The sequence below is a fragment of the Lacerta agilis genome, chromosome 18 (genome assembly GCF_009819535.1).
Source record: "Lacerta agilis isolate rLacAgi1 chromosome 18, rLacAgi1.pri, whole genome shotgun sequence".
NCBI lineage: Eukaryota > Metazoa > Chordata > Lepidosauria > Squamata > Lacertidae > Lacerta > Lacerta agilis.
The window spans coordinates 4790071-4860483 of record NC_046329.1 but is presented as its reverse complement, the minus strand read 5'-3'; the positions used below and the strand labels follow the sequence as shown (position 1 = coordinate 4860483).

The 70413-nt window shown below is 47.8% G+C and overlaps 2 protein-coding genes and 2 non-coding genes across 6 annotated transcripts; 2 read left to right on the top strand and 2 right to left on the bottom strand.

The window, feature by feature from the left end:
* Nucleotides 1-14342: 14342 nt before the first annotated feature.
* Nucleotides 14343-59632, bottom strand: DPP9 (dipeptidyl peptidase 9). Of its 3 annotated transcripts, none has more exons than XM_033136522.1 (22): nucleotides 59535-59632; nucleotides 54828-54917; nucleotides 52378-52452; nucleotides 50613-50869; nucleotides 47928-48040; nucleotides 45723-45896; nucleotides 43961-44129; nucleotides 41641-41754; nucleotides 40860-40988; nucleotides 38289-38350; nucleotides 37685-37785; nucleotides 36197-36374; nucleotides 32256-32391; nucleotides 28688-28767; nucleotides 27312-27464; nucleotides 26142-26277; nucleotides 25056-25201; nucleotides 22645-22791; nucleotides 20727-20879; nucleotides 18846-18988; nucleotides 14975-15086; nucleotides 14343-14468 (listed from the first exon to the last, which is right to left on the bottom strand). In XM_033136522.1, the coding sequence occupies exons 2-22, from the start codon at nucleotides 54881-54883 to the stop codon at nucleotides 14376-14378; spliced, it is 2727 nt and encodes a 908-aa protein (XP_032992413.1). In that variant the 5' UTR covers nucleotides 54884-54917; nucleotides 59535-59632; the 3' UTR covers nucleotides 14343-14375. The 3 variants fall into 3 exon arrangements, with proteins under 3 accessions (XP_032992413.1, XP_032992412.1, XP_032992414.1); XM_033136521.1 differs by having other exon boundaries at nucleotides 32256-32421; nucleotides 59535-59631; XM_033136523.1 differs by lacking the exon at nucleotides 52378-52452 and having other exon boundaries at nucleotides 32256-32421; nucleotides 59535-59631.
* LOC117039421 (short transmembrane mitochondrial protein 1-like) lies at nucleotides 39227-39626 on the top strand. Its single transcript, XM_033136524.1, has one exon. It carries the CDS (start codon nucleotides 39227-39229, stop codon nucleotides 39371-39373), a length of 147 nt encoding a protein of 48 aa, XP_032992415.1. The 3' UTR covers nucleotides 39374-39626.
* Nucleotides 59633-60681: 1049 nt separating the features above from the next.
* Nucleotides 60682-60753, top strand: TRNAG-UCC. The gene has a single exon. It is a non-coding gene; the product is annotated as a tRNA-Gly (tRNA).
* Nucleotides 60754-61515: 762 nt separating this feature from the next.
* Nucleotides 61516-61588, bottom strand: TRNAV-CAC. The gene has a single exon. It is a non-coding gene; the product is annotated as a tRNA-Val (tRNA).
* Between the last annotated feature and the right edge of the window lie 8825 nt (nucleotides 61589-70413).

The window sequence follows — 70413 nt, the reverse complement described above, 5'->3', positions numbered from 1 at the left end:
AGAGAGATGCCGGCTTGGACAGCCCTCTGAGCGTCAACTACGAAGCCTACAAGAGCAACTCCAACTGTAGCTTCCTCGGGGCAGAGACTCCCTGCAGGGCTGATGCCACACATTCTCGCCCCTCCTCCCAACGCAAATGACAGAGCTTCTCCCTCTTCCTCTGTAGTTTCCCAAAATTGGATCGGAGAGCTCGCTGACTTTCCATGAAGCTGGAGAAAGTGATGGTTTTTGGGACTCCCCAAAGGAGCCAGGTGGTGGACAGAGAGAGAGGGGTCTCTACAAGAGCAGCCTGGCATCATCCTGGAAGATAATGGCAGCCAAGGGCCACCCCACAATTATTTGGCCAGGGGTGCTCTGCCGGGTTATGGGCGCCTTGAGTTTTAATGTTCGGTTGTGTTTTTAAAACACTCGTCTTTTGCATCTTTTCCGCGCAGGTGCCGAAACTATCACCATCCAGTTCCCTGTCCTCCCTCAGCTCGGTCAGTTCCCTATCCTCCCTGGACTCGTTTTTGGGATTCAATCAATGAGGTACGAAGCAGACCTTGCAGGTGCCAAAAAATCTCCCTGTATGGCCCGCTCAGCTGCCTGTTGTCACTGGACAGTTTTTGGGACTCCCTAAATGAGGTACGTAGCAGACAGAGCAGGAGGGAAGTTCCTGCTGAGCTGCACAAGGGCAACCCTGAGGCTGGGGAGGAAGAGGAGGAGGAGGAAGCCAGCCAGGCCACCTTCTGGACGGGTCATGAGCAAGGGGAGAGACAGCCAGGGGGCTGCTGGGGGCAGGCTGTGCTTGCTGGCCCACTGGTCCTCATGGATCAGCCCCACCCCCCATGGTGTCAGGGCTTCCCTCCCAAACGACTACAAGAGCAGCCTGACATCATCCTGGAAGATAATGGCAGCCAAGGGCCGCCCCACAATTATTCAGCCAGGGGTGCTCTGCCGGGTTATGGGCGCCTTGAGTTTTAATGTTTGGCTGTGTTTTTTAATTGCTCGTCTTTTGCATCTATTCCTCACAGGTGCCGAAAATTTCACCATCCAGCTCCCTGTCCTCCCTCAGTTCCTTGTCCTCGCTGGACTCTTTCTTTGAACCAGGCAGCCCCCCGCAGGAGGAAAATCCTCGCCCACATATGGATCTGCTGAGTCTTGATTGGGTAGGTGGCAGCGGCCTAAGTGGACAATTGGCGGAAGGGGTGGGGGGCATATCAACTGCAGAATGGAAGGCAGCTGGAGGCCTTATGAGGGCGACCTCCCCCCCCCGGCTTTATATTAATTTATTAATTAGTACTACCACGATAATAATTTCTACCCCCCCCCTTCAGTGAAAAGGCTCCCAGAGCAGCTTGCAGCTCAGTAAAATGCAAGGCACTTCCCCTGCCCTCAGCCTGTCAAACGGAAAGATGCAACACAAAAGGAAAGAGGGATGAGGAGGGAAGAGGTTATATAATGTGATGCTGGTCTGTTGTCTCAGTTATGGGCGCCTTGAGTTTTAATGTTTGGTTGTGTTTTTTAATTGCTCGTCTTTTGCATCTATTCCTCGCAGGTGCCAAAAATTTCACCATCCAGCTCCCTGTCCTCCCTCAGTTCCTTGTCCTCGCTGGACTCTTTCTTTGAACCAGGCAGCCCCCCGCAGGAGGAAAATCCTCGACCACATATGGATCTGCTGAGTACTGACCAATCAGCGTGGGGCAAGGGCATGGGCCGGAGCGGGAGAGGCAAGCGGCAAGAGAGGGGAGGGGCGGCAAGAGAGGGGAGGGGGAGCTCCTGTGCTGGTGAGAGTGGCAGGCTGCCTAAGCCAATCCGGGCGAGCCATTGTGAAAGGAGGCGGGAGGAATGGAGCCGGGGAAGGCAATAGGTCGCGAAAGATGGCGTTGGAAAACGGGGAGAGGCGGGGCGGGGCGGGGTTTAGTGATGAGTGGTCACGCCCACTGGGTGGGGGAAGGCAAAGCTGGGAGGAGCCTCGGACTGGACTTATTCTATTATTAATACTAATATTAATGAGCAATGAAGTTTTAATTTGGGGGGAGGGGAATACGTTATATTTACATTAGAGTCCAATCACTGCATTTCAATCAATCAATTTTTTTATTACAGTAGTAGACCAGTATCTGTAAAGGGGTACAGTAATTTACAATGTGTAAAACGTTTTGGAAAGCTAAAAAGCATTAAACACAAAGTATATATAAAACTCGAAAAGAAGCGAAAAGAATCTAAAAAAAGGTTTAGGAACATTAAACGGATGTGGAAGAGCATAAAAAGTTAGTATGTAAAGACTATGGCTATCAATTTACAGAGCACTCTGATATGAGTGTTCACCAAATCTATTTTAATAATAATAATAATAATAATAATAATGAAAAAGTGTTACAACGGAGGAGTGCAGGGAAAAGAAAACTGCCTCTCTTTCTTTCTTGCTACAGAATTAAAAGATTTCTCCGCTTTTATTCTTCTTTTTCTCTTGGGGGGTGTACTAAGCGGTCACCCTAAGGGGAAACAGGCCCCCCCTCCACGTAGAGAAAATGGACTGATCGGAACCTTTGACATCGGCTCAGAACCCCCACCTCACTTTGCAGTTGAAGCCAACCTCAGACTAGGCCAAACCGCGTTTGGGTGGCTTCCCTGCTACGTCATATTTGACAGCGAGAAAGATTTTCCGCGAACTCAGAAATGGTGAGAGGACCCACAGGAAATTGCTAAGGGGGTTTTGGGTCCTTTTATTCTGTTGCAGTTGCAGAGAAAGGAGGGTGGGGGGTTTGCGGGCTGCCCCAGGTGTCATCACGGAGGGGGGTGGCAAAATGACAAAAAGCCCAGCTTAAATAATAAATAAATTGGGTTCACCAAACTTTTCAGTTGAGTCAAAAAACACGGCTGGCACTGAGCGCCACACCAGGGGGGTCGGTACTTTCCGGGGGGCCTGCAGCATCCCCGAGCCACGTGTCTCTGCTGGGAGTGACATGGTGGCTTGGGAGCCTGCAGGCTTGGCCCTGCCTGAAAGGGCAGCGTGTGGTTTGAGTCTGCCCACTGCCTCTCCCTCAGCCGCCCTACAGCTGAGGGGGCGGTGGCAGAGGGAGGCTCCAGGCCGCCTCCCCCGCCCGCAGGACCCCCGTGTTGAAGCGGGCACCCCTATGCCGCTGTTCTGCTGTTTCAATTATGGGTGCCTTGAGAGTTAATGTGCTGTGCTTGCTGCCCCACTTGTCCTGATGGACCAGCCCCCCATGGCGCCAGGGCTTTAGGGCTTCCCTGGCTAGTGATTCAAGGCGGGCAGGAGAGTTTGGCTTCTGGGTTCCTCCCTGTCTCATTTTGGGCTGCTCTCTTTCTCCTCTCTCCCCATCACCACTGCCACCACCTTTGGGGTCCTGTCACTGCCAGCAGTCTGAGGGTGAAGAATTGTGTGACACAGTGGCAAGGAAGGAGGACGAGCCAGGGAGCCCCCCACAGGAAGACTGTGATAACAAGGAGGAGACCAAGAGGCCCCATATGGACCTGCTCAGTCCTGATTGGGTAGGTGGCAGCGGCCTAAGTGGACGATTGGCGGAAGGGGTGGGGGGCATATCAACTGCAGAATGGAAGGCAGCTGGAGGCCTTATGAGGGCGACCTCCCCCCCCCCCGGCTTTATATTAATTTATTAATTAGTACTACCACGATAATAATTTCTACCCCCCCCTTCAGTGAAAAGGCTCCCAGAGCAGCTTGCAGCTCAGTAAAATGCAAGGCACTTCCCCTGCCCTCAGCCTGTCAAACGGAAAGATGCAACACAAAAGGAAAGAGGGATGAGGAGGGAAGAGGTTACATAATGTGATGCTGGTCTGTTGTCTCAGTTATGGGTGCTTGAGTTTTAATGTTTGGTTGTGTTTTTTAATTGCTCGTCTTTTGCATCTTTTCCTCGCAGGTGCCGAAAATTACACCATCCAGCTCCCTGTCCTCGCTCAGTTCCTTGTCCTCTCTGGAATCGTTCTTCGAACCAGGCAGCCCCCCGCAGGAGGAGGATGGTGGCAAGGAGGAAAAACCTCAACCACATATGGACCTGCTGAGTCTTGATTGGGTAGGTGGCAGCAGCCAAAGTGACAATTGGCAGAAGGGGTGGGGGGCATATCAACCGCAGAATGGAAGGCAGCTGGAGGCCTTTCGAGGACGACCACCCCCCGCCCTGGGTTATATTAATGGGTGGCTTGAGTTTAATTTAATTGCTCGTCTTTTACATTTTAATGTTCATGATACTGTTTATGCCACACAAATTACTTCTCCCTCTTCCTTGCAGGTGCCAACACTAACCCCCGAGAGCACCCTCAGCTCCCTGGAAAGTTTATGGGACTCCCTAAATGAGGTACGTAGCAGACAGAGCAGGAGGGAAGCCCTGCTGAGCTCCACAAGGGCAACCCTGAGGCTGGAGAGGAAGAGGTGGAGGAGGAAGCCGGCCGGCCAAGCCAACTTCTGGACCGGTTGTGAGCATGGGGGCAGACAGGCAGGGGGCTGCTAAGGGCAGGCTGTGCTTGGTGCCCCACTCGTCCTGATGCAGCAGCCCCCCATGGGCTGTTGTCTTTCTCCCCTCTCCCCACCACCACTGCCACCACCTCTGGGCTGGTTCCACCATCCTGTCTGGGCCAACAGTCAGGGGCTGAGGAAGAAGACCCCCTGAAGGAGGTTGCTTCCAAGGAGGACAAGGCAATTGAAGAACTAGGCACCCCCACGAAGGAGGAAAGTGACCAGGAGTCAGAGGATGATGAAGACCAGCGCTCTCTCCCCCCTGGTCCAGAGGAGGAAGCAGGAGAGGGGAAGGAGGTAGGGTGTGGTGTGAGTGCAGATTCTGGGAGGTGCCTAGCCGTTGTCCCCCGTGACAAAGTGAGAGTAGGAGGGAAGCCTAGGCAGGGAAGCCAGAGTGGACGAAGAGATCCTTGTAGCGTCAGGCCAGGTTGCAGAGGATTCTGGGAAGTCTGTCCCCTCTTCCCAACGCTGCTGACAGGGCTTCTCCCTCTTCCTCCGCAGTTCCCCGAATAGGATATCGGCTCAGACAGCTCCCTGAGCTTAGACCATGAAGCCGAAGAGAGCAACACCTTCTGGGACTCCGTTGACCTCAAGGAGGTGCGTGGCAGACAGAGGAGACAACCTGTAAAGAGCTGTTAACAGAAGCAGAAGATCAGTTAAAGTTGAAGAAGTTTGAAGATATCAGAGATTTACTAACAGATTGGTTTTAGTATTATCAATTAAATGATGTTTTGAAACGATTAAAAATATGGCTTTTGTATGGAGGTATCGAAATTCAAAAAAGATCTGTTGGAAAATAATGTGAAATTACTATCTAAAATGTATAAATTGATTTTAGAATGGTATACTAAAGATGAAGAAGTTAAATCTGTGATGATGCACTGGGCAAGAGATTTTGGTTATAATAAATGGGGAAAGTTAGGGAAGGAAATTTTAAAATTTACAGCTTGCTGTACCTTGAAGGAAAATTACATGAAAATGATGCATTGTTGGTACCCGACAGCCAGTAAACTAGCAAAAATGTACAGAACAGGGTTCAAACACGTGTTGGAAACGTAAGAAGAAGGAAGGTACATTTTATTACATGTGGTGGACATGTGGGGTGGTAAAAGAATTTTGGGAAATGATATACAATGAAATGGGGGGAAATGTTTAAAATAACATTTGTTAAAAGAACAGAAGCTTTTTGATTAGGAATGACAAGTGCTGAACTAACTACCAAGGGATAACAAGAGACTGTTTGTGGATATGGTGACAGCAGCACGGATGCTCCTAGCCCAGAGGTGGAAAGAAGACAAACGACCAACCAGAGAAGAAGGGCAGAACAAATGGATGGAGTATGAGGAAATGGCAAAGCAATCAGGAAGATCATATTTTTACAAGAGACTGGAATGATTTTTTAACGTATTTGGGAGACGAAGGTAAGCAGTTGAAAACAGTAGCAGGAGTATAACCAACACTTGCCAAGTAATGTGAACTTTGGAAATTATGAATATACGCTAGATAGATTAGTGAAAGATGCAGGAATGAAATATAGAAATGGAGGGAGGGAGGGAGGGAGGTCCGAAGGTTCGGGTAACCTTTTATCTTGTTTTTAATTGAATGGAATAATTGTTATGTATAAATATTGTATAAAAGAAAATTTTAAAAAACGTATAAAAAAACAAATGGGAAGAAACCCCTCACCCCCCAGAGAGATGCCGGCTCAGACAGCCCCCTGAGTTTAGAAGCCTCTGAGGGCATGCAGAGTGCAGGATCCACCTCCCGGGGCCCCCTCTCTCTCCCAGGCTCACCTGGGGGCCCGGCCCCTGCCAGCCTCTCTGGCCCTTGGGGGACTAGCCAGCTGGACGGGCTGCAGGCTGCTGGTGTCCCTGGCGGAGGGAGAGAGTCACGTAGTTGGGCCTTTCTAGGCCCTCAGGGGGAAGGGGCCACCTTCAAAAGGCCCTGCCGCTCCCGCCAGCCTCCGCCAGCACAGTCATGGCTGGTGAGCGGTGGCAGTTGGAGTCTAGTTCCCAGCATGCACTGCCAGCTCCATCAGGCCTACGGACTATTCCCAGCATGCCCCACGCAGGGGTTTTGGATTAATTTGAAATTTAACCGTTTTTACCCCCCAGTGTATAACCAAATAAATAAACCCCAAGGTGTCTTTTGTTAGTTGTCACTTATTAGCTTTCTTGATAAATTATCCTTTATTAAGTTTCATTTCATTTCCCTCACCTTCTTCCCAGCATGCTTTGCAGCCCATTCTTCTCACAAACAAGGATCCTATTTCCTATAATTGAAATTTACTCGTTTTTCCAGTGTATCACTAAATAAACAAACAAACCCACAGTGTCTTCTGTTAGGTTTCACTTATTAGCTTTCTTGATAAATTATCCTTCATTATGTTTCATTTCCCTCACATCCTTCTTCCCAGCATGCTTTGCTGTCCCTTCTTCTCACAAACAAGGATCCAGTTTCCTGTAATTGAAATTTACTCGTTTTCCAATGTATAAGTGAGTACTGTAAATAAATCTGAAGGTGTCTTTTGTTAGGTTTCACTTATTAGCTTTATTGATAAATTATCCTTTATTAGGTTTGATTACATTCCCCTCACGTCCTTCTTCCCAGCATGCATTGCAGCCCTTTCTTCTCACAAACAAGGATCCTGTTTCCTATCATTTTATTTTTCTATAGACATATTTGGATTCTTCCATTTAAACTTGATGGAGGGGCAGAATGATGGAGAAAGACAGAAGGCTTTTCCTCACAGCCTTTCCCTCACCTTTCCCAGGCTGCACTGCACAACCTTTCTGCCGGCATAAACTAATAATAATCAATTAATATACTAATAAACCCACATAATCAAGGGAGCCGCGAAGAGACCTCGTCCTTTTCCTCATTCCCTTGCATGCACCTAGAACGGATTCCCCCTTTTCCCAACGTCCGGCGGCTCCTGCTCCCTGGACAACAGAGGCCAAAATGGCGCTGTCCACCCACCAGTTGTTTTACCTGCAATTTAATGCTCCAAAAATGCTTGAAATGCATGTTGTGGCTGTGATTTTTATAGTGCTTTTAATATTCTGTTGGGAGCTGCCCAGAGAAACCATTATTATTATTATTATTATTATTATTATTATTATTATTATTATTATCTCATTGCCTTGATTGCAATGAAACCTAAAGCAGACCCATTGAATTCCAATTATTAACTTGGTTTCAGGTTTACACCAACCGGCAGAGATTCTTCTTTTCGCAGTTGAGCTTTCAAGCAAAACACAAGCTTCCTGCCCTCCAGCTTCCTGCTCCCTTGACCTGAGTCTTGCCCCTCTTTTGTCTTAAAACTCTCTGGTCAGCCTGGGATGTATCAAATTTAATGAAGTATTTTGGTGGAAATCTCTGTGAACTTCAGCTCCTGCGTATCATGTGCCTGGTTTTTGACCACATTTTAAATTTACTACATTTAATAACAGGGTAAAGGTAAAGGGACCCCTGACCATTAGGAAACGCCGTTTACCTTCCCGCTGGAGTGTTACCTTTTTATCTACTTGCAGTTTGACGTGCTTTCAAACTGCTAGGTGGGCAGGAGCTGGGACCGAGCAATGGGAGCTCACCCCGTCATTGCGGGGATTCGAACCGCCGACCTTCTGATCAGCAAGCCCTAGGCTCTGTGGTTTAACCCACAGTGCCACCCGCGTCCCTAATAACAGAGTAGAATCATTTAAATTAATGGGCATTGCTAATTTGGGGTCCCTTAATTTCAGCCAGTCTTTTTAGTTACACATTTATGGGGAACTTCCTGATAGTAAGAGCGGTTTGACAGGGGAATGGACTCCCTCTGAAGGTTATGGGACTCTCCTTCCTTGGAGGTTTTTATGCAGAGCTTGGCTGGCCATCAGTCATGGGTTGTTGAGGTGCGGTTCCTGCATCGCAGGGGGTTGGATTGGATGACCTTTGAGTGTTCATTAAATCTAGTTTAATAATAATAATAGTAATAATAATAATAATAATGAAAAGGTGTTGCAACGCAGGGGTGCAGGGAAAAGAAAACTCCTGGCACTCATTCTTTCTTGCTACAGAATTAAAATATTTCTCTGCTTTTCTCCTTTTTCTCTTGGGTGGTGTGTTAAGCGGTCACCCAAAGGGCAAACAGGTCCCCCTCCCTCCACATAGAGGAAATGGACTTGATCGGAACCTGTCTGTGACATCGGCTCAGAATCCCCACCTCAATTTGCAGTTGAAGCCAACCCCAGCCTTGGCCCAACCGCCTTTGGGTGGCTTGACTGCTAATACGTGGTATTAGACAGCGAGAAAGACTCTCGGCAAACTCCGAAATGGTGAGGGGACCAACAGGAAATTGCTAAGGGAGCTTTGAGTCCTTTTATTCTGCTGCAGTTGCAGAGAAAGGACGGTGGGGGGTTGGGGGCCACCCCAGGTGTCATTACTGAAGGGGGGTGGCAAAATGACAAAAAGCCAAGCTTAAAAAAATAAATTGGGCTCACCAAACTTTTTAGTTGAGTCAAAAAACGCGGCTGGCACTGGGCACAACACCGGGGGGCAGTACTTACCAGGGAGCCTGCATGTCCCAACCATTCGTCTCTCCTGGGAGTGACATGGTGGCTTGGGAGCCTGAGGGGGCGGTGGCAGAGGGAGGCTCCAGGCAGTGCCCCCCAGCCGCAGGACCCCCGTGTTGAACCGGGCACCTGATCAGCTAGCTATGCCGCTGTTCTGTTGTTTCAGTTGTGGGTGCCTTGAGAGTTAATGTGCTGGACTTGCTGCCCCACTCGTCCTGATGGACCAGCCCCCCATGGCGCCATGGCTGTAGGGCTTTCCTGGCTAGCGACTCAAGGCGGGCAAGAGAGTTTGGCTTCTGGGTTCCTCCCTGTCTCATTTTGGGATGCTCTCTTTCTCTTCTCTCCCCTCCACCACTGCCACCACCTTTCGGGTCCTGTCACTGCCAGCAGTCAGCCTCTGAGGGTCCAGAATCCTGTGGCCAAGTGGCTAGCAAGGACGAGCCACAGGAAGAGCCGTGCAGCCCCCTGCAGCTGGAAGACGGTGGCAGGGAGGAGACCCCTGGACAACTGGATCTCCTGAATCCTGATTGGGTAAGTGGCAGCGGCCTAAGTGACGATTGGCAGAAAGGGAGGAGGGCCTTTTGAGGGCGACCTCCCCCCCCCCCCGGGTTATATTAATGGGTGCCTTGAGATTTAATGTTTGGTTGTGTTAATTGCTTGTCTTCTGCATCTTTTCATTGCAGGTGCCAAAACTGTCGCCGTTTAGCTCAGTAACGTCCCTGAGCTCAACTGAATCCTTGTCCTCCTTGGATTCCTTTTTTGATTTGATCAATGAGGTACGTAGCAGACAGAACTGGAGGGAAGCCCTGCCGAGTTGCACAAGGGCAACCCTGAGGCTGGGGAGGAAGAGGAGGAGGAGGAAGCTGGCCGGCCGGCCGGTTGTGAGCATGGGGGCAGACAGGCAGGGGGCTGCTAAGGGCAGGCTGTGCTTGCTGCCCCACTTGTCCTGATGGACCAGCCCCCCATGGCGCCAGGGCTTTAGCCTTTAGGACTTCCCTGGCCAGCGACTCAAGGCGGGGAGGAGAGTTTGGCTTCTGGGTTCCTCCCTGTCTCATTTTGGGCTTCTGTCTTTCTCCTCTCTCCCCACTACCACGGCCACCACCTCTGGGCTGGTTCCTCCATCCTGTCTGTGCCAACAGTCAGGGTCTGAGGACGAAGACCCCCTGACTAGCAAGGACGAAGCAACCAGGCAGCCCCGTGGAGGAGGAAGGCAAAGGGAAGGAGTCAGACGATGACAACCAGCGCTCTCTGCCCCCTGGTCCAGAGGAGGAAGCGGGAGGGGAAGGAGGTAGGGTGTGGTGTGAGTGCGGATTCTGGGAAGTGCCTAGCGGGGCTCATAGCACAATGGCAGTGGCCCTGAAATGCAGGAGAATGCTCTCTCCAGGGAGGCTCATCTGGCGCCTTCAATACTTATCTTTAGATGCCAAGCAAAGACGTTTCTCTAGAACAGAGCTTTCCAAACTGTGTGTCGTGGCACCTTAGCGCTCCTCCCAGGGCTGGAAAAGGGTTCGTTTAATTGAATCGCTGTGTTGCAAAATGAGGACTGTCTCCATAGTGTGTCCCCAACATGAAAAGCTTGGAAAGTTCTGCTCTAGAACCAGGCCTTTGGCTCATTGAACAATCCACGGCCTTTTAAGCATGCTTGTGGATTGGGAGGTTGGCTTAAGAGTTCGTTTTTAATACATATGCTGTGTTTTTATTTTGCATTTTTATGCTGTAAGCCGAACTGAGAGCTTCAGGTGGAGGACAGCATACAGATTTAATCCATCTGATTGATTGATTGAATCATGATCATGACAGTTTCCAAGAATTTGGAGGTGAATTGTTTACTTTTCTCACAGGTCTGCGACAGAGAGTCCTCCGAAGACCCCCAGCTGCCTCTCCCTCCAGTCCCTCTTCTCATGGGTCCGAAGAGTTTTCAGAATACCATCACTGCCAGCAACACCAGGGCAGAGCAGGCTCTGCACACGCCTCAGACGCTGGATGCGCCAGCACCAAAGCTCTGTGCACCCTGGAGGGGGAGGGTATTTATAAAGGGAACTTTTTTTGTTTGAAATAAAGAAGTTGATCATTTAATCTGCATGGACCTTAAAATCATTTTGTGGAAGGTTAATGGGCTAAATTGTAAGACTAAAAGAAATATTATTGATATTATTGATTTCAATGTTGTGCATTTCCGTTTGCCTTTGGATGAATGATGGGCTAGAAATGCATGTGGCAAAACTCTCCTCCGTTCCCTTCCAAGGAAAATACTTGACAGTACCGGTGGCTAAAGATGGTGACAAGGACAGAAATCCAAGTTTTGAAGGCCAGCGACGATGCAGGGACCATTTTGGGGCTTGTCGGTTTCCTTCTTTCATTGCTGTCTATTTTTCCTGTATTTCTTGCTATTTGTAAAATGTGTTTTGCAGATCTGTGTTTTGGTTGCTTTAAAAAAAAAAAACCCTCATTGTATTGCGTCTGCTACTAGTTTATATGAATATATTTTTATTGCAATTATTATTATTATTATATTATTATTATTATTATTATTAACCCACCCATCTGGGCGGCTTCCAACACATATAAAAACAATTTTGTACTTGAAATGGGAATGAACAAAGTTAAGAAGAAGAGTTTGGATTTGATATCCCGCTTTTCACTACCCGAAGGAGTCTCAAATCGGCTAACATTCTCCTTTCCCTTCCTCCCCCACAACAAACACTCTGTGGGGTGAGTGGGGCTGAGACTTCAAAGAAGTGTGACTAGCCCAAGGTCACCCAGCAGCTGCATGTGGAAGAGCGGAGACGCGAACCCGGTTCCCCAGATTACGAGTCTGCCACTCTTAACCACTACACCACACTGGCTCTCAAAGGCTTGCCAATTACTTAAATTAGGGCAAGAACGGTGAAGCTTTTAGAAATCCCAAAATCCTAAACTGCATCCATCGTTTGGTGATGAAGGAATTGCTTTGTATAGTGGGATTCTTCTTTAATTAAAAAAAAAGAAAGGAAAAGGTGAGGGAGCAAAGGATGTTTGGGGAAGGGACAGAGCTCAGGGACAGAGCATCTGCCTTGCAAGCAGAAGGTCCCAGGTTCAAATCCTGACAGCATTTCCAGGTAGGGTTGGGAATGTCTCCTGCCTGAACTGCTGGAGAGCTGCTGCCAGTCAGTGCACACACCACTGAGCCAGATGGATCAATGGCCTGGCTTTGCATAGGGCGGCTTGCAGTGTTTCTATGCCCCACAGAAAGAAGTGCAGTTCAAGAAGGATACTGACAAGCTGGAACGTGTCCAGAAGAGGGCAACCAAAATGGTCCAAGGCCTGGAAAAGATGCCTTATGAGGAACGGCTTAGGGAGCTGGGTATGTTTAGCCTGGAGAAGAGAAGGTTAAGGGGTGATATGATAGCCGTGTTCAAATATATCAAAGGATGTCATATAGAGGAGGGAGAAAGGTTGTTTTCTGCCGCTCCAGAGAAGCGGACACGGGGCAATGGATTCAAACTACAAGAAAGAAGATTCCACCTAAACGTTAGGAAGAACTTCCTGACAGTAAGAGCTGTTCCACAGTGGGATTTGCTGCCAAGGAGTGTGGTGGAGTCTCCTTCTTTGGAGGTCTTTAAGCGGAGGCTTGACAGCCATCTGTCAGGAATGCTTTGATGGTGTTTCCTGCTTGGCAGGGGGTTGGACTGGATGGCCCTTGTGGTCTCTTCCAACTCTAGGATTCTATGATTCTAGAAATGGTCCTTACAAGCTGCCATGCCCTTCCAAACATGCACCCCATATTCCACTTTGCCTGTAGCCGACAGGGAAAAACAAAACAAAACAAAAAACCACGCCGGGCCGGGAGAGAAGCGCTGTGCCAATTTCCAATATTTTAATGAGTCACTACATGTTACACCTCATAATTATAAAAGAATAAGAATCCATAAAAATATTTTCTTTTCATAATACGCACTTGAAGATACTTGGGGGGCAAGTCGTTTGTGGTTCGTGGGTTTTCGTTTCGTTTTAGGCAAGTTTCTCCTCCCTTGAAATTCTGCCCCACCCCTGAGAGGCAAGAATGCATGTTTGTGGTAAGGGGGGGAGAGCCCAGAGGGTGTGAGCAAGCAGGCGAGGGATGGGGGGTGTTTCTCCCACGAGGCGTTAAGTTGCGGCAAACCCTGGCACACGGGTGCCCCCGCCTTTCTTTATAAACCACCACAAATTACGGTTCAGGCTGCGTTGCGGGGATGCCCCAAGACCAGCGGAGGTGGGTCGTGGGGCATGGGGAGAAGTAGAACAAACAGGCAAGGGGTTTTTGCTAGAACAGGGGATGGGCAGAGGGATACAGTCGCTGACCCGCAGAGAACTGAGCACGCCTGTGGGGCTGGAGGCTGGAAGCTCAGGGCTTGGGAGGCGGAGGGGAAGGGTTGGCGAGACAGGGGTTGAGTTGCTTAGCCGGAGGGAGTGGACAGAGGAAGCCGTATTTGCATAAATAAATCTGGCTGCAACCCCCCCCCCAAACACCCCTTTCCCCCCCATCTAGACGTGACTGCTGTTTCTGGACACGCAAGTCGGTTGCCTTAGGGGAAAGAAGAGTGTGTTTGAGATGGGGGAATGATGCGAGGGTTATGGAGAGAAGTGAAAACGGCAAAGCCTCCCAAGTGGGGAGCCCAAACACACAAGCACCTGCCCAATCCTTCCGAGAGCCTGATTTCGCCACAAAAACACAGCCAGGAAGCACAGCACCAAGGACAGAGGCATCGTCAGCACCAATCTCTCTCCCTGGTCCATTAGTTCTCTTTCTCACACACACAAACACACACAACCCGCCGGCCTAACCCCCCCCCCCGCCCACATCTTGGCAGCACCGCACCAAGCGCTCGTCTGTTTCCCCAGAAAAGCTCTCTCGCAGGACTCAGTGGGGAGAGGAAAGGAAAGGAGAGGGGGGAGTTTAAGAGGGACACAGACCGTACTGGAGATGTCGGGGGGGGGCAGGACATGAGGGTAGGGGAGCGCTTGATTTTTATTCCCGGCCCAAAAAGTAGCAGCAAAACAGAGAAAGGGTCCTGGAGAGGGAGAGAGAAGGAAAATTTTAAAATAGAAGCTGGAGGAACAAAGCAGAGCAGTGCCAATCCAGTTGGGCAGGGGGTGAGGGGTCTCAGCCCCCCCCCCTCGTGAATTCAAGGCCCAGGGAGGGCAACACGGACCGGTGCTCTGGGTCTCGGGTGGCTGCTGGGGTGGGGGGAGAGGTTGGGGCAAAAAGGAGGCCAGAGGAGGAGCGAGCCTTCAGCGTCTACGTCGAGTTGCGGGCGGGCAGGGAGGCGGCCGGCCCTGTCCACGCCCCACGCCGTGCCGTTCCCCCCACCCCCCCAGCCCTGTCCTCAGAGGTATTCTTGAAGAAAGTGCAGCAGCGTGATTTCGTAGTGCTCCCCAGACTCAGGGCAGCGAATACTGTGTCGCTCGTTGGGGTAGATCTGCACATAAGAAAGGGGAGGGGGGGAAACAGGAAGAGATGAGAAGCTTCATTAGGCAAAATGTAGGTCGATCGGTCATTGTGAGTTGTGCACATTCACCGGGCCTCACGGAAAAAGCACATATAATCACAGCATTGTAGGGGCGCAGGGTTGCAAGGCAGGAATCCTTCCTCGAAGAGGAAATCTGTGCAACCTGGGGAACCCAGCAACTCGTTCGAAAACCGGAGCGGTTACTTCCGGGTTTTCGGCGTTCAGCTTCCGAATCGTTTGGCAGCCAAGACGTTCGAAAACCGAGGTTCCACTGTAGCGTTTACTGAATTTAGACGCCGCCTTTCCTCTAAGGAGCTCAAGGGGGCAAAGAGTGCCTTCCCATGCCCATGCCTCCACCCTCATTTTATTCATAACAACCCTGCAAGGAAGGCCAGGCCAGGAGAGAATGACCCCCAACTCAAGCCCAGCCCAAGAGGAAAGGGATGGGGGCCGGATAGTTCGCCAGCTCGACCCACCTGTAGTTGATAAGGTTTCCCAGCTCGGATCAGCTGGGAGATCAGGAAATTGGTGTGGAAAAAGTGCACGTTTTCATCCAGAAATCCATGGAGGATCAGCAGGCGATTGGGCCTAGAAGGAAGGCAAGGCGAGAACCGAATGTGAGAGCCGACCTGGGCATGAGCGTTTGCGGCTGTTCATGGCAGAGAAGAGTTTGGACCACTTGGGCTTTCAATGACCAGGCCGATGGACGCAAAGTGACCAGCAGGCAAAAATCATGCCGTGATTTTTTGAACCCTTGCCCCACTTCAGACAATCCACCCCACCCCACCCACCGTTATTTAAATAAATAAATAAATAAATAAATAATCAAACCCCCCCCCCCCAAATTCTCTAGCATTCCCTAAATTGCCCAAACAAGGGGTTGACGCGGCAGGCCAGAAGAAGAAAGTCTGGAATTCTTTTACATACAGTCGATAATATTCTTCAGATGAAAATACAGGGGCGCCCAACTCCCAAGACACTGCGATCTACTCACAGAATACAAAACTTGGGGGGCGGGTTTCCAAGTCAAAGTTGTTGAGCTTTTGTTAAGGGAGGAAAGTCCCATTTTGGGGGGGTTCAACTTCAAAGTTGTTTGGGGGAGGAAAATGCCAGAATGGAGTAAAGGGGAAAGCAGAAAAGTCGCTCACCAAAAAGATTGAAAGCTCCATCTTCCGTTCCAGCGATTGTGCTACGATGGAGGACGGGGCAAGGGGTCGGATGCTCCTATGCCACCACAAAGGAAAAGGAGCCCACCTCCCGATCGACCTGCTGGACACCCCTGCTCTCTTCTATTACTGATGTACAATAAAGGTAAAGGGACCCCTGACTGTTAGGTCCAGTCGTGTCCGACTCTGGGGTTGCGGCGCTCTTCTCACTTTACTGGCCGAGGGAGCCGGTGTACAGCTTCCGTGTCATGTGGCCAGCATGACAAAGCCGCTTCTGGCGAACCAGAGCAGCGCACGGAAACGCCGTTTACCTTCCCGCCGGAGCGGTACCTATTTATCTACTTGCACTTTGACGTGCTTTCGAACTGCTAGGTTGGCAGGAGCTAGGACAGAGCAACGGGAGCTCACCCCGTCACTGCGGGGATTCGAACCACCGACCTTCCAATCGGCAAGCCCTAGGCCAGTGATGGCGAACCCGTGGCACGCGTGCCACAGCTGGCACGCAGAGCTCTCTCTGCTGGCACGCCAGGGGCGGGGAAATGGCGCCGCCGCGCAGCTCTGCTCATGCGTCCTGCCAGCGCAGGCGCAGCAGCAGACAGCAGCAATTTCCCTCCTTGGCGCCTGCCCCAGTGGTGTTTGGCTGCTGCTGGCTGCTGCGGAGGATTCGACGCGAGGCGACGACGACGAGGTAACAGCAGCAGGGGCTGGGCCAGGGGCGGCGGGTGGTGGGTGAGGGGGAAGCCCTCCTTTTGAGCGCTGCGAGGGGGGGGGGAGTGGAGACGGCACTGCTCACTGTGCTGCTGCCTGTCAGGCTTCGCTCTTCCCTCTCGCGCCTCCCTGCCTCCCTCCCTCCATCTGCACCCGGCCGTCTCTCTCTCTCTCTCTCTCTCTCTCTCTCTCTCTCTCTCTGTTGCCCCTCCCTCGGGCACCTTCGCCCCTTCTCGCCCTTTTTCTCTCCCCTCGCTCCTCATATTCCCTTCCTTTTGCGCTGCTGGTCTCCTTCAGCCTCCTCCTGATTCTCGTTCGCTTTCTGTCCCTTTCCCTTCCTCCTTTCCTGCTCCTCTTTGCGTCCTTTCCATTTCTTCCACCCCAGCCCCAGATATATTTCCTTCAGCCTTCTCCACTCCACTTTTCTTTTCTTTTCTCCCCTCCGCATTGCATATTCTCCTGATGGGATGTGGGTTTGCATTGTAAAAACATCTCTTCTTGCTGGGGGCAAAAAGGATATTTATGAAGGACACAGCAGGCATGGAGAGGCAATTTAACCATTTCCTCCCATGCTGCAGCCCTAAGGACTGTTGCTCTTCTGAGGTCAATTCCTAATTTGCTTTGGAGAGAGCCTCCCGTGTTAACATTTGCATTTCCTACCAATGCAAATAGCAATTTCAAAGGGGTGGTTTTCATAAGGACCACAATAGGTGTGGAAAGGGTTGAACTCTCCATCTGCTGTGGCCCTGATTATTATCAACTGCCCCAATTGATGCTATTTGCATTTAAAACAATAACAGCAAGCCAGCACACTGGATGCAAAGACACATTTAACATCACATCTTGCTTGCCCCTAGAAATGCTTGTAAGGAAAAAGAAAAAGAAAACCTTTTGGAGCAGCACTATAATCTCTATCTGTTACTGCTATTCAGAGACTGTGCATAAGATGAGTTATTTCCACTATGCTAACACATATATCTGCCTGACCAGCAGCTTAATTTTAGCACATATTCTGTTAAAGTGATCCATTTATTTATTCGATATAAAAATTCTGTCAATGTTCTACTTCTGCCTGTGTCTCCATCTGTTCACGAAGATCCACAAATACCATTTGGACACAATTTCAGATGCAGTGTTCAGAACTGGGCTCTATAAGTACTTGACATCCTGATCATATGCATATTGTTTCAGTCTGAATCAAAGTTGAAATAGTAACAAACTATCTAAATATCACCTCCTGGCAAATAGAAGGGGAAGAAATGGAGGCAATGAGAGATTTTACTTTCTTGGGCTCCATGATCACTGCAGATGGTGACAGCAGTCACGAAATTAAAAGACGCCTGCTTCTTGGGAGAAAAGCAATGACAAACCTAGATAGCATCTTAAAAAGCAGAGACATCACCTTGCTGACAAAGGTCCGTATACTTAAAGCTATGGTTTTCCCAGTAGTGATGTATGGAAGGGGGAGCTGGACCATCAAGAAGGCTGATCGCCAAAGAATTGATGCTTTTGAATTATGGTGCTGGAGGAGACTTGAGAGTCCCATGGACTGCAAGAAGATCAAACCTATCCATTCTTAAAGAAATCAGCCCTGAGTGCTCACTAGAAGGACAGATCCTGATGTTGAGGCTCCAGTACTTTGGCCACCTCATGAGAAGAGAAGACTCCCTGGAAAAGACCCTGATGTTGGGAAAGATGGAGGGCACAAGGAGAAGGGGACGACAGAGGATGAGATGGTTGGACAGTGTTCTCGAAGCTACTAACATGAATTTGGCCAAACTACGAGAGGCAGTGAAGGATAGGCGTGCCTGGCGTGCTCTGGTCCATGGGGTCACGAAGAGTCGGACATGACTGAACGACTGAACAACAACAACAAGGCTTGTTCCATACAATGTCAGTCTGGCATATAATCATTATTACAAGTTGAGTATCCCTTTGTCTAAAATACATGCACATGTAGAGTTTATGGTTTTTTTCAATAAAAAACTGTAACATTGAAAACTTTGTTATTGTGTTTTACTTTTACTTTTAAGACTGCAAATGTTTGGACAACTGTAGGAGTTTTTTCTAACTAAAAACCTCGATATTCAGGTTTAATTGCAGTGTTGGCACTTTGAAATAAAAAAGTTTTTTTCCCGCTGCAGTTTGGGCACTCGGGCTCAAAAAGGTTCGCCATCACTGCCCTAGGCTCTGTGGTTTAGGCCACAGCGCCACCCGCGTCCCTGTGATGTAGAACATAATGTCCCTATTTTCACCTGAGGAATGTTGAGAGAGCATGTATTTCTCTAGTACATTTAAGGCCCCCTAAGCTGCCTCGCTGACTTTAGGGACATCCCCCCCATCCCTCCAGAACATATGAAACCGTACGACCGACTGCTGCTTTCCCTCTCAGCTGGGGAGGGTCTGTGCTAGCTGGGACCAGGCCCTGCTCTGCCCCCACCACCCACCAGCACTGCTGCCCCACAACCCTTACTCATTGGGGAGTTTCTCTACATGCAGCGCCACAGAGCCTGCTTCGTAGCCTTGCTGGTTGTTCTCTGGGACATCCATGTACCGTTCGGTGTATCCAGTATCGTACGCCATCCAGACCGTGACGGGGGCCCCTGCGATAGCAACCTGGAGGGATATTGAAGGCAGCCGTTACGCTCAGGAATCCATGCTTCTCCCCTTACCCCCCCTTAAGCTGCCTGAGGGAAGCCAGATCCTGCAACCTGCAAGATTCATTCCGCAACTTGCACAATTTATTGGTTTCATATAAAGATCCGAGAAACATAGGGTGGTTTATATTATGAAATCACAGAATATGTAACGTACTTTAACAGGAGGAAATTTTAGATTTTACTAATACACACATACAATCAGCCTATGAGTTTAATTGTTGTTTCTTTGTGTATATATATTTTAAAGTTCCTGTATGTGATTCTTTCTCTCGCGATTTTACATGTAAATGCCTAATAAAGGTTTGATAAGTGTGTAACGTAATAACGAAACGAAACAATACCGCCACCCCCAGCAGCCCTGTTTAAATGATCAATGAATCAGCCAAAGACCAGTGGGAGAAATGTTTTCAGCTGGTGCCTAAAGACCCGCTTGCTTTTTTTAATTTTTTATTTGCATTTTCAAAAACGGGGTTTGCGGCGCTCATCTCGCTTTACTGGCCGAGGGAGCCGGCGTACAGCTTCCGGGTCATGTATTTGAACATCTAACTCTCCCCATGCTTGGGCTTACAATAAACATTATTTTGTTCTGTGTATTTCTTGAATTTGTGCACTTCCCTGCAGGGAAGTAAGAGGCAGGTGGGTCATGTCCACCTGGGAAGGGGGCCCATCTAGGAGAAGGAAAATTACTTCTTCATGCAGCACACAGTTAAATTGCAGAACTCATTCCTCCAGGAGGCAGCGATGGCCAGCCGCCAACTTAAAGGTAAAGGTAAAGGGTCCCCTGACCATTAGGTCCAGTCGAGGACGACTCTGGGGTTGCAGCGCTCATCTCGCTTTACTGGCTGAGGGAGTCGGCGTGCAGCTTCCGGGTCATGTGGCCAGCAGGACTAAGCTGCTTCTGGTGAGCCAGAGCAGCACACTTTTATCTACTTGCACTTTTTTTGACGTGCTTTCGAACTGCTAGGTGGGCAGGAGCTGGGAACGAGCAATGGGAGCTCACTCTGCACACATACAGCTATATTTCACAAGAAGAAGAAGAAGAAGAAAAAGAAGAAGAAGAAGAGGAGGAGGAGGAGTTTGGATTTGATATCCCGCTTTTCACTACCCGAAGGAGTCTCAAAGTGGCTCACAAAGTGGCGCTGTGAGACTTCAAAGAAGTGTGACTAGCCGGAGGTCACCCAACAGCTGCATGTGGAGGAGCGGGGAAGCGAACCCAGTTCCCCAGATTACGAGTCTATTGCTCTTAACCACTACTCCACAAGTTCTGTGTAGACTCCTGGGTGGTGGTTTTTTTTTGGGGGGGGGGCAGGCTTTCTGTGATCTCATGGAATCACACAAGGTTGGCTTCTTTATTTTTAAAAAACTTAGGGTGGCGCAGGGCAAAAGGAGTTGATCGTACAGTGAGATCTACTCCCCTGCAGAGCTGGGAGCAGATCATTTGGGTCTGAGTCTTCACTTTACCTTCAGCACAGAGAGGGAACCCGTGGCTCTCCGGGTGTTGATAGGGCTACCCACTTCCATCCTCCCTGATGGGAGCAGGGATCCCAAAAGACACAGGCTTCCCCGCACGCCACCTAGGACTGGCAGGGATGACGGGGGGGGGGGGGGTTGCAGTGCAACCATCTCTGGAGCGCAACGTATTGGCTGCCCACCCCACCCACCCTGGTACAGACGGCAGCAAACTCCAAACTTGCCTTGAAGATGTGAGGTTTGCAGATGAGCCCCATGAGGGAGAGGAAGCCCCCGTAAGACCAGCCGTGGATGGCGACGCGGCTGAGGTCGACGAACCCGTATTTCTCTGCTACGTAATGCAAGCCTTCCACCTGGTCCTCGATCTCCACCTGGCCCTAGAAGTGGGTAGCAAAGGAGGGATGTGAGAGCTCATTTGGGGATAGCTGGCTCATTTATGAGCTCTGTAAATTCATTCATTTATTCACTCAGTTTACTGACTTGCATTTAAGTACATTATACTGTAACATCAATAACATGAAGAAGAAGAAGAAGAAGAAGAAGAAGAAGAAGAAGAGTTTGGATTTGATATCCCGCTTTTCACTACCTGACTTTGAAAAGCTGGTATCACTGAATCAGGTTCTTCAGTTTTGCTGAATTAAACTAAAGGCTTCTAATCGGATTCTGAATAAACGTGCAATAAATTGTTATTGTTTTGAGTGTTTTCCTTAGTGGGTTTTACCAGCTGCAGTTCTGAATAATGCTTTTTTATAGGGTAGGGGGCAAAGGTGATGAGTTTATGGATCAAAGGGGGCAAGGGCCTGAAAAAGTTTGGGAAGCACCGACAGAAGAACCAGGAAGGGAAAAAAATCTGACTTCTGATTAAACCTCTGAGTTGCCAAAACAATTTGCAGCAGCGTTTTCCCTAACTCTCCCTTCACTTATCTTCTTCACAGCAAGTGCAAAGAGGGACACTTTTATGTGCCACAAAGGCCATCAGTGACGATCGGAAGAAACTGAACCATTTCTACCAGGGCATTCCTGCTTCCGTATGTCAACAAGCCTTGTTAGAAATCTTTCTCTCCCTCTCTCTCACTCCCTCAGATCACTGTATAAAGGACAGATTGACAGGAAGTGAATCACGTCTTTCACATATCGGCCACAAGCACAGAATTTTGCCTTCACACATGCAGTTAGATCTCTGGCCCACTATTTGAGTGATCTGATAAATCCTACGCTAAGAAGGGCCTTTACATTGGCTCGATTTCATGCCATTCCCACAGCATTCTTACAGGGTGTATTTTCCAATACTCCTCTGGATCTTCGACTCTGCCCATGCAACAAAGGAAAGATAGAGGTCTTTATTCACTTCTTCCTCTACTGCCCACTATATGCCTCAATAAGACCTAGGCTTCTCCCTCTAATCCCACCGACTATCGCCAGGAACGATATGAAATACTTACTGGTAGATGCCAACCCCTTGATCTCACGTGGAGTGGCCATCTACATATTACAGGCCCTGAAACTCAGGACCACCTTTTTGGCTAACTTCCCTTAGCCTTAGTCCTATGTACCTTCCTGACATGGACTCTGTCGTCATGCCCTGCTATTGCTCTTTATTTTATTTGTATTTTCCAGCACGATTTTACCTCCAATGTTTTAGCTGTATCTGTTGTATTCTTTGTATAATCGTGCCAGGCCACTGCCTGGACTTTTACTATGTGCTACGGCCATATGGCTAATGCAATAAATAAATTGATTGCCTTCACACGCGACCATTAACATATACGAAATGAATGATTTGTGGCGTGCGGCCTTTCCTATGCAGAAACACAACAATGGACTTTCATAGCATCAATTATTATTTTTTCCTATTTCCTAGCTTCTGCTAGGTCACACACCTCCACTATACATATAGACACACACACAAAAAATCTCCTGCCTCCTTTTGGCATTTTTAGGTATCTGAAGTGTGTCACTATCACACACTGTATCTGAAGAAGCGTGCATGCACACGAAAGCTCCTACCAAGAACAAACTTAGTTGGTCTCTAAGGTGCTACTGGAAATAATTTTTTATTTTGTTTTGACTGTCACACACACATCCCCCGCCCCCCCCCCACTGCTTATTGCTTCGTAATGGTTTTCTCACTGAGGGACTCACCATCTGGTTCTTCAGGGCCCCCTCAAATTTAAGGCCTCTCTGGCACGACCCCCGGCCGTCTATCACCACCACGGCATAGCCGAGAGAAGCGAGCGTGTTGAGCCTCAGATACTTGATGCCTTTGAAGGAGTTATTCACTAGCTGGACCTGGGAGGTGGGGGAAAGTTAGGAAAGGGATGGGGGAAACGCCTCTGCATGCGACTCATGCTCATCATTCGTGAGGGCCAGGAGTGCCGCCCCGCTTTTCGTTCCACCCGAGGACCTACCCCGCCCGCAGTGTGTCACTGAGAGCCTCGTTGCTTGATCTGGCGAAAGGCCTGTCTCGCCGGGGCTTTCTGGTTGACGCAGTAGCCACAAATAGATGGCCCCAAGCAGGTCATGTAAAGGCACAGCGCCACCCCCAGCTACTGGTCCCAAGGGACAGCTGGATAGTTCAGTTGGTTAAGAGCATGGTCCTGACAACGGCAAGGTTGCAGGTTCGATCCCTGCATGGAACAACTGCACTAGACCAGGCATGTCCAAAGCCTAATCCTGCCCGACAGTTGGTTCAATCTGATCCCTGTGGCAATTTATTTCCCGGGCTAAAATCCTAAACAACTTCAACCCTAAAAAAAAAATTAACAACTTTGGGGTATAAAATCCTAAAAAAAAAAGGTGAACAACTTTGGTCAGCCCTCAAGGCCCTTCACTTCATCAAATCTGGCCCTCTTTGAAAAAAAAGTTTGGACACCACTGGACTAGACAGTCCTCAAGGTCCCTCCCAAGACTACAGTTCTATGATGCTATGACCACTGCTAGGAAGCACCTCGTTCCTCCATGAAGTCCCTCACTTGAGGAAATCCACTGAAGTCCTTCCCGGATAGCATTCCGTGCTAAGCTGAAGACCTCCTCATCCCGGGAAGGTCCCTAGCCAGATGGAAAGTGCAAACTTGCTACTGGAGACCCGGTTTTACTCTCCGGTGGCTGGAGGTATGTCTTACTTGCTACTTTATCTGCCTACTGTGTTCAATATTTTTTATTGTGCTTATGAGTTGTTTTAATCCATTGCCTTGGCTCCTCCGCTCCCACATCTGCCAGCAGATGTTCCACCCAGCTGCAACACACACACAGAGAGAAGAGACGGCAGGACCCGCTCCACCGTCCTACCTAAAAGACCTTCCTCCATTTAGCTCCTCTTCTCTCAGAAATGTTTGCATTTGAGCGAGAACTTTGTCACTTCAAGGTACCGCTGTTGCTTGCTTTCCTCCTCCCTCCCCTCCCCCTTTTCCTTTTGTGTCATGTCTCTTAAGACTGCGAGCCTGCCAGCAGAGACTGCTATGTTTTCAATCTGCACGTAGCGCTTGGGAAACTTTAGGCGTTTCTAAAGATGGGCATTCTGATTTTAAATGGGTTGTACGTAGTAGAGATGAGAAGGCCGGGGGGGGGAGGGGAACGGAAAATTTTCTTGCAAAGCAGTTTTTTCCGGGAAAATTGAAAAAAAAAGTATGTGGAATATTCAAACTATATCAAACTGCCCCCCCCCCCAATTTTTCCGGGGGGAGGGGGGGAACGGCTTTGGGGGGGGGGAAAACCTGTCCTGTTCCCCGTCCCCCCATTTTTTCAGGTTTTTTTCCAGGCCTCCCCATCTCTAGTTGTATGGCACTCTGGGCACCTTGGCCTGGAAAAAAGCATATTCTGAGAGCCAGAATTGGCCAATGTCTCTGAGGTAAGTGTGAGCACAATCAGCGGTGAAGCTGTGTGTGAAAACAGTGCTCAACCCCCAAGCCCCTCTAAGCCTCACTTTGCTCTATGTCAAAATATGCCACCTTGCAACTCAAAACACGCTTTCTTTGGGAGAGCTGTAAAAAGGTAAAGGTAAAGGGACCCCTGACCATTAGGTCCCGTCGCGAATGACTCTGGGGTTGCGGCGCTCATCTCGCTTTATTGGCCGAGGGAGCCGGCGTACAGCTTCCGGGTCATGTGGCCAGCATGACTAAGCCGCTTCTGGCGAACCAGAGTAGTGCACGGAAACGGCGTTTACCTTCCCGCCGGAGCGGTACCTATTTATCTACTTGCGCTTGACGTGCTTTCGAACTGCTAGGTTGGCAGGAGCAGGGACTGAGCAACGGGAGCTCACCCCGTCATTGCAGGGATTCGAACCGCCGACCTTCCGATCGGCAAGCCCTAGGCTCTGTGGTTTAACCCACAGCGCCACCCGCGTCCCTGGGAGAGCTGCGAATATAGAGCATCTATCTGCTGCTATGCAAGCAGAATGTCCCAGATTCAATCCCTGGTAACCCTAGATGGGCTGGGAGAGGAAAGCCAGTTTGAAACCCTGGAGGACAGCTGCCAGCTGGCGTGGACAGCACTCCGCTCGATTGCTCAGAGGAGGCTCCTGGTGCTCCTTGGCTCCAGCTCACCAGCCACCCTACCTGAGGCCCTCCGTAGACAAAAAGCACAGTGGGGTGTTTCTTCCCAGGCTGGAGGTCGTGAGGTTTGTACACCATCCCATACAACTCGACGTCCGACTGTGTGCGGAAGTGGAAGATCTCCGGGGGGATGTAATCAGTGGGGCAGCCTGCAGAAAAGCCAAGGGGAGAGAAGAGTCACCCAAGATATGGGTGATGCACTGTCATGGAAACTTGCCGTACACCCATTTGATTGCATAAATGCATTTTTTTTTTTAAGAAGAAGAGTTTGGATTTGATATCCCGCTTTTAACTACCTGAAGGAGTCTCAAAGCGGCTCACATTCTCCTTTCCCTTCCTCCCCCACAACAAACACTCTGTGAGGTGAGTGGGGCTGAGAGACTTCAGAGAAGTGTGACTAGCCCAAGGTCACCCAGCAGCTGCATGTGGAGGAGCGGGGAAGCGAACCCGGTTCACCAGATTACGAGTCTACCGCTCTTAACCACTACACCACACTGGCTTTTAAAGAAAAGTAATGACAATACTAATAACTGAAAAATCAGATTTTGTGTTCTGCAGTGGAGAAAAAACAAAGCACCTAGGGTACCCCATGAGATTGATTTTACTGGGTCCCCAAGCCATAGTAGTGGCAATTGTTCTTTCTATTACACACAAAAGGCCACTCAAAAGTGAAAGGGTAGGCTTGGGAGGGGTCCAGCTTTGGGCCAAGCTCCGACTCCATGCCGCGTCCCAAAGAACTTAACACAGCTTCCGAACGGCTTCCGGAGCGCGTTTCTCCATTGAGACTGCCGACCGGCAACTGCGTCTCGGTTGTTGAACGTTTCAGAAGTTGAACAGATTACATTCGACAACCGAGGCTCCGCTGTACATGATTCTGCAAAATGTGGTACCATCAATACCCTGGGCTTTTCGACAGGTTTGCTGCTGGGTTTCCCCCCCCACTTTTAAGATTTATCGTTCCAATAACAAAGCCCAACGTAAAATGTGGAACGACGCAGAAAAAGCCCTTAGCGCAACGGCAATGGATAAAACCGAAAGCAGGCTTGAACTACCTTGAACGAGGCAGGAAGCCAAGATAAATCTACTCACTGGCCGCTTCCATCATGCTGGCCCAGAATTTCGGCTGCTTGTGGAGGGGGTCATCCTCTTGGCCACTAAGCTTGTAAACGTGGACGCAGGGAGGGGTGCTGACACTGCTGTAGTGACTAATGAACATGTCGAAATTCTGCAGGGAGGCAAGGAACAGCGGCAAGGTGGGTCGGGAGACACTCCAACCAGCCCCACAGCTTACACAACAAATTGTAGTTGTTGTCATCTCGGCGAGGAGACCCCAATTGCCCTCACAGCTGCCTCCTCCTAATAAGAGATGGGCCTCCTTTTTAAAAGAAGAGTTTGGATTTGATATCCCGCTTTATCACTACCCAAAGGAGTCTCAAAGCGGCTCACATTCTCCTTTCCCTTCCTCCCCCACAACAAACACTCTGCGAGGTGAGTGGGGCTGAGAGACTTCAGAGAAGTGTAACTAGCCCAAGGTCACCCAGCAGCTAAATGTGGAGGAGCGGGGAATCGAACCCGGTTCACCAGATTATGAGTCCACCGCTCTTAACCACTACACCACAAGGGCACATTCCCCTTCTGTGGTTCCCGGAAGCGCTGCTCCTGTGGAGGCAGAGCAAAGAAAGCCATCATGGCTTATTATGCCTTATAGCCATCAGCAGCCCATAAATTTGTACGCTGGCATCCGCCTGCTTCGAGAGACAATGGAGTGCGACTCCAGGGGTGAAGTCAAACCGCTGCATTAGCAGCACCCAAGCGGCCTCCCCAGGGCGCAAGCCTGGGCAGCACGTCTGGAGGTCCTGGGCTGCCCAGACAACAGGACAACCCCCTCCTTGGCCTCAAAAATGGGGGTCCGAAGGAAAGCAGAGCGAGACGTTTGGCACCAGCGGGGCTGCAGGAGTTGCCAGAAGGAAGAAGAAGAAGAGTTTGGATTTGATATCCCGCTTTATCACTACCCTAAGGAGTCTCAAAGCAGTTAACGTTCTCCTTTCCCTTCCTCCCCCACAACAAACACTCTGTGAGGTGAGTGGGGCTGAGAGACTTCAGAGAAGTGTGACTAGCCCAAGGTCACCCAGCAGCTGCATGTGGAAGAGCGGAGACGCGAACCCGGTTCCCCAGATTACGAGTCTACCGCTCTTAACCGCTACACCACACTGGAAACCATCCACGCACACAGGAATTCTGCAACCCAGAGGGACAGACCTGGCTCATGGAACAGCTGTGGGAGAAGCCCAGGGTGGTGAGCCGCACAACCTCCCCGGGGGACTCGTAGCTGACCACGTAGAGGTGATGCTCCAGGGGGGTATCCTTCGTGCCCTGGAAGTAGACGAGCTTGGTTTCTTCATTCACCCAAATCTGTAGGGGGAGAGAGAGGGAGACACTACAATGGAAAATTGCTTTAAGATCTGGATACAACTGGCCAGTTGGTTTGTTTTTAATTTATATTTCCCCACCCCCCACCCCCCGCTTCCTCCAAGGAGGTCAAGGTGGCCCTCACAGCAGTTCTCCCAGGTTATCCACACAAGAAACCTGTGAGGTGGTTTGGGCAGAGAGTGAGCAGCTAGCCTAAGGTCACCCAGTGAGTTTCACAGCTAAATGGGGACTTGGATCTAGGTCTCTCAGGTCTTAGTCCAACCCTCTAACCACTACACCGCACTACTCCCTGTTATGCATAGGATCATTCATTCATTCATTCATTCAGCCTTTATTGTCATAATTTAAACAATAAAATCACATAGAGAGAGAGAGAAATCCACAAAACATTGGTAATCCAGACATATTAAACACATGAAACGCATAAAAGACTCAGTAACCACCTTAAGTATTTTTTAAATTGACTTCCGGGTTTTGCCGCGCATGCATTCACAGAAGCGGCACCTCCAGATAAGGACTTTTCAGGGTAAGTACGGACCCCCGGGACAAATTAAGTCCAGAGGGTCCACCGTGTAATTTTATGGTATTACTAAAAAAAAAGTGGTGTTATGAGCCATCATTGCCAAAACAAAATGACACCTGACTGGCTCTCTAAACACGCCTCTTTTTTTGGTTATTTGGCTATAACTTTCGATAGAATACAGATAACTGAATAAACTTTGTTGCATTACATTCTTCATTAATTTTATGGTGTTACTCCGAAAAAAGTGTTGTTATGAGCCATCATTGCCAAAACAAAATGACACCTGACTGGCTCTCTAAACACTCTTTTTTTTTCTTTTTTTTGGTTATTTGGCTATAACTTTCGATAGAATACAGATAACTGAATAAACTTTGTTGCATTACATTCTTCATTAATTTTATGGTGTTACTCCAAAAAAAGGTGTTGTCATCAGCCACCAAACCTCGGAAATACTTTTTCCAAAAGGATTCCACAATTTTTGGCCGCTAGTGTATGCAGAGGCCGACAGCTGCATGTGGGCATCCTGATCCCGGGGAGGCCATCACCAGAGAGAGAGACTCGCCTGGCGACTCCTTTGCCACCCCTTTATTTTGAGGGCGAAGACGGAAATCAAAACGCGAGGCAGGCTGCGGATTTCGAAGTGTCAATTCCGTGCTGCCGAATCCAAGGGGGCTCCTTGTACCTTGTATCCGTGCCTGGCCAGGACTTCCCATTCGCCGCTGGTGAGCGCCACCTCCTTCCTGAGAGGGCATTTGAAGTCCTCTGGGGCAAAAAAGAGAGAGACAGAGAGCGTGTCTGTCCAATGCAGAATGCTGCGGCCACCTTTATTTATTTAACCTGCTTGTTAAGTAAACTTGAAAGCGATACTATGTGCACACAGGTAACACCGTAGGTAGCCGAGGCCACCTGCCTGCTCACTGTGCAGAAATCCAACTACAGTATCCGCAAATAAAGAATTATGCCCAAACCTTGCTGCAAACAACCAGAGATTCAGCCTAGAGTTTGCCCACTTCCTTATTTCCTTGTTTGTTTCTGCTTTGCCAGTCAGAAGTACAGTGATACCTTGGGTTACAGAAGCTTCAGGTTAAGAACTTTGCTTCAGGATAAGAACAGAAATCGTGCTCTGGCTGCACAGCGGCAGAGGGAGGCCCCATTAGCTAAAGTGGTGCTTCAGGTTAAGAACAGTTTCAGGTTAAGAACAAATTAGAAAACTCTTTCCAGTAGCACCTTAGAGACCAACTGAGTTTGTTCTTGGTATGAGCTTTCGTGTGCATGCACACGTCTTCAGATATCTTCAGGTATTCTTCAGGTATCTGAAGAAGTGTGCATGCACACGAAAGCTCATACCAAGAACAAACTTAGTTGGTCTCTAAGGTGCTACTGGAAAGAATTTTCTATTTTGTTTCGACTATGGCAGACCAACACGGCTACCCACCTGTAACTAGGTTAAGAACAGACCTCTGGAACGAATTAAGTACGTAACCAGAGGTAGCACGGTACCTGTTTTCGGGCATAAAACACACAGGGACACAAGTACTGTTTCTGGGGGGCGGCAGGGAGGGAGGGGGGGTAGCTGTGTCCCTAAAGGACCAGGTGTGCAGCCTTGAGTCGTTTTGGACTCACTAGCTGTCCATGGAGGTGCAGGTTAATTCTGCACCCAGGGCGGCTGTCTACCAGCTCCATCTGGTACAATGGCTGTGACCCTGCCTTCCTGCTCGCTGTCTCTCCAGAGTGGCGCAAGCACAGAAGCGGCGCCTCCGGATACGGACTTTTCGGTTTTACCTTTTGTTGTTTTTTTAAAAATAATATTTATTAAAGGTTTTCCAATTAAATCCAAATTACAATACATGATTAATTTTTTCTAACCCCCCTTTCTCTCACTAAGAGGAGCATACTAAACAAATCCCCCTCTCACTGGGGTAATCAATAATACTTTCCCAATTTAACCACTTACATTACACATATCATTTTTACTTTCGCGGACTTCCCCGATTCCCCCCCCCCATTGATTCCCAAATTAACCCTAATTCACAGTTATTGCCAATTAATCCCCATATTACTTTTTCTCCTTCTTACATTTTCCATATATCTTTTAACGGTTTTACATGTTTTTGCAGGTTTTACCTGTTTTGTCCTGGACTACTGCTCCTGCCTTGCTGTTGTGGGTGCGACAGAAACCTGCACAAAGACCTGCACCAGTTGCAGATTTTGCTAGCGGGTCAAGTTCAAGGTGTTACGATTAGTACAGTGGTATCTTGGTTTACAACCATTATAATCCGTTTCAGAGCTCCGGTTGTAAACCAAAACAGGTTGTAACCCAAGGCGCGCTTTCGCCAATGGGGCCTCCCCCCAAAAATGGGTTGTAATAATAATAAAAATGGGTTGTAATAAAAAAAAAAGGGACACGCACTTCCGGGTTTGACGTGGTCGTAATCCAAAACGGTTGCAAACCAAGGTAACACTGTATGTAGAGCCCTGAATAACTTGGGACAAGTTTGCCTTACTCCGTACATAGCCAGTTGCCCGCTTCAATTTGCGGGACTGGCACAGTTACAGGTGCCATGTAATGCTCGTTCCGCACTTGCACAACACCAATCTTTTAGTATGGCAGCATACGCACTTTGGAACTCCCTGCCTCTTGACACCGGGCAGAGACCTTCGCTATACCCTTCTGACTAAACATCAGGAAGAACTTTCCGACCAGTAAGAGCTGTTTGACAGGGGAATGTACGCCCCTGGCAGGTTGCAGACTCTCCTTCCTTGGAGGTTTCTGAGATAAAGTGGGGTGGCCATCTGTCATGGATGCTTCTGTCGAGATTCCTGTGTTGCAAGAAGTTGGACTGGATGACCCTCGGGGTCCCTTCCAACTCTACAGTTCTAAGATTATTATTTTTTAAGGTTTTTAGATTACTTTTGATTTCATTTGTTTTCTGAATGTGTCAAAAAGTTGCTTTTAACTGTTTTTATTTATCATTCTTTTATTCTGTTTGTAAACCTGTTCTGAGGTTCTTTGAACTATCAAACCATACATGAATTTTTATGAAATATAGAAATCATTACGAGAGCAGAGAGCAGAGATATGGCAAATTAAACAAAAGTCCAGAGAGCAATCAGGATTGGTTGGGAGCAAAGCCCAATGAGGAATGGCTGAAAAAGTGGGTGAAGCCCAAGAAAAGCTTTTTAAATGGTGTATGTGTGTTTGCGGGGGGGACATTTGAACCCCCATGATGGCAATCTTAGTGCCATTACTCAATGGACATGTCTGTGTTAAAATCCACAAGACTGCACTACAAATGCATTTTTCACTCTCACTTTGCCAACCTGTACTGTTCCGGGCACAATTCAAAGTGTTGGTGCTGACCTTTAAAGCCCTAAACAGCCTCGGCTCAGTATACCTGAAGGAGCGTCTCCACTCCCATCGTTCAGCCCAGACACTGAGATCCAGCTCCGAGGGCCTTCTGGCAGTTCCCTCCCTGCAAGAAGGAAGGTTACAGGGAACCAGGCAGAGGGCCTTCTCGGTGGTGGCGCCCGCCCTGTGGAACACCCTCCCATCAGATGTCAAGGAAATAAACAACTATCTGACTTTTAGAAGACATCTGAAGGCAGCCCTGTTTACGGAAGTTTTTGATGTTTTATCATGTTTTTAATATTCTGTTGGAAGCCGCCCAGAGTGGCTGAGGAAACCCAGCCAGAAGGGCGGGGTATAATAAATTATCATCATCATCATCATCATCATGCGGCAGTTAGACTGGTGACCGGGAGCGGCCGCTGATACCACATAACACCGGTCCTGGAAGACCTACATTGGCTCCCAGTACGTTTCCGAGCACAATTCAAAGTCTTGGTGCTGTCCCTTAAAGCCCTAAACGGCCTCGGCCCAGTATACCTGAAGGAGCCTCTCCATCCCCATCATTCAGCCCAGACACTGAGGTCCAGCTCCAAGGGACTTCTGGCAGTTCCCTCCCTACGGGGAACCAGGCAGACTATCTGACTTTTAGAAGACATCTGAAGGCAGCCCTGTTTAGGGAATTATTTTAATGTCTGATGTTCTATCTTGTTTTTAATATTCTGTTGGGAACCGCCCAGAGTGGCTTGGGAAACCCAGCCAGGTGTGTGGGGTATATTATTATAATTAACCAGATTTGTCCCTTCAACTGCTCTTGGCTACTAGGAAAACATTCAAGGCGCAGCGCGGGAGGAAGTTTTCCTGGAAGACTCGCACTGCAGGCAGGCATCTCTTGGGATCTCACCTTGGCTAGGGATGTACGGCTGCGTCCAGTCGAAGCTGCCCCGCCGGAGGTCGACGGTGACTTTGTACAGGTGGCAGAAGCCGGTCTTGCACTCGTTGGCTCGGATAAAGCAAAGCTCCTCCTCTTCCCCCTCTGGCTGGACAAAAGGGTAAAAGATGTCGTGGACCTGCCCGGAAGAGAGGGGGAGGTATGCTAGCAACATCGCGGGAGAGGCATTTCCAGCTGCCCCACCCTCCACGTTTGAAAGCCTTGCCAAGTTTCGGCAGGAGAAGGACCGTGGGCCAACACCATGGCAGGCATCTTTCCTGGACGGACGAAGGTGGAAGTGCCAAGCTCCCTTGTTATTTTGGCTACTGCCAGGAGGGGGTAACATGGTTAGATGCAATCTTGCTAAATTTATAGTACAGTGGCATTGGCCCGACTGAATATCTTTCCCTCGGCATTTGTCAGCGGTAGATATCAGAATATTCCCAGAAACAAGAGATACTGCAGATGTTCCCTGAATGTCCCGGACACTGTAGAGCATATTCTCTTTTATTGTCCACTACACAGTACGCTGCGTGAATGCGTGTTGTCCCCCCTTTTGGACGGTTTGAAACCGCAGCATGGTGGAAGTGCTGGATTCTGTCTCTCTGACATTGACCAAGGGGTGACTGCGGGGGTAGCCGAGTTTTTGGCAGCAGTACTTCAAGGAGTGCTTTAACAGAAGGAAATTCTAGGAAATTTTACATATACATACATACAATCAGCCTATGAGTTTAATTGTTGTTTCTTAGTGTATATATATATTTTAAAGTTCCTGTATGTGATTCTTTCTCTTGCGATTTTACATGTAAATGCCTAATAAAGGTTTGATAAGTAGTACAGTGATACCTCGGTTTAAGAACAGTCCGGTTTACGAATCCCACAAAACTGGAAATAGCGTTCTGGTTTGAGAACTTTACTTTGGTCTAAAGAACAGAATCCGAATGGTGGAAGGGCACCGGCGGCGGGAGGCCCCATTAAGGAAAGCGCGTCTCGGTTTAAGAACAGTTTCAGTTTAAGAACGGACTTCCGCAACGGATTAAGTTCGTAAACCGAGGTGCCACTGTACTGGAAAGTTTGGGGTGTGTTGTACATTATTTTTAAAAAAACAATCTGTTGCTTTATGATGGAAGCATAAAGCCACATGACCCGGAAGCTGTACATCGGCTCCCTTGGCCGCTAACGCGAGATTAGCGCCGCAACCCCAGAGTAGGACATGACTGGACCTAATGGTCAGGGGTCCCTTTACCTTTACCTATCATGGAAGTGTTCCTGTGATAGTTGATTTTGAGAAGCTTTCCTGTTTTGTCTGCTATAGACTGCTTTGAACAGGATTATCTCCTTTTTTGGCAGAAAAACAAAGAGTGCAAATAAAATTATGAATGAATGATTATTGAAGTGCGTCAAAAACAGAGGGGGTGACTTAGTTTCCCAGCTGAGAGCACAGAGCCATAACACAAACCATCATCTGGTATAAACTCTCCACACAGGCCAAACTAGCCACCTGCTGTGTGGCAACTGTCTCGAAAGCTACGCCAAAGCCTCTCCCAAATGCCTATGGATTCCAGACATTCACAGGGCAAACTAGCCTCTAGGCCAGGGGGCACCAGAGCAAAGCTGGACGAACTTCAGGGCCATTCCATGAAAAATGAGCCTGATAAGAATGCTAGATGAGTGCTGGACTTTGGTGAGGAAGATTCCAAACGTGCAGTCTAACCATTTTTTAAAAAGCTAAAGACAAAAGAAGTTTATTTTATGGACTTTCTTTTCAAAAGTCCACCCACGTAGTCTTCACAGAAGTGTTCAAGTTAAAAGTTTTCTGATGATTGTCCCACCCGTGACAGCATTTTTTCCTTAATTTTGTGTCGTTAAATTTCTTAAACTTAATTCCTGATTGCATAGTTGTAACCAATAAACATTGATTTAAATAGATATGCTGAGTTTATCATTGATTCACCTCCCAACTCACAGAGTTTTTCCATAAATCAAACTTATCTCAAGCTCCATGTCCTTTTTTTGTCCCATCCGTGACAACACTTTTAACTTAATAAAATTGTCAAAAATATCCATAAAAATAATAAAAAATTAGTAAAATGTTCAGCATCTTATTAAGAACAAAGTTTAAATTTTGGTTGTTAATTTTTATGTATATTTACATTGATACACATGTGTGAATACCAAAAAACATGGTCAAAGTGTCCCACCCATGACAATGGAATGGCCCTTCATCCACGTGGCCTGTGGCATGTCTGTGGATCTGTGATTTATTTTGCTTTAATTTACTGAATTCATTGAAAATGGGAGACAGTACACCCACTGCAAGAAAAAGTCACGCTATACTGGTTTTTCATTGCTTCTCTTGCTTCTGAGACTGTATTCTATTGCGCTGCAATCTGAATTCTATGGAAGAGTATGCAAGAAATAAAGGAAGCAATAAAAGGGCAATTGAAAAGTGCAATTGCTGCAGAAGGCAGAAAAACCATTAAGTGGTCCTGCCAAGACCACTCCAGCAATTTCCAAGTGGTCTGTTGGGATGGGGAGTTTGGGCTCTAGGAACATTTTTACTATTCTTAATTACATTCCTATCCCTCCATTGTCTCCAAGCTGTTCAACATGGTAAACAAGGTTCCTCCCCCCAATCTTCATTTGGTCCCCATAACAACCCTGTGAGGTAGGTGAGGCTGAGAAAGACATTGGCTGGCCCACAAGGTCACACACCCAGCGAGAGCCGTGGCCAAGTGAGGATTTCAACCCTGGTCTCCCAGGCCCCCAGTCTAACACTCTAACCACTACACCGCGCTGCTCTCTCCTGCGGCCCCAGGCCTCTTGACACCATTTTCAGAGCCCTCAGAAGTGAAGCTACACTCAGTGACTCGAGCAGCTGCCTTGTGTGCAAAAAAAACCAAAACAAAACTCAACTGTCCCATTTTAAGCAGGATATCCAGAATAACAAAAGCCAATCCCGACTTCTGTTTGCATTACAAAATGTCCCGGTTTTTGCTCCAGATGAAAGGCTCTCACTCTGGCACTCGTCAGGAGGTTTGTGCCAGAGCGTCTTCCCACCCAGCACTCTGGCGTGACATTGCTGACGAGAGCCAGAGCATGTTCCGGACCTTTCTGATTCACGCCAGAGCAGCCAGATTGGAAGATCTGGTGAAAACTTGCTGGCACCCTGATTTTGGGGGGTGCAAATGTTGGAGGGGGATGCAAAAGGTCCATGGAGAATAAACCCCTCTGCTTCACCGCTGCTACCGCAGTTAAAGATGAAAGTAAAGGGACCCCTGACCATTAGGTCCAGTCGCGGACGACTCTGGGGTTGTGGCGCTCATCTCGCGTTACTGGCCAAGGGAACCGGCGTACAGCTTCCGGGTCATGTGTCCAGCATGACTAAGCCGCTTCTGGCGAACCAGAGCAGCGCACGGAAACGCCGCTTACCTTCCCGCTGGAGCGGTACCTATTTATCTACTTGCACTTTTGACGTGCTTTCGAACTGCTAGGTGGGCAGGAGCAGGGACCGAGCAACGGGAGCTCACCCTGTCATCGTGGGGATTCGAACCGCCGACCTTCTGATCAACAAGCCCCAGGCTCTGTGGTTTAACCCACAGCACCACCTGCTACCGCAGTTAGAAGCACATAAACCCATCTTTCCCAGGACTGCCCGCACTGGTTGGCAGCTTCAGATGGGAGCCTTCTCCGCACCATACCTGGAGATGTTGGGCACTGAATGTAGGACCTTCTGCATGCAAAGCCTAGTGTTTCGCCTCTCTGTGCAGGGATCCAGAGGTGTGTGTGTGCTCAATAAAAGTGTAAGGGAGGAATCTTTCCTAAAACAGCAGCGAAAGTCGGGGGGAATAGGTAGGGGTGCTAGGCCCTCCCCACCCCACCTCCAGTCATTCCAGCCCACGCCGCTCCCTTACGTTTATCCAGACGTCGGTGACTTCCTCGTAAATAATGAACGGGTGGACGTTCCCTGGCACAGCTTTGGCAAACTCCTGGCGCTGCTCCTCGCTCTCCGGAACCGGGATGAAGAGTGCAGGGGGGAACAGGACGAGCTGGAGATGGTGCTGAGGACGGTCGAGGAACATGGCCCAAGCACTGAGCAGAGAGAGACACAGAGAGAAAGAAAGAAAGAGTGGGAGAATCAATATTCCGTAACTGGGAGACCTCAAAAAATGGACAGCCTCACAAGGTGGTAGCCTCTCCTTCAGGGTGGATTTGATTTAAACCAAATCAATTTTTTAAATAAATGCAATAAATATTATTTTAATAATAATAATAATAAATCAAATCGATTTCAATCACTAGTCAGTAAGACTTGATTAATTCTCTGTAATTCTATAACAGCTTGGTATGGTACAGCCTCCAAGAGAGACAAGAAAAGGCTCCAACGAGCTACTTATAATTGGTGTTATAATTGGTAATTGGTGTTAGCTTGCCTTCAATAGAGACAATTTATGCTACCCGAGTTAGGAAGAGAGCAGAGGGAATTGTAGCAGATCCTTTACATCCCGGTCATCATCTGCTTGATTTACTTCCATCTGGACGTCGCTACAGGACTTCATATACAAAATCCGCCAGGCACAAGAATAGTTTTTTCCCTTGTGCCATTAAATTGTTAAATTCATAGTTGTATAGCTTAAGGGGAGGTAAAATATGGGTGGGGTTTCTTTGCTTCTTTGTATTGTAAGAGGAACAGTGTCTGTATGTTTACATTGCAATGTAGCCGAAACAAATTCCAAGTATGTTGGAAAATGTACTTGGCCAATAATAAATTATTCCTATTCCTATTTAAATCACTAGTCAGTAAGACTTGATTTAAATCACTAGTCAGTAAGACTTGATTTAAATCTTTTTTTTTTTTTTACAGAAAGACTCATTCTTGCTGGTATAATCTTAATACTCACAACTGGATGAAGGTTTCATTTTTGGAATGATAAATATTCAGAGTAGTTTTTACAGTGGTATCAAACATTTACTGATTTGGTTATACTACTGTATTAGAAACAGATAATTATGAAATTATTGTGAGGTTTAATAAGTTACTGTTTATATTTTGGACAACTTTCTCTGCTGCACTTCACTGGAAGGAGAAAAATAATCATTTCCTTAGATATAGTAACAACAATTTAAACAATTTATTTAACTAAAGCAACAACATTATAGCATATCTATCCATGTTTGTTAAGGGATGTAGTTAAACTTTGCACGCAGAAAGGCCCCTGGCTCAATCCCCAGTTGAAAAAGAAGAGGAGCCCAGCGGCGAGGAAAACATCTTTCTCTCTCTGCTGAGGGATTTGGAGAGACACTGCCAGTAAGGGCAAGCAATACTGGGCCGGATGGGCAAACGGTCTGGCCAGGGGTAAGGAGCTCCCTGCTTTCCGCACTCCATCACAAAGTCCACCTACTATTTGCCATCCTGGGTCCACCCGGCCCGCGCGATGTACTCCACCCGCGGGAACATCGTTGCAAAGGGGTGCACCAGCTCCTTGTCCTGGGAAGATACTATCTGCAAACAGGAAAGAGGAGAGAGAGAGGGGAGAAGTCGCCACTCGTTTTACTTTTTAGAGCTCCTGTCGGGGGGCTGCCCTCGGCGAAAGGCAAGGAGTTGCCAGGGCTTTATCGGTATCGCGAGCCCCCACCTCAACTGCTGAGCAATTCATCTTCATCCGGTGGGGAAGGCAGCGATCCCTCTAGTGGGGAGGGAGAGATGGGAGCGGGAAGTAGGAGTCAGGGCTCTGGCAGGGAAGGAGAGCCCGAGCACCAAGCAGAGGCTGGAGGGAGGCACCTCTTCCGTCTCCCCACTTGCGCAGAGGGGGGGAAGGACGCAGAGGGGGTAGGCGGGGGTTCCGCGTCCCGCGCCTTTTATGCTGGGCAAAGAACCGGAAGGGGCCATTCCCACTGCAGAACGACTATTAATACCTTGAGCTGCTTTTGAGTTTCCTTTGCGAAGGAAAGCACGAGAGGAAAGAAGTCAAACACAATGAACAAACTGCAACCCAGCTGCCTTACCTTCCCTTGGCTATCCACTTGAACCTCAGCAAGCTTCAGCGAGATTTTGGGGTTCTTGCTGCCTGGAATGGAGGGGAAGGAGGACATGAGGAGGGAGCTGAGCTGAACGCTTTTAACACTCACCGCCCCTCCCCCCGCCACCGCAGATTTCCCTTCACGTAGGTTGCGTTAGTATTTTTTAAAGTATTTATTAAAGCTTGCCTTCAATAGATACAATTTATGCTACCCGAGTTAGGAAGAGAGCAGAGAGAATTGTAGCAGATCCTTTACATCCCGGTCATCATCTGCTTGATTTACTTCCATCTGGATGTCGCTACAGGACTTCATATACAAAATCGGCCAGGCACAAGAATAGTTTTTTTCCCTTGTGCCATTAAATTGTTAAATTCGTAGTTGTATAGCTGAAGGGGAGGTAAAATATGGGTGGGGTTTCTTTGCTTCTTTGTATTGTGAGAGGAACAGTGTCTGTATATTTACATTGCAATGTAGCCGAAACAAATTCCAAGTATGTTGGAAAATGTACTTGGCCAATAATAATAAATTATTCCTATTCCTATTCCTATTCCTATTTCATGCATCCGATGCTGCAGGTGAGATTGGTGTAAATCACGTGCCTGTCTGGGAAGACCGTGGGAACGGAAGAGAGCCTTATCGATCTTCCGTTGTCTATACCGTTGGACTGTACTTTTGTTTTTACATCGTTCTGTTCTCTCTCGGAGCTGGTGAGAGAGAAAGATGCCATAACGCTTTGTCTGTACGTAGTGCGTAAATAAATACGTCAGTTAGCTGTATGATGTCTCATGCTTCTGGCTGTGTAATGCCAGAAGTGTGGTGTGTGTATAAAGGTAAAGGGATGGGGCTGGGAAGTGGGCACCCGGAAGAGAAGGCTCTCCAACTGGAGACAGAGGGGCGGGAAAAGGTGGCTGCGTGCAGGCACCATGTTTCAGTTTTCGGTTGGTTTTACACTTGGCAACGTAGCTGGGATGTATCCGGCCCAGAACTACGATGTTCCGAACATTTCGAAGAAGATTGAAGACATCAAGAGAGACGCGGAAGCTAGAAAGAAGCCTCCGAACGACAAGTGATGTTTACCTAGCCGTCTCTGTATTAAATGCAGATCATGTCGTTTTGCCACTAGGCCGCAGGTGCCAAACCTTCATGTGGCTTTTTTGGGATTTCCTCCAGATGTGTAGTCTTGAAAAACCAAGCTGCCCTCAGGCTGAAGTGTCACCACATCCAAGGGACCTTCTAGCACTTTCTGGATATTTGACTTCTTTTTCTTTCTTTCTTTCTTTTTACCCCATGCGTAATGAGAAAAACCATGCAGGGAGAGACTAAGAGATTCTCAGTGTTTGTTTTCAATAATATTTTCTATTCAGTATTAATTTGATTTCGGAGTAGAGTAATGAAATTAATTATTCCAGTGTGACAATCAGTAACGGTCTGGCTGTAGCAGTGACTCATGAAAGAAATTAAAATGTGTCAGGAATTAGCATAAATAAATATATAAATAAATAAAGGCAAAGGGACCCCTGACCATTAGGTCCAGTCGCGGACGACTCTGGGGTTGCGGCGCTCATCTCGCATTACTGGCCGAGGGAGCCGGCGTACAGCTTCCGGGTCATGTGGCCAGCATGACTAAGCCGCTTCTGGCGAACCAGAGCAGCGCACGGAAACGCCGTTTACCTTCCCGCTGGAGTGGTACCTCTTTATCTACTTGCACTTCCTGCTTTCAAACTGCTAGGTTGGCAGGAGCAGGGACCGAACAACGGGAGCTCACCCCGTTGCGGGGATTCGAACCGCCGACCTTCTGATCAGCAATCCCTAGGCTCTGAGCGCACTGGAGAAGGGGGGAAATGCCTTTTCCAGAGCTGCGTATACTGGAGGACGCTCGGACAGCGGGGGCTGCAGGAGAACCCCAGGGCGTTTTCCAACAGGTTGATGAGGGCAAGCCCAGTTCTTGGCTGGTCAATAGCACAGGACGATCGCAATCTCTACCATTATTTACCCTTCACCCTAAGATTACAACATCAAAACCTACTATTGGACTGCCTTGCATTTTTTCCCCTTGTAACAACTGCAACGGCCACTGGGCTACAAAAGATGAAATGATCTGGCTCTCCCGGAGGAAAATCAGAATCCACGGAGAAATACAAGAAAGTGGAGGTGCCTCCTAAGGAATTCTGCGAGTCCCGGGTTCAACTCCGGCCACCTCTGGTTAAAAGGATCAGAGGCAGAAGAAGAAGAGGAGGAGGAGTTTGGATTTGATATCCCGCTTTATCACTACCCAAAGCAGTCTCAAAGCGGCTAACATTCTCCTTTCCCTTCCTCGCCCACAACAAACACACTGTGAGGTGAGTGGGGCTGAGAGACTTCAGAGAAGTGTGACCAGCCCAAGGTCACCCAGCAGCTACATGTGGAGGAGAGGAGACACGAACCCGGTTCACCAGATTGCAAGTCTACTGCTCTTAACCCCTACACCACGCTGGCTCTCGATGGAAGGCGATGTCGTTTGCCAGGTGGGGTTTTCCAAGCTCCCTCCATCCTCACCCCCACAGCTCCCCCACTGACCTGTCCTGGGGTAGCGGTACGAGTCCGTCTTCCTTTCTTCCAGGGCGGGAGAAGGAACGTGGATGATCTCCACCTCCGACTCGTCCACCTCCTCATAGAGGATTCGTAACGTTTTCCAGCCCTCGGGACCTAGATTGAAGAGGCGAGATGGGGAAGTGAATTCCGAGGCAGCTCCTCCTAGCGGTTTCCTCCTGCACACACTGACCTCGGAGCGTGGCCCTTTCAACAAGAAGAGGACTGTGCAACACAGAATTCTTCTGGATGCAGCAATGCGGGGCAGGAAACTGCTGCTGTTATTTCTCGAAGGAAAACACTCCTGCTCACATGTCTAGAAGCTAGTGGCCCAAGGGTGCATTCGCAAAGCAGTTTAATTCATTTTCCCGAGGTTTCCCCCTAATTTCTGCATTGTGTTTTGAGCTTTCACACGACACAAAAGCCACTTCCAGGAATGTAGCAGAATATGGTGCAAGCTTAGCAGTCATTTCTGTGTTGTTTGCTTCCAGGGGGAACAGCCGTCCTTCTGATTGGCAAGCCCAAGAGGCTCAGTGGTTTAGACGACAGCGCCACCTGTGTAATGGGGATGGAGTGGCTCCCCTGTAAGAAAAGGTTGCTGCGTTTGGGGCTTTGAGAGGAAATCCAACTCATCATCCCCGATAGCTGTCGATGCTGTCAAAGTCTGATCTGAGTTGTAGTCCAACTACACTTGGGAACCAAAGATGGGAGAAGGCTGATCTAAGAGCTGGTAGGATCTTTGTGTGGCCTAGATGCGCAAAGCACTCACCTTCTTGGCAAGATGTGGGACACCACCAGTACCCCGTAAACCGGTCGAACTCCTCCTGAATGACGAACGTGGCTACGCCTGCAGATTTGGGGTCATCTAGCACGCTGGATAAGCCTGCCGTGGGGAGAAAGGAGGCAGAGTTTGGGCCAGGGAATTGAATCATAGAATCATAGAATCCTAGAGTTGGAAGAGACCCCAGGGGCCATCCAGTCCAACCCCCTGCCAAGCAGGAAACACCATCAAAGCATTCCTGACAGATGGCTGTCAAGCCTCCGCTTAAAGACCTCCAAAGAAGGAGACTCCACCACACTCCTTGGCAGCAAATCCCACTGTCGGACAGCTCTTACTGTCAGGAAGTTCTTCCTAATGTTTAGGTGGAATCTTCTTTCTTGTAGTTTGAATCCATTGCTCCGTGTCTGCTTCTCTGGAGCAGCAGAGCCTACTGCAGCTGCCTTATAGCAACACTGGCTGTGATCACCTAGCCCTAAGTGGTTTTCTCCGATGGGCAGCATCTCCCCTAAGAAAAAAGGAAGCTGCCTTGCTCATAGTCAACAATGAACCAAAACCAAACCCGTGATGCAATAAGAACCAATCACAACAATACAAACACAACACGTAGGCTAATAGTTAGTAGAGAATATATAATATAATAATATTATTCAAATTATAGGAATAAGCCAATCAGAGTTCATATGTACAAAATAACAGAGTGGTAGCGAGGACCGTCAAGCCATGTGTTCAGAACAAATGTCTTAAGGACAGTCTCACAATAGTCTTTCAAAATTTTCAACGGAAGACGTCTCAAAAGCCTCAAAAGGACAGTGTCTCCGGAATGATACTACTGTTTCGTAATAGTCTTCATCAGCCGATAATTTTCAACAGAATATGTAAGTAAGATTCATGCTAAGGATCACCGATGCTGTTACGAAATAGTAGTTATCATTCCGGAGACACTGTCCTTTTGAGGCTTTTGAGACTTCTTCCGTTGAAACTTTTTCTGAAAGACTATTGAGAGACTGTCCTTAGACATCTGTTCTGAACACAAGGCTTGACGGTCCTCGCTACCCCTCTCTTATTTTGTACATATGAACTCTGATTGGCTTATTCCTGTAATTTGAATGATATCATTATTCTGTTATATATTCTCTACTAACTATTAGCCTACGTGCTGTGTTTGTGTTGTTGTGATTGCTCATAGTCAAGGCCATTTTATGGTATATATAAAATGACCAATCCAGGTCCTCTCTTCCATGTCCTTCTGCAGACAAGGCACACGTGCGAAGAGGTGTGTGAGTCAAGATGACTGCGTTCCCTTCTCTCCAGACCAAGTCATCCTCTGCTTTTGGGGTCGCAGGGAGCTGCAGGAGGGCTTTTTACATTCCTCGTTTCATGTCACCTGCCCAGCCCTGGCAGAGGAGTAAGGGCTTAGCCCAATGGTCATACAAGAAGTCCCTAACATGCCATCCAGAAAATGATTTGTGTCCCCCAACAACATCATCTCACTGCCCCTGAGGGATTATCGTAAGAAGGGAAGGATCAGAGGTGGCTCTGCTTTTGGGATGGCCACTAACTTAAAAAGTCAACTCGCCTTGTCTTCAAATTATTCACCTGACTAGCCTACAGGGTTCTGAACAAACCTGAACAAATGCTTATAACCCTCCAAAAAGCTCTAAGGATTGTAATTCTGATTTACAGAATACACTGGAATCGCTTACACAAGAATTCCCTCTCTCTCCAGCTAGCATATTGGATTATTTGAACACAAGGGACAGAAGGACTAGGCTTGGGCCCTGAGGTCATTGTACACCTCCCATTTAGGAAATCTATGCACAAGACCATTAACCATGCTGGTATTTGCAAACAAGACATGAAGGACTGGCAGCATCAACCCTGCCATGTGGGAATCCCTTTGCAAATGACCACGGTGCCTGGAAACAGAAAGTCAGGTTGTGTATCCACGGCAGTGATCAGAGGAGGAATGGTTGCTAGGAGGAGCACAGAGAGAAGAAACGCCACGGTCCCTCTGCAGCAGCCCAGCGGGACACCTTCATCTGCCCCAACTGCAACAAAACATGTCTCTCCTGCATCGGTGTCCACAGCCAAAGCAAGCGCCGCAGCCTTCCAACAGTTTGACTTCATCTCTCAAGGTGCACTCCTGCATTGTCTCCCAAGACAGATGCCAACAGCAATTGCCTTGCCTTACCAGCTAAGTTAATTTATTAATTTAGGTTGATCTGGCACCAAGCAGAAAAATATCTTGCAGGGATATTTAGTTATTTCTCCCTCCACACAAGACGGGAATGTTACAGGCTGCGCTCACCTTTCTGGCAATACGTCAGCCTCCGCTCCTCCCCTGTCTCGATGCTGGCAACCCAAAGGTCGTTGTTGTTGATGAACGAGAAGAAAGACGGATTGGCGGAGCAGATCTTGGGATCCATTCTGGGGCCCGAGCACTGCGTCTTGATTTCCAGCGGCTTCATCGGAGACACCTGCAGGCAAGCGGCACACACACACCTGTGAACTATCCACGTGCGCAACCCATGAAGGTTGAACGTTCAGAGGCTCAAGGAAGACAAAATGGAAACATCCTTTTCATTTCATTATATATCATATAATGATATACAGTGGTGCCCCGCTAGACGAAAATAATTTGTTCTGCGAAAATTTTCTTCTAGCGGGTTTTTCGTCTAGCGAAGCGGCAATGACAGCCACGCTTTCGCTAGACGAAAAAAAAGACAAAAAATTTTCGTCTTGGGAGGCAGCCCCATAGACAAATTCGTCTTGCGGGGCAGCCTTCTGCTAGACAAATGCCTTCGTCTAGCGAGTTTTTCGTCTTGCGAGGCATTCGTCTAGCGGGGCACCACTGTATTATTATAGGACAGAACTACCTAAGCAGATGGTGACAGCAGTCACGAAATTAGAAGGTGCCCGCTTCTTGGGAGGAAAGCAATGACAAACCTAGACAGCATCTTAAAAAGCAGAGACATCACCTTGCCGACAAAGGTCCGTATAGTTAAAGCTATGGTTTTCCCAGTAGTAATGTATGGAAGTGAGAGCTGGACCATAAAGAAGGCTGATCGCTGAAGAATTGCTGCTTTTGAATTATGGCCTGGAGGAGACTCTTGAGAGTCCCATGGACTGCAAAAAGATCCAACTTATCCATCCTTAAAGATATCAGCCCTGAGTGCTCACTGGGAGGACAGATCCTGAAGTTGAGGCTCCAGTACTTTGGCCACCTCATGAGAAGAGAAGACTCCCTGGAAAAGACCCTGAGGTTGGGAAAGATGGAGGGCACAAGGAGAAGGGGACGACAGAGGATGAGATGGTTGGACAGTGTTCTCGAAGCGACTGGCATGAGTTTGGCCAAACTGCGAGAGGCAGTGGAAGACAGGAGTGCCTGGCGTGCTCTGGTTCATGGGGTCACGAAGAGTCGGGCACGACTAAACAACAACAACAAGGGAACAGTAGTGGGAGAATGTGGCTCACGCCCTTCCTTGCTGTGGGCTTCCTAGAATAAGCCACTGTTTGGCTACTGCTAGAACAGATGCCTGACTAGCTGGGCTTTTTATCCGACACAAATCATCCTTATCATCATGTTTCTAGGTTTCCAGGAGGTGTCCCAGCTGGCCATAGTAGGAAGCAGGACTGGACAGGCCTTTAGCCTGACCTGGCAAGGCTCTTGTTTCACTCTTACAGGCAGAGTCTTTTGATGGCTACTAACCAGGAGAGCAAAGATAACCTCCATATACAAGGGCAGTACAGTGGTACCTCCGGTTGCGAACGGGATCCGTTCTGGAGGTCCGGCCGCATCCCGAGGAATTCGCAACTGGAGGACCGCTTCTGCGCATGCGACAAAACCCGGAAAAATACTTCCGGGTTTGCCACATTCGCATCCCAAAGTTGACATACCCAGAGGGATACGTAAGCGGAGGTATGACTGTATACTGACCATTACTAAGCACTGTGAATAAGCACAGGAGAGCAAAGAGAACCTCCATATCCAAGGGCAGTTTACCAACAATTACCAAGCACTGTGGATCAGCGCAGCGTGTGATGGCTGGCTGCCTTTCACGCACGCTCACCATAAAGCCGTTCTTGCCTCCGTCCCGGCAGTGGAAAAGGCTGTTGCTGGCCTGGAACAGGAAGAGTCCGCTCTCGCTGTGGAAATCGTAGGAAGTGATCCCGAAGACCCCTAGCCGCTTGCGTTCCCTCAGCAGCTCTTCCTCCCTGGAATACATCCCGTGGTGGGGGGTGGCCTGGTGGAAAGCAGGGGAGGGGGCCCCCCAAAAAAATGGTCATGAAGAAAAGGTACGCGCAGAGAAAACACAAGAAAGCTCCACCACCAACCTACTGTGCAAATCTTATTTGTTTACTTAGGGGGATTTGTACACCCAAAAAAAACCAGCCTCCCAGAGCGGCTTCTGTACAATCGGTTAGAACAAGACAGTCCATGCCTGCAGGCTTAGAATCTAAAAATGCACAACACACAAGAGCCAGTGTAGTGTAGTGGTTAAGAGCAGTAGACTCGTAATCTGGGGAACCGGGTTCGCGTCTCCTCTCCTCCACATGCAGCTGCCGGGTGACCTTGGGCTAGTCACACTTCTTTGAAGTCTCTCAGCCCCACTCACCTCACAGAGTGTTTGTTGTGGGGGGAGGAAGGGAAAGGAGAATGTTAGCCGCTTTGAGACTCCTTCGGGTAGTGATAAAGCAGGATATCAAATCCAAATCCAAATCCAAAGCCTCAAAACGGCTCAGGACTGCAATACCTCAAGGACCGCCCTCTTTCCGTATGAACCCACCTGGTCCACGAGATCATCCTGTAAGGCCCTCCTTCGCGTGCCTCCTCCTCGAGAGGTGCGGAGGGTGGCAACACGAGAACGGGGCCTTCTCTGCGGTGGCTCCCCTTCTGTGGAATGCTCTCCCCGGGGAAGTTCGCCTGGCGCCTTCATTATACATCTTTAAGCGACAGGCAAAAACTTTCCTTTTCAACCAAGCCTTTGGTTGATCTGATTTACATCCTATGCTCTTTTAAAATGTGGGGGGTTTGGGGGGGTAGCTATTGGGTTGTTGTTTTCCTTTTTATTATGTGTTTTGTGTTTTTATAGCTTGATTTTATTCTGTGAAGTGCCCTGAGACCCCCGGGTATAGGGTGGTATATAAATTCGATAAATAAATAAAAGAAAAGGGACCGGTTTTGTGAATCGAACTCAGGCCCTGGTTTTTAAAACAGCTGTTCTTATGACCAGCTTGCATAGTTTTAGGGACAGGAGGTGCCTGGTGGGAGCTGGTCTTTCAACAAAGCTGATGGAGCGAGTCTTCTGCTTCCTATCTCTCTCACTTAGGCAGCCTGATGGAACAGGAGCTGAGGCCTGATGGAATTGTCACAACAGAGCGGGTGGTGGGAGCTCCATCTCACCCACTGGCAGAATCTTGGGCAGGTCACTCAGCTTCCCGTCAGCTTCTGATGCGGGAGAGGGGGCCAGCCTCCATCACAGGAAAAGGTTCCCTGCCTCTGATTTATTCTAGAATCAGGATTACCGTATTTTTCGCTCCATAAGACGCACTTTTTTCCTCCTAAAAAGTAAGGGGAAATACCTGTGCGTCTTATGGAGCGAATGGTGGTCCCTGGAGCTGAATTGCCCAGGGGCCAAAAGCAGATTGTGCTATTTAATTTACAAAGAGAAAAGGGAGTGTTGAAAGGACCCCGCTCAGCAGCTGATCAGCAAGAGATCGGGAGAGAGATAAGTCCCTGCTCCCTTTCAGCCCCGCCCTCCTTTGTTGAATGTGCTGCAGAGGGAGGTTGTTTTTTCCCCCAGGACATGTGACTGGCTGATTAGATTATCTGTCTGGCAACAGTAGAAAGGCTCCCTTTCCTTAAGATTTTTCAGAAATGTGAGTTAAACCCCATAAAAATGGGGCTTTTCCTCTTTGCTTTTCCCCCTTTGCAAAAGGAGCTTTGCTTTTCCCCCTTTGCAAAAAAAGCTGCAAAACCTTTAGCTGATCCTCAACCCCCACCCCAAAACCCCCCCAGGGCTTTTCCCTTTGCAAAAAAAGCTGCAAAACTTTTAGCTGATCCTCAAAAAAAAGCAAAACAAAACAAAACAGGGCTTTTAGAGGAGGAAAACCAGAAAAATATTTTTTTTCTTGTTTCCTCCTCTAAAAATGAGGTGCGCCCTATGGTCCAGTGCGTCCTATGGAGCGAAAAATACGGTAATTTCCCCCCCCAGAACAGTTCCCGAGTCCGCCGAGCGCAGTGAAGCCACAGCCCACCCTCCAACGCGCCTCACCTGGAAGTGGTCCAGCATCTGCTTCCACGACAACAGGAGCAAGGCTTCCTTCCGTACCTTTTTGGGAATCTCGGAGTAGAGGAGGGAGTTCTCCCTGCTTCCGTATGGCATTCCTGTTGAAATGGGGACCGATTCAAGCGCGTGCTTTTACACTGTAGTGCCGCAAGTTCTCTAGAGTTCTCTCCTCATAGAAGTGGAGCGAAAACTCCATAACTGCCATTCAACATTTGTTGAAAACAAAATAAAAAATTCCTTCCAGTAGCACCTTACGAGACCAACTAAGTTTGTTCTTGGTATGAGTGTGCATGCACACGAAAGCTCATACCAAGAACAAACTTAGTTGGTCTCTAAGGTGCTACAGGAAGGAATTTTTATATTTTTTATTTTGTTTTGACTATGGCAGACCAACACGGCTACCTACCTGTATTTGTTGAAAACTCCACTCTTCACCTCCTCAAATTAGTCTACACACAGCTCCCGCTGTCCGAACACAATACATTATCAGGAAATCAATTGTTATTTGAATGTTCGCATAACAAGCCAACAATTTCCACTGATTCCCATGGGGGATTTTCTAACGCACAAAAACTTGATCCCAAAATAACAGGGAAATCGAGGGAAACCTTCTGAATCCTTGCAAAAGGCAAACAATGAAGGGGGAAATGCTCTCTTATTTGTGCGATCTCTCCCCGTCCCTCTCTCCTACCACGGTTTCTGGCAAAATGACTGCCGAAAACCAGCAAAAGACAAAAAAAAGGCTTGTTTAAGACCCACTTATTTGTTTACAGTACAACACACAGGTTTGGATATCTGAATCTGCGGTGTGCATAGCGAGGTTTGGGTACCAACTCACTGTGTTTGGATAAGTGAATTTTCATATAATGAGAATTTGGATAGCAGGACATGAGTGTTTCTTGTTGGCTTTTTGGTTTTAATACTGTTTTTCAATCTGCCTCATGCTTTTACATTCTTATTTCTGAACTTTCTTTCTTTTAATGCTTTATTGGTTTTTATAACAAAACAAACACAAAACAAGGCGCTACACAGCAATCAGCAAATGGCAATCCAAAATTAACACTCCGCACACACCAAAAAGAAAAGATTTGAGTTCATCCGTCGCTAATTCTCACATGACTTCCAATCCCCCCCATTGTGCTTCCTAAATTTCATCACAGCTATGCACTTAACTTTATCTCTCCTAAGCTATTCTGTTACGTTAATTCTGTAGCGATCTCTTATTTCATGCAGAAATCAATCCAGACTTGCCAAGAATTTATGTTCTTTTAAATATTGTCTGTAAATATTCCACTCTCTATTAAATATTTGATCTGTATGGTCTCCGAATCTTGCTGTTAAATCTTGCTAGTTCTGCGTATTCTAACATTTTATTTTGCCAATCTAATTTCGAGGCAGTAGAATCTCCTTTCCATACTTTAGCAATTAAAATTCTTGCTCTTGCAAGAGTATTTCTGAATTTCTTTCAAAAGGCTGGTTTTATGTTTAGCTGTCCTGCACAGTACGATCGCATCTTAGGTGGGCGTCTAGCTCCAAGGCTTCTGCACATAAATGAAAATTGCCTATCTCCAAACCATTAGATCAGGGGTCAGCAAACTTTTTCAGCAGGGGGCCGGTCCACTGTCCCTCAGGTCTTGTGGGGGGGGGGAACTATGTTTTCTGGGGGGGGGGATGAACAAATTTCTATGCCCCATAAATAACCCAGAGGTGCATTTTAAATAAAAGGACACATTTTACTCATGTAAAAACAGCTAATTCCCGGACCATCAGCGGGCCGGATGCAGAAGGCAATTGGGCCGGATCCGGACCCTGGGCCTTAGTTTGCATACCCATGCCTTAGATCCACCCTCTAGCAAGACAGTTGGGGGAGGGGGGAGAGAATCTGCAGAATTCCTAGAACCCACATTCATCAGATGGAGTTGGGTTTTGTTTTGTTTTTAAGATTGTAAGCTTATACACACACACACAGGCAGCCCTCCATTTACACACATTCAATATGTGCATGTGTATAAGCATAAAGAAGGCTGGTCGCCGAAGAATTGATGCTTTTGAATTATGGTGCTGGAGGAGACTCTTGAGAGTCCCATGGACTGCAAGAAGATCAAACTTATCCATCCTTAAAGAAATCAGCCCTGAGTGCTCACTGGAAGGGCAGATCCTGAAGCTGAGGCTCCAAGACTTTGGCCACCTCATGAGAAGAGAAGACTCCCTGGAAAAGACCCTGAAGTTGGGAAAGATGGAGGGCACAAGGAGAAGGGGACGACAGAGGATGAGATGGTTGGACAGTGTTCTTCAAGCGACTGGCATGAGTTTGGCCAAACTGCGGGAGGCAGTGGAGGATAGGGGTGCCTGGCGTGCTCTGGTCCATGGGGTCACGAAGAGTTGGACACGACTGAACAACAACAACAACATAAGCACATTGCACCGAACCCGGAAGTAACCTGGAAACATCATAAAGGTGTCACTGAAACACCACTAAAAGGGTGGAACGGGGGTTGAGGCAGAACAGGGTGTTTGCAGGTTTTTTCCAACGGGTTTCAATTATATGCAATTCCACTGAGACACACGGTGCCTCGGAACGTAACCCCCCCCCGCCCCACCCAGGTAAACCGGCGGACGGAGGGGGCGGCTGTCTCCGGCCCTTTGGTTCCCAGCCCAATCCAATCTTACCCAGGTAATACAGCCGATGGGAGTGAGGGCTCGACTCTTCGGTCTTCCGCACGAACTGGAAGTCATGGGGCGCCTTGTTCACGATCATCCCCGTGTACTTCCGGCTGCTGTGGATGATGTCACGCAGCCCGTCCCACGAATGCTTCTCCACCTGGAAGTGGGAAGCGGACGTGTCCTCCATCTCCACGGCGTCTGAGCTGTCGGACAGAGCGTCCACCGCTGTCATCTTCAGCCTTCCTCCTGAATTGGTTAGGCAGCTGGGGGGGGGGGGAGAGAAAAAAAAAATGGTAGATTGGGGAAACGGATAGAGAAAGAGAGAATGAAAGGGAAGAAGGAGGGTGCATTAATTCCATCCAGAGTCAGGGTTCATTCATAACAGTTTATCTCAGGCTTCCTAAACCTCGGCCCTCCAGATTTTTTGAGACTACAATTCCCAGCATCCTTCACCACTGGTCCTGCTAGCTAGGGATCATGGGAGTTGTAGGCCAAAAAATATCTGGAGGGGCGAGGTTGAGGAAGCCTGGTTTATCTGATAATAAAGGTCCAGTATGAGACCACACTGCTAAAGAACAACACACTCAGATAAGTGCTGGAGATGCAAAGAGGTGGAGGGAACATTCTTTTATATGAGGTGGACTTGTAAAAGGGTAAAAGAGTATTGGGAAATGATCCATAATGAACTGGGGGGGGGTAATGCTTAAAAGTACCCCCCCCAAAAAAAACCCAGAGTCCTTTCTGTTGGGGATAATTCAGACTGAAATTCCCATGTGTCAAAAAAGCTTATTTATGTATGCTACAATTGCAGTCCTGTGTTTTGTTAGCCCCCAAATGGAAAACGGGCGAGCTTCAAACTAAAGAAGAATTGCAACTTAAGTTGACAGAATATGCACAGCTTGAAGATTTAACATATAGAATAATAGAACAAGAAGAACACACGTTTAGAGAAGATTGGAAAACGTTTATTGAATATATTAGACAGAATCATAGACAGCTGCCTCATACAGAGGCCACATATGAACACCATAGTTAAAAGACTATGATTCCACCTTAAACAGTCAGGGCTACCTCCCACACAAAAAAAAACATGGGAATGTAGTTTTAGCAACCCCTTCCTATCCCCCTCACAGAGCTACAATTCCCAGAGCTCCCTGTGAAGAGGAATCGGGGCCTCCCAACAACTCTCAGTGCCCTTAACAAACTACAGCTCCCAGAATTTGTTTTTCTTGGGGGGGGGGTAGCCACAACCTGCTACCGCAGCACTCTAAATATGTGGGTGCAAATGTGGCCAGAGTCAGGGCCTCAGTCTAGCTATCTCCATTGTTTCCGCACCGAGGGCGGCAGCATCCCTAAGGTAAAGGGACCCCTGACCATCAGGTCCAGTCGTGTCCGACTCTGGGGTTGCGGCGCTCATCTCGCTCTATAGGCCGAGGGAGCCGGCGTTTGTCCGCAGACAGCTTCCGGGTCATGTGGCCAGCATGACAAAGCCGCTTCTGGCGAACCAGAGCAGCGCACGGAAACGCCGTTTACCTTCCCGCCGGAGCGGTCCCTATTTATCTACTTGCACCTTTGACGTGCTTTCGAACTGCTAGGTGGGCAGGAGCTGGGACCGAGCAACGGGAGCTCACCCCGTGGCAGGGATTCGAACTGCCGACCTTCTGATCAGCAAGCCCTAGGCTCTGTGGTTTAACCCACAGCGCCACCTGGATCCTGGCAGAATCCCTACAGGGGTTTTAAAAAAAAAACTAGCGTTGTTCCCCAATCCTACCTGGAGATGGCGGGGTTTGAACCCGGGACCTTCTGCATGCAAAGCGGATGCTCTGCTACTGAGCAACAGCTCCTCCTGTGGGAAAGGAAGGGAAACTTTTCCTTAAAACACATGATGGTCCCAGCATCTTTCGTAACATTGTGGGGCAGCTATAAAACAGATCCCCCTGTATGAGCACTGGTAAGGCTAGGGACCTGCTCACCCCACCCCCCAGCTCCTGTGTAATCCTGGGACACAATGATTTATGTATACAAAATACAGTATAGGCAACTCCCCATTTGCGGGCACTCAAGGCACACACTGCACATGTGTGCATCGCCGCAAGCCCGGAAGCGGCATGGAAAAGCCCTAAAGGAGCGTGAAAACTGCAAAAATGGTGCAAAAAACAGCGCCTAGCAATCCCACAAGCCTTTGCAAGTGCGATCCCAGGAATCCTTGCACTGAACTTTTGAGGCCTGTGGAGAGTTGGGAGTTGCAAGCTTTTTTCCAAGGGTGTTCCCAATACCGTATTTACTCAACTCTAACGCGCCACCGTATCTAATGCGCACTTCAATTTTCAGAACCTTGAAACCAAAAAAAAGTATTTCCTGGTCGATGCAAATGTGCCACTGAATCTAATGCGCACCTTAGTTCTGTTAAGAGATTTCAGATTTGCCTACGTGCAGAAATGCAGCTATCTCCAAGCAATTAGTAGTTGGCAGAAAGCCCAGATCTGCTCTCTCTCAGACCCTTAGCAACGACCTGTGATTGGTCAATGAGTTTCTAAAGACTGAGCTCTGTGTGAGAGCTTTGTGGTTAGTGTGGTTAGTGTTGGTTGTGTTAAGAAAGTGGTCAGTATAGAGAGAGAGAGAGACAGAGAGGAAAAGATTTTATGTTTTGTTTCTCTTATTTTGTAAAGTCTGTAAATAGTAACTTGTGGATACTAGTTGCTTCAATCAATAAATACTGTATATAGTTATCCAGTGAGTGGCTGAGTTCCTGCGTTGTGCTGTCCAGTCAATTACACAACAGCCAGAAGCTTCCAGAAAAGTCTGCGTCTAACTCTGCGGTGTCCAGGAATAAGTTATACTCCTGACACTAAATCTTAAGAAGTTCTCGCAGCATAATTTGGCTCATCTTTTTGGCCAAATTATGCTGTGAAAACTAAGGTGCGCATTAGATTCGAGTAGATACGGTATATGATATTTTTAGAGATGCAGTGCCTTGGAAAGTAGCCCCCCATGTAAATGTGGAATAGCCTGTATAGATTTCATGACACTTGTCTGTACGGTAGCAGAGTGTAAGGAACCACACCCCAACGGGTAATTTTAATAGAGGGCCGGGGGAAACTAGACTACAGTGGTACCTATCGTTGTGGACACGATACATTCCGAGGTGCCGTTCGCACCCCAAAAAGTCCGCAACTAGAGCGGCGCTTCTGCGCATGCAAGCACGGCAAAACCCAGAAGTGTACACTTCCGGGTTTGCCGTGTTCGCAAGCCGAAAAGACGCAACATGAACCTAACGCAACACGAGGTACGACTGTATTTGTCTCTGGCCACATCCGCATTGTAAATTTGAAGCGCTAATGTACCACTTCTAACACCCATGGCTCCAAAGTATCCTGGGAACTGTAGTCTGTTATGGGTACTGAAAGCTGCTAGGAGACCCTATATCGCCTACAACAGCTACAATTCCCAGTTTCCCTGTGAAGAGGGATTGACTTTTAAACCACTCTGGGAAGTGTAGTTATGAGAGGAGTAGGGGTCAATGGGCCACATAAAGTGAGGCTGTGGGCCAGTTTCCCACCTGTATCATGTCTGTGACCATCAGCCAAAATATAGGGGTGGGAAGAACATAGATCTGGATCTGCTGGTGATCTCTGGTATTTAGCAAGAATGTTTGACTCGCAGCTATTTAATAACAGCAATTAGCACTGATAAGATATTTCAGGTCACCCAAGCCATATAATTTTCCTACCTCCCTGTACAAAGCTACCCAGGTGTGAAAATCCACAGGTGAGCACCTTGTCTTGGCCTCACCAACATCAGAGGCACGGTTGGTGGTGACAGGAAAGAGTGTTTTTTTCTGTATCTGCTCCCTTATTGTGGAATTGCCTTTCAGAAGAAGTTCCCTCCTCTAGGAAGGCAGGTTAGGACCTTCCTGTTCAGACAGGCCTTTGGAAACTAAGGGGCAGAGTATGCTGATCGCTGAGGCTGCTGTCTGGGCAAACTGCATTTTAATTTTTGGCTCTAAATGTGTCACAACAGAGAAGTGGAAACCCGTTGCACTCAATATGATCCTGAGACTGCAACTCTCAGCAGGTTCAGCCAGCACAGCTAACAGGCAGGGATGGTAGGAATCTTGATAGGAGTTGCCATTCAGAAGACAAACCTCTTGTTTTTAACCTCCTGAGTCCCCAACGCTCCCTGCTTCTCCAAAAGCTACTCGAGTCAACTTCGAAAAGTTACCTTCTCCAACTTCCTGCACTTTCGTTTTCCAGCCGAGCCCTCTTTACTTTCTGCATCAACTGCTAAGCGAGCCTTGGACGAAGTAAGAAACTAGAGGGAGGGAGGAAAGAAACAGAGGGCATGTGATCACTTGGAAGCAAACTGGCAGAGATACACACATGCTTTGGGGGGTGAGGGATAGAGAGACCTTTTGCCAAACCACCCCCCCCCAGAAAAAAAAACCAGCTGCAATGTTGCAGTCTTTGGAACTGCATCTTCACACTGCTTTTAGAGCTTGTGACTTTTCCCAGAGAATCCTGGGAACTGTAGGCTGTTAAAATTTGTGGGAATTAAAGCTCTGGGAAGTGGGAACTACATCTCCCAGGATTCTTTGGGGGGAGTCGTGTGCTTTGGATGTACAGTAGCTTTAAATATAGGGTGTGGATCTGCCCCCACTTTCACTTTTACGGGGGGGGGGGAATCTAAAGACCCCCTTAGGATCCTCAGCACGGAAGGATAATAAAGGGCACCAGTTGTGTGGCCTCTTCTCTATTCCTTGTGCAATGAGTCGTACAATGGCACAGTGCCAGAGACATCTCCAGGTGAAAGCTGCCTTATACTGAGTCAGCCCATCAATCAATTTAGATCTCTTGACTGCAGCTTCATACAAAGCTCTTCCCAGACCAGGCTTCCTCAACCTCGGCCCTCCAGATGTTTTGAGACTACAATTCCCAGCATCCCTGACCACTGGTCCTGCTAGCTAGGGATCATGGGAGCTGTAGGCCAAAAACATCTGGAGGGCCGAGGTCGAGGAAGCCTGTCCTAGACCTACCTGGAGAAGCTGGGGGGAGGGGGGGTCAACACTTGGACATCCTGCATTCAAAGTGAGGTACAATCATTTCCCCAAATTCTCCCCTTTTAACATTCAGGTTTTAATAAGGATATAGGGAAACTTGATTTTTTTTCCCCAAGAAGAGGGGGGAGTTTGGAAGGTTTAACCATGTATTGTATTGTATTGGCTTTAATTGGTTTTTTAATTGGAAAATCTAATAAATTCTTTATTAAAAAAAGGATATAGGGAAACTTGAAAAAGGGGGAAAGAATGAAGGTTGCAGCAATGTCAGGAATGGGGCTGGCAAACCTCAGTAACTTCCTTCAAGATGGAATTCTGTGGAAAGCCTCGTTTCTCAAGTCCACAGCCATGAATGAATGTGTCTAATATCCACATTCCACCCCCAAAGAGGAGCCAGAGTTTAATCCCAGTTTCCAAGAGGAGTCTTAGAATTATTTGGACGAAATCAAAGCTTACAATCCTTTACTCCTGGGACCCCCTTCTAAATTGCTATATTTATTAAAACATTATATTCTTATTACAAAATAAAGCACATACAACATATAAAAGACATATTAACACAAAGACTTTTTTTGAGCCCTTGCTCAATCAGTCATCGCCAATGATCCTAATACAATACAATAATATTATAGCAATACTTGTATTCTTGATAATCATGGCAGCAAAGACACAGCCCCATTTCGCTTGTTTCACGGAGGGTCCATGTCTAAGGTAAAGAACTCAAGAGTCCCCCCTTAACACATTTCACACAAACATGTAAGAGCAGGGAACAGAATTTTACCATGACAGGTGGAGCTTTTCAGCCCCTTCAGTTCCAGAGAACCACAAACAAGAGGCCAGAAAAAATCTTGGGAGAAAGCGATGCTCACATTTTCATTCCACCCTTCCTCCAAACCCCCGACTCCATCCTACATGGTTGTTCTACCTACATTTATCCTCAAAATAACCCTGTGAGGCAAGACAGCAACTGGGCCAAGGCCAGAAGAATGTAACAAGGCATGTTGGAAGTTCCCCAGGCGCCAGGTGCGTTTTGTGACTGGGAAAGGTCGGATCGCGACCGTGTGGAGATCTCTGACATCTCCATCTGGTTGGCCCCTCCACCTTTCTTAAGCAGGTCAGCAGAAAAGTTTATTTGTTGCATTTGCTTAGGGAGCTGGGTATGTTTAGCCTGGAGAAGAGAAGGTTAAGGGGTGCTATGATAGCCATGTTCAAATATATAAAAGGATGTCATATAGAGGAGGGAGAAAGGTTGTTTTCTGCTGCTCCAGAGAAACGGACACGGGGCAATGGATTCAAACTACAAAAAAGAAGATTCCACCTAAACATTAGGAAGAACTTCCTGACAGTAAGAGCTGTTGGACAGTGGGATTTGCTGCCAAGGAGTGTGGTGGAGTCTCCTTCTTTGGAGGTCTTTAAGCGGAGGCTTGACAGCCATCTGTCAGGAATGCTTTGATGGTGTTTCCTGCTTGGCAGGGGGTTGGACTGGATGGCCCTTGGGGTCTCTTCCAACTCTAGGATTCTATGACTTACCTCCCACGAGTCCATGATTCACACCCATCTCAGTTAACCTGTACAACACCCCAGTGAGGTAGGTTAAGAGGCTGTGACTGACTCCAAGATCAGTCAGTGAGCTTCCTGACTGAGTGGGCATTTGAACCCTGATCTCTCAAGGTCCTAGTCCAACACTCTAACCACTACACCACACTAGCTTCCTGGAGTCCTTCTGCTAGGTAGGGGGCAGCTCTATAAATTAAGTAGGCAAATAAATATGGGGAAAGCCAGGTGTCACTTAGGGAAGGATCAGAAATATTTTACTTGATGCTTGAATCTGTTTTATTCTGGGTTGTTTTATTTGGTGTTTTAATTTGTTGCAAACCACTTTTGAGTTTTTTTTTTAAATATACAAGACAGTATATAAATGAAATTAATAATTAAAAAACAATTCCTCCCTCCATGGGGAGGGGAATGGAGTCTAGCCATTCTGTTGTGGCAACCGTAACCTAGTTTTAAGGTGCCATTTGGCAATACAGGTGAAACTCAAAAAATTAGGATATCATGGAAAAGTCCATTTATGTAAGCAATTGTTTTCATTAGTTACTGGAGTTTAATATATGAGATAGACTCATGACATGCAAATCGAGATATGTCAAGCCTTTGCTTGTTATAATTGTGATGATTATGGCGCACAGCTAATGAGAACCCCAAGGTTGAGATTGTTAATTTGGGGTTCTCATCAGCTGTACGCCATAATCATCACAATTAAGACAAATAAAGGCTTGACATAGCTCGCTTTGCATGTCATGAGTCTATCTCATACTTTAGTTTCACCTTTTAAGTTGAATTACTGAAAGAAATGAACCTTTCCACGATATTCTATTTTTTTTTTAGTTTCACCTGTATACCAGTTTCCAACACTGGTAACAAGAGCCTGGCTGCTGAATCAGGCCAAGGGAGGGCAAGACATAAGCAATAGCAACAACTATCCCAACTTGTGGTTCCCAGAAGCTGATATGCAGAGACAAACTGGTTCTGACAGTGGAGGTAGAGTATCACATGCAGATTCATTTTGGTGCAACTACGCCAGATAGACGTGTAAGCTTTCTTATTATCATACTACCTTGTTTGATCTTAAATATTTGGCAATATCCTGCTCCAGCCAGAATGGTCCACAGAATCCAAGGAGACACAGGCTGCCTACACAACGACAGGTTAAGTCATAGTAACACAAGAAGAACCCGCTGGATCAGGCCAATGGCCCTTCTAGTCCAGCATCCTGTCCTCACCAGATGCCTTTAGGAAACCCTCGAGCAGGATCTGAGCACGAGAGCAGCGCTCCATCCCTTTCCTGCAGCTTCCAGCTAAAAGGGTTCAGAATAGGGCTAGGTGATAGGTCGCTATATCACCCAAAACCAATTTGAAGTCCATATTGCGATATTGTTTTCATAATTTTTTACCTGACAATGTATCATGAATCATTATGTGTGCGTGCGTTATGGCAAAAATCACAATGCGGGGGGAACCACGAAGCCAGTCGATGCCTCTACATAGCTCCATCCTTATTTCAGACATCGTGATGTATCAGTATATTCCAATTTTGAAAACCAGATATTGCCCAGCCCTGGATCAAGAAGTATAGCTGCCTCTGGCCGTGGGGGCATAACACAGCCATTGTGGCTAGTAGAAGCTGAGAACACCCCCCCCCCAAATCTGCCTAATGCTTTATTTTCAAGACATCCAAGTTGGCGGCCGTTGCTGCCTCTTCACCAACAAGCTCTGTGGTGACGGCTGAAGTGGGATTTGAACCCAGGCCACTGAAACTCACCACACAAAACTACCCCCCGTGGAGGCAAACAGTCCAAAACACTTACTTTATTCTATAGGGATGGGGGACCCCCAAGTTCTGAAGCTGGGATGGGAGGGGGGGTTAAAGCATGGGATGGGATGAGGGCCAGCAACCCCCTTTCTTCCTACCCCTCCCACTCCAAGGACCATGGATGATCCACAGCAAGGCGTTCCCTCCATGCAGGAGCATGGGCATTCAGCTGCAGGGACCGAAGAAACCCGGGACCCCCACCCACAAAGTGGGAGAGGGCGTGGCCAGCAGCCCCCCCTCCCGAGGGGGCGTGGCCAAACCACCCTTCCTGTTCTAACTCTCAGGAGCCAAGGCGTGGCCTTGCGCACTGGAGGCGTGGCCTAAGAGGGGTGGGGTCACCAGGACCCTCTCCAGGGGGCGTGGCCACAGGAAAGCCTATTCGGAGCGTGATCTGGACACCCCGCACCCCCTCCTAGGAAAGGGGGCGGGGCCTTTCCCGTTCGGCCCCTCCCCTCCGTCCCGACAGAGGGCCCGCCTACCAGCCAGCCGGCTGATCACTCACTCCGTGGGTCCTCGGCCTCCCCCAGGCCGGGCTTCCTCAGCTGCGGGGTAAGGGGGGTAGGGGAGGGTTGGGTTCCGCGAAAGGCTTCACTCCTGCTCCATTTCCTTTCCTGGAGACGCAGGAGCTCCGGGGGAGGGGGGAAGGGACACAGCCGGCCTCCGCGAGCCTCCCGCCGCGACCTTTCACCCGGAAGCGGAAGTCCGCTCTCCTGCCGTTTCCGAACTCTCGTTCTTCGCGATCTCGCGATAGTTAAGCGGGGCCCAGCACGAGATCTCGAGGTAGCGGGTGCGGTAAGGGGGGCGGGGTCTCGAACTGATTTCTTTTCCGCTGCTCTCGTCGACCTCCGCGGCTCGGTTGTTCTCGCGAGAGTAAGCGAAAGAAGGTCCCCGCCTCTTGCGAACATGGAAGGAACCATAGAGCATAAAACGGGAGGTTGCATCTGACGGTTGGAAGGGACTACCCTGGGAAATTTTCGAGGGGTGGGTGAGGAAGAATGTTCGTGAGGAGAATATTTTTTTTTAAGGATTTGGATGACGGCGAACTGGGTGGAACCATTCAATAGGAGCACGGGGGGAGATTTTGGGGGGTGAAAAAATAAATAAAATCTTATAATTTTTTTGTAAAAGATAATCCAACAACCCATGCCTATATCTTTAATTATATCTAATGTTTTTATTGAAATAATAATACATAACAAAATTTAATAAATGTTTGCAAAATAAATCATTTAAATATGCACATTTATTTTGGTGTATACATGAATGTGTTCATATACATGAATAGTATAAATTGACATAAATTATAAAATAAAATAAAGAGCACAAATTAAACGGTCTCTTACGTAATTTTTAAAAATGGTTTGGAAGGAACCATTAGCATTAAAAAGGGGAGGAAGACGTTGCTATGGGAACGGGTAGTGACCACTTTCGCATAGTAGTGAGAATGGGGGGGGTTGGGATTTTCCAGGTTCGGAAGGAAACCGTTTACTGAAACGGAGGGGCCTAACATTTTTTCCGGCAGTTTCACATAGTACGCGGTTAGGAGGTATTTTTGAAGCAATCGGTCTCTAACCCATTTAAATTGCCGGGTGGTACAGTCCAACATGGGTGTTTTATAGGCTAAGAAAATGGACGCAAACGTATATGTAGCGTTGGTGGTATAGTGGTTAGCATAGCTGCCTTCCAAGCAGTTGACCCGGGTTCGATTCCCGGCCAACGCAGTATTTTCTTTCCCTCGCCCTCTTTTCATCCTTATGTAACTTGCAATTATTTAAATAGTTTCTTGCAAGTAAGACCGAACGCTGCATCTCATAACTTAAACAAAGTTTCTCACTTACTTAGCTGAGGATGTTTTATCATCCTTTACATGTCTGCATTCATTAATTCCCCCTCCTAATTTAGGGAGAAATTATATTTATACAGTATATGTGATTATACATGTTCAAGAGTGTGGGGGGGATATTTTTTTAAAAAAAGAAAGAAAATAAAAACCAGATTGCCATGCATTTAGTTTTATTCAGTTTTGTAAAAGAAAAAAATTGCAAACTATCATACTAGGTTTATTTGAGGTTTTCAAATAATGTTGCTAAACTAGAAAAAAAGCCTGCTCACAGGTGTGCAATCTCAAAAAAAAAGACACAAAAGGAAAGGGGGAGTGGGAGGGAGGAGGAATAGGTTAGGTTGCAGCTTAGGTTGCAGATTCCAAAGGAAACAGTTCATCTAATGACCAGCGCCATGGTAGCTTCTGGAAAGAGGTGGCTGCCCTGATTAAAAAAATAAATACAGAAATAAAAATCCCAGGAATTAAATGCATTTAAGTTTAATCAGCTATGCTGGGGAACTCATAATTCTAAAGTAAAATATTATCAAAAACCCAGAAATTAAAGAAATGCATTTAATTTTAATCAGCTAAACTGGTAGGGTCATAATTATAAATTTTAAAAAAAAAACTGGAAGGGGTTTTTCAAGAAAAAAGGCAATAATGTTTCCGCCCGGGATCGAACCGGGGACCTTTCGCGTGTGAGGCGAACGTGATAACCGCTACACTACGGAAACCGACGTGGGAAGCTTCATCATGCTGCTTGATATTAACTCAAGTGCTTCCACTTTATAGTCTATCTGCCCCCCCCCCCGCTGGTTATTGATGCTTATTGAAATATTCCCCTGAATGTTCCAGTTTTGCACCTGCGAGGCAAAGGTCCCCCCACACACCTCGAACCAAGGATCACCCTTTGCAATCGGGTGACCCTGTTAAACACTCCCTGATTGCAATGCACTTTGCTAAAAAAAAAAAAAAGGGGGGGTGGCTGGGAATGCCACTGTCTCCATTAGAGGTCAGGAGAGACTCATCCTTTTATCAGAAGCAGCAAAACTTGAGCTGCTAACGCTCTTGGACAAGTTACAGGTAGGTAGCCGTGTTGGTCTGCCATAGTCAAAACAAAATAAAAAAAATAAAAATTCCTTCCAGTAGCACCTTAGAGACCAACTAAGTTTGTTCTTAGTATGAGCTTTCGTGTGCATGCACACTTCTTCAGATGCATTCTTCTTAAGATGCATGCACAGGAAAGCTCATACCAAGAACAAATTTAGTTGGTCTCTAAGGTGCTACTGGAAGGAATTTTTTATTTTTATTTTTTATTTTGTTTTGCTCTTGGACAATTCCAAGTTCCCCCGTTTGAATGAACAGCTGATGAGAAACGAATGCAACCCACAGGTTGCTTGGGGGTGGGGAAATCAGTCACTGGTTTCAATGGGAAGGTTGCCAGATTGCAACCTGGAAATTGCTTGGTGGGGGGGGGGGAGAAACTGATTTCAAGGGGGAAACTGCTAAAGCCTTAGAATCATAGAATCATAGAATCCTAGAGTTGGAAGAGACACCAAGGGCCATCCAGTCCAACCCCCTGCCAAGCAGGAAACACCACCAAAGCATTCCTGACAGATGGCTGTCAAGCCTCCGCTTCAAGACCTCCAAAGAAGGAGACTCCACCACACTCCTTGTGGTCCAACAGCTCTTACTGTCAGGAAGTTCTTCCTAAGGTTTTGGTGGAATCTTCTTTCTTGTAGTTTGAATCCATTGCCCCGTGTCCGCTTCTCTGGAGCAGCAGAAAACAACCTTTCTCCCTCCTCTATATGACATCCTTTTATAGATTTGAACATGGCTATCATATCACCCCTTAAGCTTCTCTTCTCCAGATTAAACATACCCAGCTCCCTAAGCCGTTCCTCATAAGGCATCGTTTCCAGGCCTTGGACCATTTTGGTTGCCCTCTTCTGGACACGTTCCAGCTTGTCAGTATCCTTCTTGAAAACCAGCCACTGGTTTCTTTTCTTTCTTTCTTTTTAATAAAAAAGTTTCTATTGGATTTTACATTTTAAACATTTTGTCACTGGTTCCAATGGGAAGGTTGCCAGATTGCAACCTGGAAATTGCGGGGGGGGGGGAGACTGATTTCAAGGGGGAAACTGCTAAATTTAAGCTTTGAAAACCAGCCACTGGTTTCTTTTTTTAAAAAAAAATAAAGTTTCTATTGGATTTTACATTTTAAACATATTGCAACATATCAAATCATCAAAATAATAAAAAATACATTCCCCCAATGACCACCCCCCCCCACTTCCCTCAACTTCCTCTTCTGATTTTTTTGGTTTTTTTATATTAACTCCCCCTGTTTGCTTTATTATTTATTCATATGACTTATCTATTTTAATTGTTGTTATCTCTTTTCATTTTAACATCATCTTTATGGTTTTTATATTTATTTTTTGTTAATTGCAAGTGTTGCTTCAAATCCTGCCAGTGTGTCCATTTCTTTATATTGTTTCTGCCAATACAACATGAACGGTTCCCAATCTTTTTTTTTTTTCTTTTAAATTCTCTATTGCCTTTGCCTCTGAGTCTGAAAACCAGCCACTGATTTCAATGGGAAAAGTAAATCGTAACCTAGAAATTGCTTGTTGGGGTGGGGGAACCAGCCACTGATTTCAAGGGAGAAGCTGCTAGATTGCAGCCTTGAGAACCAGCCACTGGTTTCAATGAGAAAGGTAGATTGCAACTTGGAGAATGCCTGAAAATAAAATAAAATAATATCAGCCACTGATTTCACCGATCGAATGGCATGACTGGATTCTCCTAGTTTCATTCCTAGATTCTCCTGCCCCATTTCCCCCATTCTGCCACGAATTTTACTTGCCCCTTTTGTTCCCTTGCTTGATTTTAAAAGGTACCTGTTATTTTGTATTTAACCCATGTTGCTCTCCTGCTTGGGATGTCCTGCTTGAGGGCTTCCCAGAAGAGGCATCCAGTCAGCAACTTTGAGAAAAGGATGTTGGGGACTGGATGGGGCATGGGCCTGATCCAGCAACCAGTCTTTTTTTTCTTTCTTTTTTTTAAAAAATTATTTACTTTATTACATCCACACAAAAGAAAAAAAGAACATTGAATAAAAAACATATGATAACCAAAGAATAACAATGTTAAAAGATTACATGTTGAATTCTTCCTAAAAACCACAAAATGCATTCAATTAGTGCCTTCCTATATTCCCAATAGTTCAGTTGTAAATAATACAAAGCAAAACATAGCATCCAATTCCATATTCATATAAATCAGAAGTATTACTAAAGGTTAGTAGAACTGATTTATATGCAACCAGGCTTTTCTAATGCCAAGGTCAGGATGACTTTGCAAGTTCCTAGTCCTCCTATGGTGCTGGAGGAGACTCTTGAGAGTCCCATGGACTGCAAGAAGATCAACTTATCCATCTTTAAAGAAATCAGCCCTGAGTGCTCACTGGAAGGACAGATCCTGAAGCTGAGGCTCCAATACTTTGGCCACCTCATGAGAAGAGAAGACTCCCTGGAAAAGACCCTGATATTGGGAAAGATGGGGGGCACAAGGAGAAGGGGACGACAGAGGACGAGATGGTTGGACAGTGTTCTCGAAGCGACTGGCATGAGTTTGGCCAAACTGCGGGAGGCAGTGGAGGATAGGGGTGCCTGGCGTGCTCTGGTCCATGGGGTCACGAAGAGTCGGACACGACTGAACAACAACAAAGTCCTTCGGGTGTCACACACCGACACCCACACCCACTGCTCCCTTGTGACTATTTAATGAAACAAGCCATCAAGCCCCACAGAAGTCTCTTTTGGGCTCTAGGGATTAATGGTATCGACACAGCAGGAATAGCAAGGGCAGCTCTGACTCTTTCTCAGCAGATAGGTATCCCTGGGGAAGAGGCTGCCTCGCCATCCGTGCCCACAACCTGCCAACTAATATTAGCAGCCCTGAAAATCTCACGAGGGCTGGGCACGGAATCGTGGCAAAAAGCACAAGCAGCCCAACATTGAAGTCCACCCACCCGCCATCATCTTTTGTTGTTGTTGTTGTTCTTTAGTCGTCATCGTTAGTTGTGTTTGACTCTCCGTGACCCCATGAACCAGAGCATGCCTTGGAAACTCTCGCTTTCTTCTCAAAGCTACTCCTTTTTTTTACGTCCATGGAATTTTCTTGGCAAAATACTGGAGTGGTTTTGCCAGTTCCTTCTCCAGGTGGATCACATTTAGTCTAAACTCTCAGCTATGACCTGTCCGTCTTGGGTGGCCCTGCATAGCTTCCCTGAGTTATTCAAGCCCCTTCGCCATGACAAGGAAGTGATCCATGAAGGGGGTCATCTCTGGAGGGCCAGGAAAAAACTTCCCTTTCCCCCAGGGCAATTGCCAGATTGGGATAATTCCAATTGATTAGGTCAGTGGTTCTCAAAGGCCACACCTCTGGCGAACCAGAGCAGCGCACGGAAACGCCGTTTACCTTCCCGCCGGAGTGGTACCTATTCATCTACTTGCACTTTGACGTGCTTTCGAACTGCTAGGTTGGCAGAAGCAGGGACCGAGCAACGGGAGAAGGTTAAGGGGTGATATGATAGCCATGTTCAAATATATAAAAGGATGTCATCTAGAGGAGGGAGGGAGGTTGTTTTCTGCTGCTCCAGAGAAGCGGACACGGAGCAATGGATTCAAACTACAAGAAAGAAGATTCCACCTAAACCTTAGGAAGAACTTCCTGACAGTGAGAGCTGTTCGGCAGTGGAATTTGCTGCCAAGGAGTGTGGTGGAGTCTCCTTCTTTGGAGGTCTTTAAGCGGAGGTTTGACAGCCATCTGTCAGGAATGCTTTGATGGTGTTTCCTGCTTGGCAGGGGGTTGGACTAGATGGCCCTTGGGGTCTCTTCCAACTCTAGGATTCTATGATTCTATGAGCTCACCCCGTCGCGGGGATTCGAACCGCCGACCTTCTGATCGGCAACCCCTAGGCTCTGAGGTTTAACCCACAGCGCCATCCGCATCCCATGTTATGGGTTATGGGTGTCTGGTACAGGGCTCCCCTAAATCTCAGCTTCGCACCCTAAAATCTCAGGGTCCAGGGTGCTTCTTTCCTGGCAGCCCTAGTCAGCTGTTGGTTAGGGGGCACAAGCAATGCACCCAAATCCCGGGGGGAACTTCATTTCCCCGTTTTCTCTCCCCACAACATCGTGACTACGGCCGAACCCTGGGTTTTGCAATGTGCAGACCCCACGTCCGCTCCTCTGGCTGGCCTTCTCTCCTGTTAGAATCTCTCTGCATTTCTGCAGCAGCCGCCAGATCAAATGAATGTCTAATTGAGGGTTATTATGAAAGAGCTTTTTGTCTGCCAGGGCTCAGAGCCTCACCATCAAGCAACAAGAGGCACTCACACACACCCCCTCCAGCCCCTGATCAATCCTTCATCAGCGATGACTTGCCTTTGGTGGGGACAGGGCGCCAGGAGAGGTTTTGAAGCATTGGCACAAGCAAGGCAAGACCACAAATGCCTGAGGCCTGGGTGCGAAAGGCGGCACTGGGCAGCTTGTTGATCAGAGATACAGATGAGGGACAAACAATCTAAGCACTAGGATTCCCTTTAAATGCACATGGCTCCTCCCCCCCCCGAGAATATTGGGAATTGTAGTTTGTCCAGGGTGCGGAGAGCTAATAGAATACCTCCGAGAGCTACAATTCCCAGAGTGGTTGAACAATCGATCCTTCTTCCTAGGGTGCTCTGGAAAATTGTAGTTCTGTGAAAGGGAACAACTCTCAGCGTCCTTAGCAAACTACAGCTCCCAGAATTATTTGGAGGGAGCCATTACGTTTTAAAGTGGTGTGTTAAAAGTATGGCGTGGATGTGGTCAGTGCACATTTAAAGGCAAAACGTGCTTTCCGAAACAATACATGCACCAAGCCACTGTTTAATATTCACACTTCTTCAAATTTTGCAATGCAGCTTTCCAGATAATACCCATGTACATGGGTTGTTGTTGTTCAGTCGTTCAGTCGTGTCCGACTCTTTGTGACCCCATGGACCAGAGCACGCCAGGCACGCCTATCCTTCACTGCCTCTCGCAGTTTGGCCAAACTCATGTTAGTAGCTTCGAGAACACTGTCCAACCATCTCATCCTCTGTCGTCCCCTTCTCCTTGTGCCCTCCATCTTTCCCAACATCAGGGTCTTTTCTAGGGAGTCTTCTCTTCTCATGAGGTGGCCAAAGTACTGGAGCCTCAACTTCAGGATCTGTCCTTCTAGTGAGCACTCAGGGCCGATTTCCTTGAGAATGGATAGGTCTGATCTTCTTGCAGTCCATGGGACTCTCAAGAGTCTCCTCCAGCACCATAATTCAAAAGCATCAATTCTTCGGTGATCAGCCTTCTTGATGGTCCAGCTCTCACTTCCCTACATCACTACTGGGGAAACCATAGCTTTAACTATACGGACCTTTGTCGGCAAGGTGATGTCTCTGCTTTTTAAGATGCTGTCTAGGTTTGTCATTGCTTTTCTCCCAAGAAGCAGGCGTCTTCTAATTTCGTGACTGCTGTCACCATCTGCAGTGATCGTGGAACCCAAGAAAGTGAAATCTCTCACTGCCTCCATTTCTTCCCCTTCTATTTGAACAGACTTCGGGAACGGATTAAGTTTGAGAACCAAGGTACCACTGTATTGCTTGGCATTGGAGAAAGCCTAAAATGATTTGGGGCAGATTTGCTCCCTCAGTAGCTGCTGCATGAGATATTTACTTTGACAGTGTAGACCAGGGGTCGGCAACCTAAGGCCCATGGGCCACAAGCATCCCACGGGGCTTGTTTAACCGGCCCACGAGCTGCCCCCCGAACCGAGCCACCCACTTGGTGAGTCCCTGCACGGTGGAAGCACGGTGGAAGCATTAGATTCTGTCTGTCTGACATTGACCAAAAGGTGACTGCGGGGGTAGCCGAATATTTGGCAGCAGTGCCCCAGGGAGTAGTTACAGGTGGGTAGCCGTGTTGGTCTGCCATAGTCAAAACAAAACAAAAAATTCTTTCCAGTAGCACCTTAGAGACCAACAAACTTAGTTGGTCTCTAAGGTGCTACTGGAAAGAATTTTTTATTTTATTTTGTTTCCCCAAGGAGTAGTTTAACAGGAAATATGGTCTGAAGCTCAACATCAAAAAAACTAAGATAATGGCCACTGGTCCCATCACCTCCTGGCAAATAGAAGGGGAAGAAATGGAGGCAGTGAGAGATTTCACTTTCTTGGGTTCCACGATCACTGCAGATGGTGACAGCAGTCATGAAATTAGAAGACGCCTGCTTCTTGGGAGAAAAGCAGTGACAAACCTAGACAGCATCTTAAAAAGCAAAGACATCACCTTGCCGACAAAGGTCCGTATAGTTAAAGCTATGGTTTTCCCAGTAGTGATGTAGGGAAGTGAGAGCTGGACCATCAAGAAGGCTGATCGCCGAAGAATTGATGCTTTTGAATTATGGTGCTGGAGGAGACTCTTGAGAGTCCCATGGACTGCAAAAAGATCAAACCTATCCATTCTGAAGGAAATCAGCCCTGAGTGCTCACTAGAAGGACAGATCCTGAAGTTGAGGCTCCAGTACTTTGGCCACCTCATGAGAAGAGAAGACTCCCTAGAAAAGACCCTGATGTTGGGAAAGATGGAGGGCACAAGGAGAAGGGGACGACAGAGGACGAGATGGTTGGACAGTGTTCTCGAAGCTACTAACATGATTTTGGCCAAACTACGAGAGGCAGTGAAGGATAGGGGTGCCTGGCGTGCTCTGGTCCATGGGGTCACGAAGAGTCGGACACGACTGAACGACTGAACAACAAAAGGTGCTACTGGAAAGAATTTTTTATTTTATTTTGTTTCCCCAAGGAGTAGTTTAACAGGAAGAAATCCCAGATTACATGTATATATATATATATATATATATATATATATATATATACACACACACACAATCAGTATATTACTTAACTGTCATCTTTTTGCATATATCTTAAGGTCTTTGTATGTGACTCTCTCTCGCGCGCGGTTTTACTTGTAAAATGCCTAATAAAGGTTTGATAAGTAGTAGTAGTAACAGCAGAGTCCCTGCCTGCTGTGCTAAACCGGCGCGGCACGGGGGCTCGCTTTCGTGGCGCCAGAAATTGCGTCTGCGCAGACGCCAGAAATCACGGGCGCGGGCGCGATCCGGCCCACGGAGGGGTCTCCGCTGGAGTGAACCGGCCCAGACGAGGTAAACCTTGCTGACCCCTGGTACAGACACAACAAGAGGAAGCCTAATTAGCACCCGAAAACTTCAGTGTCTGAGGCAAGCTGAGGGCTTTTCTCCGGGAAGCGTTGTCCACCGGTAATTGGATTGCGTCTAAACTTACATTTCCTGAGAAACGTCACCACCCTTTCCCCCATGTTATGACCCCACCAGAGTCAAGCAGCAGGCGAGACTCAGAACCAGAGGCTCAGTAGCCAGACCGGGTGCATGGCTCTGATCCTGATCCTGAGGGACACAAGACAGGCCCCCCTCCGAGGGCAATCAATGGCTACTAGCCATGATGGCTGTGCAACAGGTCGGAGGCAGCAATGCTTCCGAAAAACAGTGGCTCGAAACCACAGGAGGGGAGAAGGAGAAGAAGAGTTTGGATTTGATATCCTGCTTTTCACTACCCGAAGGAGTCTCAAAGCGGCTCACATTCTCCTTCCCCTTCCTCCCCCACAACAAACACTCTGTGAGAGACTTCAAAGAAGTGTGACTGGCCCAAGGTCACCCAGCAGCTGCATGTGGAAGAGCGGAGACGCGAACCCGGTTCCCCAGATTATGAGTCTACCGCTCTTAACCACTACACCACGCTGGCTCTTGTGCGCAGGTCCTGAAATCCAGGTGTCTTGGAATGGGGGGGGCACCAGCTGGTGAACCCCAAAGGGAAGGAGACTCAGAGCCTGGGGATTGGTGGTTAGATGACACCGATTGGTCAGAGGGAGGAGAGGGAGGAGACTCAGAGGAAGAGGTGTTGGAAGTGGAAGAGGGAACAGCGTTCGGTGAGCAGGGAGAGTCTGTGGCAGAAGAAAGTGAGGAAGCAGAAAAGGAAGCAGGAGAGGAGGGGGGGCCAAGAGGCAGAGATGGGTCCGGCTGGTGAAGAGGTCACGGTGTAACTCAAATTCAAATTCAAATTTTATTGCGGCTATAAGCCCATAAAAACATAAAATATGTGATATATGACATAAAGTTACAGCAAACCATAGACCCTGGAGTCATAGGGAAACAAACCACAGCACAAATACAAGTTTTAAAATTGCAACCAGGGAGCAGAAAACAACAAAAATTAGTGGTCGTGTAGTTGGCCACAGCGCCTTTTTTGAGATATGACAGAGTTCAGAAACCTTGCCACCTGCAAGGTTGTATAGGAGTCATTGTCTTGCAGGAGTCACGGTGTCCTCCTCTCCTGCTATGACAAGTTCCCTTCCCCTCTGTCTCCCAGAGTCAGGAGAGTCATGAAGTGGGAGGAGCAAAGGCAGGCACACCGGTGTAGTCTCAGATCGCTTGGGAA

Excerpts from the sequence above, each read along its gene's own strand:
- DPP9 (XM_033136521.1), bottom strand. The coding sequence starts at position 54,883 with ATGCAGAAAGTAAAGAGGGCTCGGCTGGAAAACGAAAGTGCAGGAAGT. Across the intron at positions 38,351-40,859 it reads GTACCGCTACCCCAGGACAG|GCAGCAAGAACCCCAAAATC; the intron begins GTCAGTGGGGGA and ends CCTCCATTCCAG. Across the intron at positions 37,786-38,288 it reads AAGTGGATAGCCAAGGGAAG|ATAGTATCTTCCCAGGACAA; the intron begins GTAAGGCAGCTG and ends TCCTGTTTGCAG.
- LOC117039421 (XM_033136524.1), top strand. The coding sequence starts at position 39,227 with ATGTTTCAGTTTTCGGTTGGTTTTACACTTGGCAACGTAGCTGGGATG.